Source organism: Primulina tabacum, chromosome 13 (genome assembly GCF_025594145.1).
Source record: "Primulina tabacum isolate GXHZ01 chromosome 13, ASM2559414v2, whole genome shotgun sequence".
In the NCBI taxonomy this organism is placed as follows: Eukaryota; Viridiplantae; Streptophyta; class Magnoliopsida; order Lamiales; family Gesneriaceae; genus Primulina; species Primulina tabacum.
The window spans coordinates 30471334-30542592 of record NC_134562.1 but is presented as its reverse complement, the minus strand read 5'-3'; the positions used below and the strand labels follow the sequence as shown (position 1 = coordinate 30542592).

At 35.3% G+C, this 71259-nt stretch overlaps 5 protein-coding genes, 1 long non-coding RNA gene and 2 pseudogenes across 11 annotated transcripts; 4 read left to right on the top strand and 4 right to left on the bottom strand.

The window, feature by feature from the left end:
* Positions 1 to 8553: 8553 nt before the first annotated feature.
* On the bottom strand, positions 8554 to 11312 carry LOC142521653 (small ribosomal subunit protein uS2-like). The gene is made up of 5 exons (XM_075624771.1): positions 11060 to 11312; positions 10111 to 10373; positions 9802 to 10002; positions 9226 to 9427; positions 8554 to 8833 (listed from the first exon to the last, which is right to left on the bottom strand). The coding sequence occupies exons 1-5, from the start codon at positions 11190 to 11192 to the stop codon at positions 8751 to 8753; spliced, it is 882 nt and encodes a 293-aa protein (XP_075480886.1). The 5' UTR covers positions 11193 to 11312; the 3' UTR covers positions 8554 to 8750.
* Positions 11313 to 23703: 12391 nt separating this feature from the next.
* LOC142523088 (U-box domain-containing protein 6-like) lies at positions 23704 to 27142 on the top strand (annotated as a pseudogene).
* A 9752-nt stretch (positions 27143 to 36894) lies between these two features.
* Positions 36895 to 39027, bottom strand: LOC142522522 (uncharacterized). Of its 4 annotated transcripts, none has more exons than XM_075625964.1 (4): positions 38710 to 39027; positions 37510 to 38319; positions 37345 to 37426; positions 36895 to 37248 (listed from the first exon to the last, which is right to left on the bottom strand). In XM_075625964.1, the coding sequence occupies exons 2-4, from the start codon at positions 38286 to 38288 to the stop codon at positions 37039 to 37041; spliced, it is 1071 nt and encodes a 356-aa protein (XP_075482079.1). In that variant the 5' UTR covers positions 38289 to 38319; positions 38710 to 39027; the 3' UTR covers positions 36895 to 37038. The 4 variants fall into 4 exon arrangements, with proteins under 4 accessions (XP_075482079.1, XP_075482077.1, XP_075482078.1 ...); XM_075625962.1 differs by having other exon boundaries at positions 37510 to 38536; positions 38710 to 39026; XM_075625963.1 differs by having other exon boundaries at positions 37510 to 38533; positions 38710 to 39026.
* A 970-nt stretch (positions 39028 to 39997) lies between these two features.
* Positions 39998 to 41584, top strand: LOC142523229 (uncharacterized). Its single transcript, XR_012814604.1, has 3 exons — positions 39998 to 40012; positions 40729 to 41167; positions 41442 to 41584. It is a non-coding gene; the product is annotated as an uncharacterized LOC142523229 (long non-coding RNA).
* LOC142523228 (uncharacterized) lies at positions 40791 to 44176 on the bottom strand. The gene is made up of 5 exons (XM_075626918.1): positions 43712 to 44176; positions 42496 to 42652; positions 41702 to 41752; positions 41437 to 41529; positions 40791 to 41162 (listed from the first exon to the last, which is right to left on the bottom strand). Exons 1-5 carry the CDS (start codon positions 43894 to 43896, stop codon positions 41085 to 41087), a joined length of 564 nt encoding a protein of 187 aa, XP_075483033.1. The 5' UTR covers positions 43897 to 44176; the 3' UTR covers positions 40791 to 41084.
* A 1207-nt stretch (positions 44177 to 45383) lies between these two features.
* On the bottom strand, positions 45384 to 52521 carry LOC142522580 (ATP-dependent DNA helicase Q-like 5). 2 transcript variants are annotated; one of them, XM_075626043.1, is made up of 20 exons: positions 51329 to 52521; positions 51179 to 51232; positions 50825 to 50937; positions 50453 to 50665; positions 50279 to 50357; positions 50073 to 50126; positions 49910 to 49984; positions 49757 to 49810; positions 49285 to 49329; positions 49085 to 49179; positions 48870 to 48999; positions 48455 to 48553; positions 48146 to 48201; positions 47949 to 48051; positions 46841 to 46969; positions 46438 to 46613; positions 46328 to 46352; positions 46127 to 46242; positions 45672 to 45982; positions 45384 to 45580 (listed from the first exon to the last, which is right to left on the bottom strand). In XM_075626043.1, exons 1-19 carry the CDS (start codon positions 52478 to 52480, stop codon positions 45895 to 45897), a joined length of 2856 nt encoding a protein of 951 aa, XP_075482158.1. In that variant the 5' UTR covers positions 52481 to 52521; the 3' UTR covers positions 45384 to 45580; positions 45672 to 45894. The 2 variants fall into 2 exon arrangements, with proteins under 2 accessions (XP_075482158.1, XP_075482159.1); XM_075626044.1 differs by having other exon boundaries at positions 45689 to 45982.
* Positions 52522 to 53819: 1298 nt separating this feature from the next.
* Positions 53820 to 59512, top strand: LOC142522582 (serine/threonine protein phosphatase 2A 57 kDa regulatory subunit B' theta isoform-like). Of its 2 annotated transcripts, XM_075626046.1 has the most exons (3): positions 53820 to 53985; positions 54437 to 55957; positions 58896 to 59512. In XM_075626046.1, the coding sequence occupies exons 2-3, from the start codon at positions 54758 to 54760 to the stop codon at positions 59238 to 59240; spliced, it is 1545 nt and encodes a 514-aa protein (XP_075482161.1). In that variant the 5' UTR covers positions 53820 to 53985; positions 54437 to 54757; the 3' UTR covers positions 59241 to 59512. The 2 variants fall into 2 exon arrangements, with proteins under 2 accessions (XP_075482161.1, XP_075482160.1); XM_075626045.1 differs by lacking the exon at positions 53820 to 53985 and having other exon boundaries at positions 53992 to 55957.
* An 8524-nt stretch (positions 59513 to 68036) lies between these two features.
* LOC142521996 (uncharacterized) lies at positions 68037 to 68874 on the top strand (annotated as a pseudogene).
* Positions 68875 to 71259: the final 2385 nt, after the last annotated feature.

The following is a 71259-nucleotide window of genomic DNA, read 5'->3' as shown; positions in this document are numbered from 1 at the left end:
TTGAAACTTCAAAAATTCATATCAAATCAAATTCATATCATAATTCAATTCCGACTTCGAATACAAGTTTCTTGTCGGTTATTCTACTACATATCAGAAATTCAACTTCAAATACATGCTATTCCAGCACTTTGATATTTAGAGCTGCTGGAACTAGAAGAAAATTACCTCAGTCAGAAGCCCTCGACGCGAAGATCACAAATATATAATTTGTTTCGCGTTTAGACAGCGTTTCGAAGTCGATTCGGACGAAAGAAATTCGAATTCCCTCGTATTCTCTCGAAGCCTCTGAAATGAAATGAAGAAAACGAACGGCAAAAATTGTTCTTATCTTCCCACCGCTCTCGCGCTCGGGCGGTAGAATTCTCGCGCCCGAGCGCGAGACATTCTGCCCCGAGTGTGAGTTGTGCCGCGCTCGGGCGGTCAAATATTACCGCTCGGGCGCGGAGTGTTCTGTCCGAACACAAATTTTACATACCCTGGCGCTCGGGCGGTCATTTTCTACCGCCCGGGCGCCACACGTTCTGTACAAATATAAATTTTTGTACTATATTGGAGTCCGGCTTTTCCACTCGAGCTCTTACAACGTCAATTCATATTCAATATTCATTTTCTCAATTTCATTGTCATAATATACATCAATTACATAATCACATAACAATTTCATGAATTATCGATAATCATATAAGATTTACGATAATACGATACACGGTCCTTACATCAACCAACTCCCATGTGTGGTTGTACATGATGGAATCTATTTCATTTTTGATTGCTTCTTTCCAGAAAGGAGTTTCTGGATTTGATAGAGTCTCTTGAAGAGTTCTTGGTTCATTATCTAACATGTACATTAGAAAATCGGGACCAAATGACTTTTCAATCTTTGCTCTCTTACTACGCCTCACATCTTCATTGCCTTGAAAAGTTGCAATCGTAGTTTCATAAGGTTTTTTGTTTAGATGGGATTCTTTACTTTCTTCACAAAGAAACAAATTTTCAAAGAATACAGCGTTCCTTGATTCAATTATCGTTCCCTCATTTATATCAGGAATTTCATATTTTTGCACTAAGAAGCGATATGCACTACTATTAGTTGCATATCCAATGAAGATGAAGTAAATTGTTTTAGGCCCAATCTTAACTTGTTTTGGCTTTGGTATTTCTACTTTAGCCAAACACCCCCACACTTTGAGGTATTTGTAAGATGGTTTACGTTTTTTCCATTTCTCATATGGAGTCTCATTGTTTCCTTTGAGTGGTATTTTATTGAGAATGTAGTTCGTTGAGATAATCGCTTCCCCTCACAAGTTTTGAGGTAAGCCTGAGTTTATCAACAACGCATTCATCATCTCCTTAAGAGTATGATTCTTGCATTTTTCTACTCCGTTTGATTGAGGTGAGTATGGGGCTGTAGTTTGATGAATTATGCCAGTTGTTGTGCAAAATTCTTCAAATGGAGTAACATACTCTCCACCTCGATCACTTCTTATCATTTTGATTTTTGAACTGAGTTGATTCTCGACTTCATTCTTATAAACTTTGAATGTTTCTATAGCTTCATCTTTGCTTTTCAATAAATAGATATAGCAAAACCTTGTGCAGCCATCAATGAATGTTACGAAATACTTTTTGCCACCTCGAGTTCGAACATATTTTAAATCACATATATCAGTATGGATTAACTCAAGCGGCGTAATACTTCTTGTTACCGAATGGAAAAGGACATTATCTTTTTTGCTTCAACACATATCTCACACTTGTGTTGTGGATCCTTTTTAAATGTAGGTATTACATTTTGGTTTGCAAGTCTTTGCAACGTGTTAAAGTTAACATGTCCCAATCTTTCATGCCATAAATTTGAACTTTCAATCAAGTACGTAGAATTTAAAACTTTATTCTTCGCCTCTTGGCGGATAACATTCATTACATTCATCTTAAAGAGACCATTATCTTGGTATCCTTTGCCTATAAAGCACCACTCTTGGTTAAAACAAATTTGTCTGATTCGAACACAAGCCTAAAACCGGTCTTACTCAACAAAGAACCAGAAACCAAGTTCTTCCGAATTTCCGGCACGTGCAGTACATTATTGAGCGTTACTTCTTTGTCCGAAGTCATCTTCAGCACTACTTTCCCAACTCCTACGACATCAGACGTTGTAGAGTTTCCCATAAACAGTTTCCTTTCACTGATGGGAGAGTAGGATGAAAACGTCTCCTTGTCGGCACAGATGTGGCTAGTAGATCTGGTGTCTATCCACCACTATCTTGGATTGTCCACCAAGTTGGCTTCAAATACAACAGCAGATAAATCAAATTGCGAAATATCAACTGGTACATACCGTTCTTCGACGACATTTGCTTGCCTTTGTTTCTGCTTTTTATTTTCTTTCTTTGGAAGACGACAATCTTTGGTCATGTGGTTTGGTTTGCCACAATTGAAGCAATCCCCTTTGAACTTCTTGGCTTTTCCTTTTTTCTTGTCATTGTACGGTCGCTTTCTTTTGTGACTCGTACTTGATTCTGCTAGATTTGTTTTAACATCAGTTTCCATCGCCCTTTTATATGTCTTGGGCTCAGAGTTTCGGTTGTTTTCCTCGATTCTAAGTCTCACGATTAGATCTTCGAGTTTCACCTCTTTGCGCTTGTGCTTGAGATAGTTTTTGAAGTCCTTCCACATAGGCGGCAACTTCTCGATGAGTGCTGCTACTTGGAAGGGCTCATTCAATAACATTCCCTCAGAAAGCAAGTCATGAAGAATGATATGAAATTCCTGCACTTGGCTAATCACGGTTTTGGAGTCGGTCATTTTGAAGTCCAGAAATTTTCCGACTACGAACTTCTTTATGCCTGCATCCTCCGTCTTTTATTTCTTCTCCAAGGAATCCCACAGTTCCTTTGCAGTCTTTACCGAACTATAGACACTATAAAGTGTGTCATCAATTCAATTGAGTATGTAATTTCTGCATAAGAAATCACTGTTCATATTCGAAATATAGGGACAGGAAAACGAGCTCGGAATGTTCAAATTCAAAAAGAAAACCGAGCTCGGCGGTGACCGGCGGCAGACACGACATCATTTGGTCGAAATCGCGCAGAAAGTGGCTGGAGTCGTCGGAAAGTAGTCGGAACTTTGTGAAACCTTATTTCCTGTAGCTAGGGCGAACCATAAACGACCAAATCATGAAGTTTTTCAGCTTTTCCGGCGAAGAGGGGCGATGGGTTTCCGACGATTTTCCGGAAGGCACGATTTAACCTAGCAAAAGTGGTATCGATGGAAAGATTAGGTCAAGAGATTTTTGAATCTACGGTTATTTTAAATTTTCTCCCATCAATGGAGGTAGTAAAGCCGGTCAAAGGTGACAGATTTTTTTTTGAGATTTTGTTTTTACGATGAGAGAGAATATGATTGAGGAAGATAATAAATTTTGTTTTTTATGGTATATGTGTGTTGATAGAAAACTTGGACTTTGTTTGTAATTTGATGTTTTCAAACGTATTTTCTCATTTTCAAACACAAAACTAACTTCTGATTTTCATTTTATTTTCACCTCTCAGCTTATTATAAATTTTTAATTTAACTTTTCTAAAATTTATATAACAATTTTTCAGCTTTTCCGGCGAAGAGGGGCAATGGGTTTCCGACAGTTTTCCGGAAGGCACGATTTAACCTAGAAAAAGTGGTATCGATGGAAAGATTAGGTCAAGAGATTTCTGAATCTATGGTTATTTTAAATTTCGATGTAGTGAAGCCGGTCAAAGGTGACGGATTTTTTTTTGAGATTTTGTTTTTACGAGGAGAGAGAATATGATTGAGGAATATAATAAATTTTATTTTTTATGGTAAATGTGTGTTGATAGGAAACTTGGACTTTGTTTGTAATTTGATGTTTTCAAACGTATTTTCTCATTTTCAAACACAAAACTAACTTCTGATTTTCATTTTATTTTTACCTCTCAGCTTATTATAAATTTTTAATTAACTTTTCTTCCCTTCCAAAAATTTATATAACAATTTTTCAGCTTTTCCGGCGAAGAGGGGCGATGGGTTTCCAACGGTTTTCCGGAAGACACGATTTAACCTAGCAAAAGTGGTATCGATGGAAAGATTAGGTCAAGAGATTGCTGAATCTATGGTTATTTTAAATTTTCTCCCATCCGTGGAGGTAGTAAAACCGGTCAAAGGTGACGGATTTTTTTTGAGATTTTGTTTTTACGAGGAGAGAGAATATGATTGAAGAAGATAATAAATTTTATTTTTTATGGTATATGTGTGTTGATAGGAAACTTGGACTTTGTTTGTAATTTGATGTTTTTAAACGTATTTTCTCATTTTCAAACACAAAACTAACTTCTGATTTTCATTTTATTTTCACCTCTCGGCTTATTATAAATTTTTAATTTAACTTTTCTCCCCTTCCAAAAATTTATATAACAATATATATTATAGTTTAAAATTTATAAATACCAAATATAATATTAAAAAATAAAATTCCAAACGAATTACTAACTTTTATGGTTTAAATGTTCCACTACCGAATTATATATGTTGTTGAGCAACAGTTATCAAAACATGATGTTTTGACCAGCTATCGGTTAGTGCATTTTAAAATATACGATTCACAGCTATCGGTCATAGCTTTTGATAAGTTGACAAAAACTTCAATATTGCATGAGTGTAATTATTGAGAGATGTCTACTATGAAATTGATTGGCACGTGGCAAGTGTCCGATCGTAGACTATATGTCACTTCCTATATGTTTAAAAAAAAACGCGTTAAAAAAATTAAACCTCCAAAAACACCAAAAACATAGGCAAACAAAGCATCTTTTTGTAACCCAATTCGAGGACTGAAAGGTTAATTGTAAGATTTAATTACATACACCTTTATTTTGAGTTTTGACACATATAATGCAAAATATACCAATTTTGATGTTATATTATTATTCTCCCCATTTACAAAAACACCAAATTACTCGTAATTGAAAAATGATCAGTATCGCTTAATAGATGAAACTATGTTTGTTGTCAAGCTACAAAATATAATATTCTATGAACCAGGTATTTTGTTTTCTAATTATATTCAACAACTTTTTTAAAAAAATGGTTGATCGGGTCTATTTTCCTAAATATCTATCATGAACAAGGGTAAATTCGATCGAATACTGGGGGCATTTTTAATGTTTTATATTGAATTTCATCCAAGAAAAATGAAGACTTAGGGAGTGCAAAAGACATAATTTTCAAACCAATCATAAAAGAATAGAGCAATAACAACAGTTCATAGGACCACTTTTGTGAAAACCGATGTTAAAAATATTCAGTATGAGCAATTTTTCAGAATACTACTAATAATTATATTAACAAGAGAAATTTGTAGCAAAAATTTATACGAAAAGTTCGAAATGTATTCAATAGGTATAATTTCAAATTAATCCTAAAATAGAGCCGCAAAAGCGGTTCATAGCACCAATTTTGAGAAAATCGCTGCTAAAAATATATAATATGAGCTGTTTACAAAATTCTCTTACTAGTTATATAAGCAAGAGCAGTTTGACTAGCGGTTTATAAAATAAAAGTTAAAAAGTATTCAATAGATATATTTTCAAAACAATCCTAAAAAGTAGAGCAATAAAAGCGGTCCACGACGATGTTTTTTTGAAAACCGTTGTTACGTGTCTTCAATATGAGCAGTTTCTGGAATGCTTCTAATAGTTATATCAATAAGAGCAATTTATAAAAGCGTTTTATATGATCAATACTAAATGTATTTAATAGGTACAATTTCTAAACCCATCCTAAAAAAATAGAGCAATAAAAGTGGGCAACGACACCAATTCTGTGAAAACCGTGGTTACATGTTTTCAATATGAGCAGTTTTCGGAATGCTCATAATAGTAATAATAATAAGAGCAATTTATAGAAGTGTTTTATACTACCAATACTAAAAGTATTCAATAGGTACAAATTCTAAAACTATCCTAAAAAAATAGAGCAATAAAAGCGGTCCACGACACAAGTTCCGTGAAAATCGTTGTTACATGTCTTCAATATGAGCAATTTCTGGAATGCTCTTAATAGTTATATCAATAAGAGCAATGTATAGAAACGGTTTATACGACCAAGACTAAATGTATTTAATAGGTATAATTTTCAAATCAATCCAAAAAAATAGAACTACAAGGGCGGTCCACAACACCGGTTTTGTGAAACCGCTGGTAAAAATATTCAATTAGAGTAGTTTCCAGAATGGTCCTAATAGCTAAATCAATAGGAGCAATTTATAGCGGCGGTTGATACAAATCGGTACTAAAAATTGCGCAACTAAAGCGGTTATGCGACCACTCCTAAAAGTAAGGAAATAGAAACGGTTTAAGTAAAACCGATTTTGTTGTTCAGTTTGCACGAGCGGTTTTAGAAGTGCTCCTCAAAAACCGCTTCTAGAAACACTTTTTTTTGTAGTGAATATGGTTAGATGACAGCCAAACTTACTCTTCCAGGGAGTGATCTTTCACCAAGTGACAGAAGTAGATGAGTAAATTCAGCCAGATTCTGCCAGTTGCTGATGTAGTCGAGCTAGTGACATGCTGGCAGTGTCTACTTTCCTTCTTTAAACTTCAAGGCATTCCTGTTCAAGTTCAAGTAAAATCTTTTACCTGATATTGTGATCTTCCCCAACTTCATCCCATATCATCTGCATGGAGTGGTTAATAATCCATCAATAATCACCATTTAAATAAATGGAAATTATACAGGTGATTAAAAACTTGCCTCTAATTCTTGTAGTAAATATCCACAACATGTCTCCAGCAGTGCCGAACTTCCTGTTCCATTGCACTTTTGGAACGACCCCATGTGAAAAGTTTAGTTCAACTCATAAACAGAAATGATGTTTACATATAAGAAAAGTGTATTCTTTAGCTACCAAGTTGAATCATGTGTATTCTAGAGGAGTTTATATAAAGTGAAGCAGAGATATATCATAATAAGGTGTTGCGGGTGGGGGTTTGGGTATACATATTTACTTGAACTATAAGGCTTCACTGGTGGGTCACAGTGGAACTTTTGTTGCAAGAGTTTCCTCGCTTGTGATCAAGTTTTCTTCTCTTCTTTTTCTCCATGAAGTTTATTTGAAGGGACCAACGTGTTTTGGTAATAAACGTGTCAATGTTACCGGATTAAATTATGTTTTTGTTGTATGTTTGGATAGAAAAGCGCGTAGAATTGGGGTTTATTTCATCCTACCCATGTGGGCATTGCCCCCATGATAGGATGGATGGCCAAGATTTGCCCATACATATATAGGACCCACTTTTTTTTTTGAAATTGTACGTGTGACAAGATCTTACACGTTGAAATGAAGTGTGGGTAGTGCCCACATAGGTAGGATCTCATTAAGACTGTTATTATTTTACTTGGAGATGACTGATCCACATCTCTTACTATACATGCTTTTTAACATGCAGATTTGATGAATTTGTGTTCAGATTATCATATAAAACATGAAAGTTGTTAAATATTCATATACTGAAGCTTCTTTTTCCCTCTTTGATGCTTTAATCATAACTGGATTCTCAAGTAAGCTAGCCGGTAAGAAAAAAAGGTTGGATGTCTTGTGGCATGCGCCAGCTTCTTGCTCACTGACAAATTGAAGGATGATATTTGTGTAAAATTTGATGCTGGCCTGAGGCAGATCCGAGGGTCCAAAATTGTTTAAGCATATGGCGCGGGGATTTGGACCCTTGGATCTAACCAAACCAACATCAAATTAGCATCTTTCATATTCTGTAATCACGAACTCAATATATTATCTGGCATTTCGTTACGTTTTAGTGATTTTTTTTTTTGCATCATCACAAGAAGATCAGTGATGCCTTTATCTGTAAGCTGATCTTCCGCCTTTCTTTAATGCTTTAATGGGTACAAACTACTCTCGAACGCTCTTCATGCCAAACTAATGGTTCACATTTATTTCTTTTAATGGTTTGGCTGGTACCGTTCGGATATGTATATCTCTGGACTGGAAGCTGGATACCCAGCCAGAAATGATCATAACGTACCAATTCTATTTCGTTAAAGAAGAGGGAAAAATAGTAAACTTCATGAGAGCAAAGATGGAATCACCACAAGTAGTAGTTAGGTACTTACACTCTTCGCATGCCTTGGTTTCTTCACAAGTCATAACAATACCAACGAAATAATGAGCTTCTCGAAATCAAGAAAAATGTGGGGTTTTTAGCAACCACTTAGCCTAAAGCCTGACTGGAAGAATGTTACGAGATTTTATTCACCAAATGAGAGATGTCGCACACGAGACGTATGAGAATTGATACAGTTCACAGTTGCACACGCCAATCTCGTATTCTCTCCCTCTGATGACTTTAAACTAACAAAATTTCGAATATTAAGTGCTTGAAACGCCCGCCTGTGCTGGGCTCTAGAGAAATGATGGTTCAGTGAAAACAAATTCTTGGCACAACTCAAAGTCCATTCTCTAGCACGCAGCTCTGTATTACGCCCTCCCCCCAAGACAATCTCTATTTTACAGTCGAATTCAAAGAGACGTTCTTGGCTAAATTAAAACTATCAAACTTGTAGTAATCCAAACTCTTCACAATTACTGCTACAAAATTCCAGTAGTAATGAGATCACACGACAATGAAAGCTCAACACGGGAAAGCATCTACACTATTGAATGGAAAAAGGAAAGCACCAATTAAAACAAGATCATTTCAGCCATAGTCTTTCTTCTATTCCCAGCCACTTGGGGCTACAACATCAACAGCAGGAGGTTGCATTGCTGGGGGGGCAGCTACGTCCCATCCATCCGCACCTACACATACAAATAGAAATAGCTTTTCAAATAAATATAGTTTTAATAAATAAAAAGCAAACAAGGCTTAAATTTTGGTGGGGGAGCGGAGCGGATGACTGATTAATCAGCACAAGAGAGAGCTTGATTACCCAAAGCTGATTAATTACCATCTGTGGCGATCATGTCAAATCAACAGTATAAACAATATGGTGAGTGCAATTGTTTTTCATTGTTCGGATGCAATGTTGAGGAATAGCAAGTTTTGCCTCTAAAGCTCATATATGAGCCATGAATTAAATCTCTACAGGGAAAGTTGCATTTCAAGTCATCAATTGGAACAAATCAAAATCAAGTATGAAACTAGACTGGCGAGATATCACCACTTCTATAATTAAGAAAAAAACACTAACCCCCATCACCAGTCCATCCACTAGCAACAGGTGGTACAGCAGCACCCATGTCAGGAGCCCATTGAGCATCTGGTATCTGGCCAGTGGACCAATCTGGGGCCAGTGCAGCAGCAGAATAATCAGTATAATCAGGGAGTGCGGGAACTTCCTCTTCTTGTTGTTCCTTAGACTCCTCAGGCTCCCTGTAGAAAAATAGATCAACCTGCCAGCAAAAATAAATTAAAAATGAGATGGCCTGCGATAAAAAAACCGAACAAATATCCTCCGCCGCCTTTAATTTCATGCGCAAGTTTCTGAGTGTAGGACTCAACCAGACACTATAAAGTCACTCAAACTCATAATACAAAAGCTTCATCGATTAAATGTCGCAAAAGTAAACTACAGCGACTGTGCAAGTAAACAAAACATATAATCATACTTTGACGATCACTTCAAATCTGTTACAGAAAACCACAAATGTTTCATGAAATCAATTGTAAAATAAGACATGTAGTCCATAAATAATGCTTATGCAAGTGCAATATTTGCCCAAGAAGAGAATTGCTATATGACAAAAATTGAAGAAAATCATCTTACCATGACAGCGTCCCACTTGTGACCAGGAGCAACGACACCACGCATCTGCAGAACCATCCTGGCCAAGAGCCAGAAAAGACAACCTATGCTGTGCTTCCCCTTGTTATTGGCAGGGATACCAATATCAACATGGCGCATTGGGGAATCAGTGTCACAGAAAGCAATGGTTGGGATGTTATAAAGAGCAGCTTCTTTAATAGGCTGCAAAAGTAGAAGTGTCAAAATAGTACAGAATTTTACAACCCCCTCAATTTAACGATATGAAAACCAAGAAAGCAATGCACAATCTATTTGCTTAAAATTAGAGACCTGGTGATCAGTTCTTGGGTCTGTTAGAATGAGAAGTCTGGGTTCGCTGAATGATGTTTGAAGTTGATTGGTAAATGTCCCAGGCGTGTGGCGACCAGCAATTGCATGAGCTCCAGTATATTGTGCAAACTTCAAAACAGCTCTCTGACCATATGGTCTGGCAGACTGAACGATTATGTCCTGAGGATTCTCAATAGCAACAATAACCCTTGCAGCCAACTGAAGCTTCTCCCATGTTTTCCCAATGTTAATGATATAAATTCCTGAAATTTTAAAAAATTTAAAACAAATTCAAAACCATAAGAACCAAAAACCATGCAACAGTAGCACACCGAAAAACTTAGTACACAGAAACATAAAGTAGAAACTAGTAACTGAATAGTATTCAGTCAGTGATTGTTTCCCCGGCAACGTACTTTACAATCAAATAAGAAGTAAAATGCTGCAAATGAAGCAAATTGGCCTGTGATTGTTTCGATGATATATACCACTTAATTTCAGCTGATTAGAACAAAAAGAACATAACGTTTTTTCATTTCGAACATGCTCATTCTGTCATTCCAGTTCCAGGATGAGCAAAATTTAGGCATTTTTTGTCGTTTACTTATTCCAAATTTGTCATGATTACTGTCTTGAATGCATAAATTCAACATCAACATAAATTTAAGCCAAATCTACGGTTTCCCTGCCGTCAGATTCAAAATCTAAGACATCATAGGCAAGGGTATCATCATCACTATCGATTCTGCTTATAGAAGCGTTAAAAAATAAGAAAAAGCTTTAACAAAGACAATTAAAAACAGCAAATTTAAGTTTCAAACATTTGGGTTGAGAAAATCAATGCATAAACTAAAAGGGATATCACGTGTGGCAACCGCAACACAATTTCTCATCAAAATAGATTTCAACAATCAGATTCACTCTAACAAATTGGTGCGAGTATATTTACCGTCATTGCGGCGCTTGAAAACGTATCGCTCCATCTGAAAGTCACAATTTTTGGTGCCGAGGTGGACTTCAGCAGCCAACATCATCTGTATGTCGGCCTCCTTCGCCGAAAGGGTCCTAGCCGGAGCTGCCATTTCCCTCAAGTTTCTCGCCTTTCCACCGGGTTGAGCTACGGTTTCAAGGAGGCGACGATGCAAAGGTGCTGGTAGATGGAGAAGACGATCTTATATTTACATATATATATGTCCCTGTTTTCGACGAAACCCTAGAAAATCATCTCAAAGGCCAATACCAATGGTCCTTTTTTGTTCGGGTCCTATAGCAAAATTTGGCTTTAACTTGATCCACTTTTTAAGCTCAATATAACAAAATTCATGCTCCAATCTATATCTATACCTGTATTTATATCTATATAAAAGCAGAGTTGTCCGCAATATTTAGTAAGTTCACGTCAAAAATTTTATTAAATAAAGAAATCTATATATATATATATATAAATTGAGTTGTCTTTTCAAAGTTTCTTTTTGAAGTTTACATATCTATTGAATAACACAATTTGAAATATCTGATAATTGATAATTAATATGTAATTAATTAAAGTATGAAAATTAATAAAATTGTCGTAAAACATATCAAATTCTTTTTCAAATTTCAGTTTTAAAATTGAATTTCTTGAAAATATAAATAAAATTGTCGTAAAACATATCAAATTCTTTTTCAAATTTCAGTTTTAAAATTGAATTTCTTGAAAATATACTTTTAATTTAAAATTTAAATCTAAGTATCTTGAAAAAATAAATAACATTCAAATATTTGACATCGGTTCCATCACATGATTTAATATATTGGTTTCATCACACGGTTCATACCAACTAGATTGTGCTGAATATAATTTGATTAAAAAAAATTAATTTTTAAAATGATAATTCTAAAAAGAGAAATATATATCATTAATCTCGAAATAGGTGAACAGCAATAAATGATTTAAAACAATTAATTATATGCGATTTTTATTGATATTTTTGTAATAAAGAAATATATATTTTCTTTTAAAAAAATTCAAATGTGAATTGGAGAAATTTGAAATTATAAAATTCAATTATTGTTTGAATTGATTATATCAATACCTTTATTAGTTTAAATTTGAATTTAATTTATTTTTATATCAATTTAAATACAATTTATGAATTATGTATTTTTTATGTTCTTTATTCAGATTGAAACTGAACTCAATTGAAAACATAAACTATTTTTAAATCATTCAAAAATACATTTAGCGTTTAGATTCTGATTAGTTCATTGATACGATCTACCAGCATATGGAAACTACAGAAATTCAAGTTTAAAATGTATTTTTCATTATCAAAATTTTATTATTGTTTTTTCCATGCATTTTATTTTTGATTTAAGAGTATTATTTATATTTTCTTTATTTTATATGGTTCACAAACACACACATTATATAAACAAAGTTTTTTTCATATCTGGAAAGTTTTTCGTCAAAAATAATATGTTATAAAAAATTATCATTATTAATATATTCACATATCGCATTAATATTTGAAACAAATAAGAAATAAATATGCAATTAAATCTGAATTGTTAGCAAATAATTTTTTAAAATTCAAATTTAAATTTGATGTTTTTGAAATTATAAACTACATTTAAGTATCTGCATTGATTATATCATTCTATTTAATTTCGATTATGGTTTTAGGTTGTTTGTTACTTTTATAGAATTTATGTTTACTACTCTCTGTAATAATAAATAAAATATAAAAACTTTTATATAATATTATGTTTTTCAATTTTTTAAAAAAAGTGTCACTAAATTGTTGTTATTATGTTATGTACAAAATTTTAAAATACGAAATTTAATATAAATATTTTTAACATGTCCAAAAAATAATTACTTTTTAAATCAAATTTTATTCATATATAAATTACAAAAAATTAAATTTTTTTTTGAAAATGTTTATTTATTCTTTAAAATTTTGATAAACAAAATAATATAATTTTTTAAATATTTTTATATTATTTTTATTTATAGCTCTTCCACTTAACTAAGATAATAAGTCAATTTAACGACAAAATATTGTATCATTATTTGAGCGTTATTTCAAATGACTTTATTATTTTGATATAATAATTTTTTATAATAATATTTAAAATTTAAATATATTCATTATATTAAATCAATAATTTTAAATTATTATTCAAACACTAATACTTACTAATTTTAATCATTAAATATATATAACACTGCGTGCATCGCACGAGTGAAATACTAGTATACATAATTCACCAGTTTAGGATTAAAATAACCCATGTTGAAACCATGTATACAGACGTATAAATGGTTCAAGAATATTCTTGAACATATATGTGTTTTTTTATATCAAATTTTTTAAAAATTAATTTTAAAAATATTGTGGCTGAAAAACGCTACTAGTAGTTGTGGACCCTTCAATTTTGCGGACGCTGCAGCTTTTATGACAAGACACGCTAAAATTTGAAAGTTTGTGGACTTCAATTATTCGAAAATCCTCTAGGTTGGCCATAAATAACGTTCAAGATCATGTTCAATACTTGTATTTGAGGAGTGAAATGTTCAAACAGAAAACAAGTGTTACAACATCTGGCACAAAACCTCCAGCAGATCTTATGTATCATCTTCCACTGTTTTTTCCTTTGAGATCTGAAAAATCGTAAAAAAAAAACATTAATGAATTCCATAATCGTCATAGTTCTTAAATTGAACATTCGATAGACACATCTATTTGTGGAGTATCGAAGAAACAAGCACTAATCGCTCTTGGAATCAAACTTGGACGTTTGATCTCTATCATTTAAAACATATAATATATATGCATCCAAACACATAAAAATATTTAAAATTTGGTCTATTTTTCATGATTATCTCATAAGATGTCATAGTAAAACTATTTCTCAAATATACGCGATTAGAAATATGACATGCCGCATTTAGGGCATCTGTCCAAAAATGTTTTGAGATATTTTTTGAACTCGGCATCACCCTAGCCATTTCATGCAGGGTGCGACTTTTTTGTTCGACAATATCATTTTGTTGGGGAGCCTTTTGGGGCAGAGAACTCGTGAGTTATACACTTCTTATCACACAACGAAGAAAACAAAGAGTTCTCGAATTCTTTACCATGATCGGTTCTAATTTTTTCTTACCTTCAAATTATGCAGGTTAATAATATTTGCAAGTAAAATTTTAAAAACAATGAAAGTGTCTGATTTTTCCTTAAGGAAACTTATCCATGTGAACCATGAAAAATTATCGACACAAACAAAAAAAACTTTTTACCTCCATAGATTTCCACTTCCATTGGACCCATAAGATTCATATATATTAACTAAGGCAACGTGTTGTACTAAAGTGTTGCAACATAGGGTGTAACACCCGAGTTTGATTATCCTTTTGACAAGCTCCGCAAACATACAATACTCTTGAGGATAAATTGGGCATACCTTGCACAGCACCATACTTACTGAGGTTCTTCAATGTCTTGAAGTTTGTATGACCCAATTTTTGATGTCTTAGATCAAATTCACTCTCTTTCACATGTTTGCAGATAAGTTCATCTCCTAATTGGCAGCAATTATCTACAGATCATGTCCTGACATAACACATGTATTATTCTTATCAAAAAGCTTCACAAGAACTTTTTTCGAACTTAATATGTAAATCATCATCTTACAATTGACTAATGCTTATTAAGTTTGAATTAAGTCCATCGACATGAAGCACATTGTGAAGCTTGAGGAGTCTTCTACATTCAGTGTTCATTTTCCAACTATCATTCATTTGCACCACCTCAATAGGTCACTCTTCCAATTTTCTGTTCAACATAGTCTGTGAGATAATATCTTGAACATGTCATGTGGCATGAGCTTCAACTATCAAAATAAAAGAGATTTGAAATATTAGTTCTCAAATAAGTATAAATAACATGACAATTAATTTTATCCTTTGATACCCAAACTTTATTCATTGAAGTTCGTTTGTTGGAGGTGTTGCAGTAGTTGTTGGGGACACGTTGTGAAACATTCGATTAGCTTCCCAGTACATGTAATCTTGTCTCAGCTTAAAACAATATGGTTTGATATGACCAGATTTGAGACAGTAGTGATAAAGAAATTTGCGTCTCATTTGCTTCGGCTTATGAACAAGACCTTGCTTCTTTGATGGAAAGATTTTGGCCGTATGAATGACTGTAGTTGTACTTGATGTGTTACCTGCTTTTTCTCACAATTAAAGTTGGTTTTGATGATTTTTCAACTTCAAACACACTGTTTCTGAAACCTAGACCAGTCTTATCATCCATTCCCATAATTATTATAGAGTCAAGCTTGGATGTGCTTGTGTTAAATAACAAGAGTTTGAGTTGTTGTTTGAAGTTCGTCCTTGATTTTGCACAATTCCAAATCCTTCTTGCTTATGATTATATCAAGTTTGGCCACAATACACTTGAGCTCAGTGTTTTCCTTCGAGAAAGTTGTGTTCAACTTATTTATTTTGATATAGTCAGCATACAATTTCTCATACAATTTCTGTACGCTCTCCAGTATAATTTATCTGTCGTCAACTTCCAGTCATGACCACTTGATATTCCAAGAGTTGTAGAATCGAGACATACTTATTTTTGAGTGATGTTCATGTCAGCTGATTGCAACAACAGAGACAACATCCGGTTGATTAACTTGCAACCAACGTCTTTCTTGCATCTAGGGAAGTGTAACTTTCTTCTTGGTTAGCTTCTTGCTCTTCATCAGAATCCTCGTCACTTAAAAGAAAAATCCAGTCTTTTATTTTTGTGAAGCCTATTCACACATTCATTTGCATAATGTCCAAAACCAGTGCACTCTTTACGTTGCACAAAATCAAATATGTTAAGATCATATTGGTTCTTACCTGCATTCCTCTGTCAAAATTTTTGTTGGGTAGATGGAAGTCTTTGAATTTTTTCAAGAGCAGATAGATTTGAAACCTTATATTGTTGTCCAACCTTCTTTTTGTCTCTTATTCTTCTCAAGTAATTTCCAATTTTTTCATGATTAAATATATAGAGTCTTCACATATGTCCGACTCATTAACTTATTATGATAATTGAAGAAGATCATTATAGGAATTTTTAGAAACTTGGAAAGTAATAGTCTTACCTTTATTCTTCTTTTGTAAATCCATGTTCATCTTGAAAGTACGAAGAGAATTGATCAAGTCATCTAGTGCAAGCTGAGTTGTATCTCGTGCTTCATCAATTACACAAATCTTGATATTGAAACATTTTGGCAGAGATCTAAGCACTTTGTTAACTAGTCTTTCATTTGAAATTAGATCACCAAGGCTAAATGCTTCATTGACTATCTCTCTGAAACGATGACCAAACTCGTTGATTGTCTAAGTTTTTTCTATTCTCAAACTTTCAAATTTAGAGGTTAGCATCCTTAACTTCGTTTTTCATACACTGTCAGGTCCTTCACAATATTTTTGAAGGGTTTCCCATACTTCCTCAGCAGAAATACAATTAGTAATCAGGTTGAACAAGTTTATATCAACTGATGTGAAAATGACACTCAATATTTTTGAATTGTAGTTCGAATTTGGACTTACCAATTGCCCATTCATTTTATGATTAAGTAATCTCAAACATATGAATTATTTATTTTGTTTGTTCATCCTCTTGTACGACTTCTGGTAAATGTACAAATAAATTAGGTAAAAACTGGTGTGAGATGGTCTCACGAGTCGTATTTTATGAGACATATATCTTATTTGGGTCATCTATGAAAAATTATTACTTTTTATGCTAAGATTATAACTTTTTATTGTGAATATCGTCAGGGTTGATCCGTCTCACAGATAAAGATTCGTCAAACCGTCTCACAAGAAACATACTCAATAAATTATTTATAAGGATCATGTTCTATTACTACTTGATATCCCCTAACATAATTATTTGTCACATCAGTTATATTTTTTCCAAAGGTAAAACCAATGTATGAGCATAGTATAATATAAATAGATTTTCTTCTACCACCCTACATAAACAAAACCCTAATTTACTCTTCTCTCATTTTCTGTTTAACTTAAGTATAGGAGTGTCACACCGAGATTTTCTCCGATGCCCCTGTGTTCATGTTTTCATGTGATCGAGAGAAAATTTAGCGGCGATTGGACTACAAAGATCGGACAATTAGACCGGGCTAGATATTTTGGGAGTATCACTACTCAGATCGTTTAAAATGATGTTTGCTATTTTTTTAAATGAAAACTGCTCAAATTAACATGACGTTTTGATTGTTTTTCGAGAAAATAATAGTTATCCGTATCAAATTTTATTTTGTGAGCAGATTTCAAATAAAATAATTACTAGATTATTTAAAAATAAGGGTGACAATTGCAATTTGAAATGGTCGTTATTTGTCTTTATAATAAAGTATATAATTAAATAATGGAAAACAAACATTTTTTAAGAGAATTCCATGCACTTTAAAACTGTTACAAAGTGATTAATCTATTTTAGTGCTACAATAACTTTAAAATAACATAGTTATTTTGTCAGATATGAAATTTATCTTCAACTCGTCAACTCTAAGTTTAACTTTAAAATATTTAAAAGTGCATTGTTACAATAACTATAGCACATGTTTGATTCATATGAATTACAAAGAGTGCAAATTTCAGGAGAAGGATTGTTAGGGAGTTATAATTGTCTATGTTGAGAGAACGATTTTAATATGATATTTGAGTTGTTGTACAATTTAAAATTTTATAGTTACACCATCACCATTATGTCGGCAAACATTAAATGGGGTGGGGAAAAAATTATTAAAACGTATTTTGCAGGCTTGGAAAGTTGGCTAATAATTCAGACGGAATTTGAATACGCGTTTTTAACGCATATTCACACGGTCAAGAGGCTCTATAAATAGAGCTCCCCCCTTCATTCTGAAATTATCCCTTCTTCGAGTTTTCTCTCATCTTATAAGCATTTGAGTGCTTAGTTCTATAATATTTGTGAGGTGTTTTGTTCTCCTGTATTAAGAGAGTGTATGTTCTCTTTGGAAACACAGTGAGTGGGTTGTACACCACAAAATATTATAGTGAAATTTTTTTCATCTTGCCCGTGGTTTTTACCCTAATAATTTTTAGGGGTTTTCCACGTAAATCTCGGTGTCCAGTTTATTCTTTATTTTCGGAGTTTATTATCTCAAATTCCGCACGTAAGACCAACAAGTGGTATCAGAGCCTTGGTTTAAAATTTTTTAAAATTCTGAGTATGCTCTGTGGTTGCAGCCTAGACTGATCTTCCACATCAGAAAATATTTTTTGAGATTTTTTATTTAAGGCAGGATTATTTTGTCCGGTCTACTAAAATTGTTGTAGACATAATGGCGGGAAGGTACGAGATAACAAAGTTCAACGGAAGCAATTTTATGCTGTGGAAAATAAAGATACAAGCAGTTTTAAGAAAGGAGAATTGCTTGGCGGCTATTGGAGATAGACCCTGTGGAGATTACAGATGATGGAAAGTGGAACGAGATGAATGATAATGATGTTGCCAATTTACACTTGGCTATAGCTGATGAAGTTTTGTCAAGTATCTCTGAGATAAAAACAGCCAAAGTTATCTGGGATTCTCTGACAAAGATGTACGAGGTCAAGTCGCTACACAACATGATTTTCCTAAAGAGAAGGCTTTATACTCTTCAGATGGCGGAATCCTCATCGATGACCGACCATATCAACACATTAAATACTCTATTTGCCCAACTCACTTCCATGGGGCATAAAATAGGGGAAAATGAACGTGCGGAGCTTCTACTTCAAAGTCTACCAGATTCATACGATCAACTTATCATCAACATTACCAACAATATTCTTATGGGCTTTCTAAGATTCGACGATATCTTAACTGCGGTTCTCGGAGAAGAAAGCCGGCGCAAGAATAAGGAAGATAGGTTGGTAACCTCGAAGCAAGCAGAGGCTTTACCGATGATAAGAGGAAGATTCATGGACCGTGACTCCAGTGGGAGCCAAAGGCGAGGTAGATCAAAGTCGAGAAGTAAGAAGAAAAATATTTACTACTTTAAATGTGGCGGTAAAGGGCCCTTCAAGAGAGAGTGTACGAGTATCGAGAAAAGTTCTCAAGGAAATGTGGCCAGTACTTCAGGCCGTGGTGAAATATTATTCAGCGAAGCAGCAACAGTTGCAGAAAGCAGACACAAATTTTGTGACACATGGATTATGGATTCAGGAGCGACATGGCACATGACGTATCGGAGAGAATGGTTTGATCATTATGAACCAGTCTCAGGAGGATCTGTATTCATGGGAAATGATCATGCCTTGGAAATCGCTGGGGTCGGTACTATCAAAATTAAAATGTTTGATGACACCATTCGCACCATTCAGGAGCTACGACATGTGAAAGGATTGACGAAAAATCTTTTGTCCTTGGGGGAATTGGATGACATCGGGTGCAAAACTCGTATCGAGAACGGGATCATGAAAATTGTAAAGGGCGCGCTTGTGGTTATGAAAGCGGAAAAAGTTGCTGCAAATCTGTATGTACTATTGGGGGAAACACACAAAGAGGCAGAACTAGCTGTTGCATCAATTGGTTCAGGAGAAGAATTAACAGTGTTATGGCATAGAAAGCTCGGGCATATGTCAGAACGAGGGTTGAAAATTCTCTCAGAACGGAAGCTGCTGCCGGGACTTACAAAAGTGTCACTACCCTTTTGTGAACACTGTGTTATCAGTAAACAACACAAATTAAAGTTTGGCACTTCAACTGCCAGGAGCAAAAGCATATTGGAGCTGATTCATTCGGATGTTTGGCAAGCACCGGTATCCCTAGGAGGAGCGAGATACTTTGTCTCGTTTATTGATGATTTCTCTAGGAGATGTTGGGTGTATCCAATCAAGAAGAAATCAGATGTTTTCCAGATCTTCAAAGATTTCAAAGCGCGGATTGAACTTGATTCTGAAAAGAAAATCAAGTGTTTGAGGACCGACAATGGAGGAGAATATACCAGTGACGAATTTGATGCATATTGTCAACATGAGGGCATCAAAAGACAGTTTACGACGGCTTACACACCTCAACAGAATGGAGTGGCAGAGAGGATGAACAGAACCTTGTTGGATAGAACAAGAGCTATGTTGAGGACTGTAGGTCTAGAAAAGTCATTTTGGACAGAAGCAGTCAAAACCGCTTGTTATATTATCAATCGTTCTCCTTCAGTGGCGATTGATCTGAAGACTCCGATGGAGATGTGGACCGGAAAGCCGACAGATTATTCTCATTTGCATACATTTAGAAGTCCGATGTACGTTCTATACAATGAGCAAGAAAGATCGAAGTTGGATTCGAAATCCAGAAAATATATCTTCTTGGGATATGCTGATGGAGTAAAGGGGTTTCGCTTGTGGGATCCTACTGTTCACAAGCTTGTCATCAGCAGGGATGTTATCTTCGAGGAAGATAAAATAAAGGGAGACAAAGGCACATCGAATTCAGAAACTACTATTTTTCAGGTGAAAAATAAGACGGACGAAGGTCAAGTTTCTTGTGAAGCAGGTACCAGAGCACGAAGAACAAGAACATGTTGAGTCTGAGGTTTCCAATGTGAGACAGTCAACTCGAGACAGAAGACCACCAGGTTGGCTTTCAAATTATGTCACTGAAAGCAACATTGCATATTGTCTATTATCAGAGGATGGTGAGCCATCGAGTTTCCACGAGGCTACTCAAAGCTCGGATGTATCTTTGTGGATGATAGAAATGCAAGAAGAGTTAGAGGCATTAGACAAGAATAAAACTTGGGATCTTGTTACACTACCATGAGGGAGGAAAGCCATTGGAAACAGATGGGTCTATAAGATCAAGCGTGATGGCAATAACCAAGTGGAGCGGTATCGTGCTAGATTGGTGGTAAAAGGGTATGCTCAGAAAGAAGACATTGACTTCAATGAGATAGTTTCTCCTGTGGTTCGACTTATAACAGTCAGAGTAGTGTTGGCATTTTGTGCGGTGTTTGACCTACATCTAGAACAACTAGATGTGAAAACGACATTTCTTCATGGAGATCTTGAAGAAGAAATCTATATGCTCTAGCCAGAAGGTTTTGCGGAAATAAGCAAAGAGAACTTGGTTTGCAGGTTGAAGAAATCTCTGTACGATCTCAAACAGGCGCCGAGGTGTTGGTACAAGAGATTTGATTCCTATATCATGAGCCTTGGATACAACAGACTGAGTGCAGACCCTTGTATGTATTTCAAGAGGTCTGGTGATGATTATATCATTTTGCTGTTGTATGTGGACGGCATGTTGGTAGCAGGCCCCAACAAATATCAGGTCCAAGGATTGAAGGCACAGTTGGCTAGGGAATTTGATATGAAGGACTTGGGACCAGCAAACAAGATTCTAGGGATGCAAGTTCACCGAGACAGAATTAACAGAAAGATTTGGCTTTCTCAGAAAAATTATTTGAAGAAAGTCTTGCAACGCTTCAACATGCAAGATAGTAAGCCAATATCGACCCTTCTTCCTGTTAACTTCAAGTTATCCTCCGAGATGTGTCCTAGCAGTGAAGCGGAGGGGATGGAGATGTCTCGAGTACCGTATGCATCAGCAGTGGGAAGCCTGATGTTCGCCATGATCTGTATAAGACCGGACATTGCTCAAGCAGTGGGAGCAGTTAGTCGGTATATGGCGAATCCTGGAAGAGAGCATTTGAGCACTATTAAGAGGATCCTTAGATACATTAAGGGTACCTCGAATGCTGCATTATGTTATGGAGGATCAGATTTTACACTCAGGGACTTTGTCGATTCAGATTATGCAGGTGATCCTGATAAGAGGAAATCTACTACTGGTTATGTGTTTACACTTGTAGGGGGAGCATTAAGCTGGGTTTCAAAACTGCAGACAGTTGTGGCGTTATCTACAACAGAGGCAGAATACATGTCAGCTACTCAAGATTGCAAGGAGACAATATGGATCAAAAGGTTATTGGAGGAGATCAGGCACAAACAAGAAAATGTTTCTTTGTTTTGTGACAGTCAGAGTGCCTTGCACATCGCAAGGAATCCAGCCTTTCATTCCAGGACAAAACACATTGGAGTACAATTTCACTTTGTTCGAGAAGTAGCAGAAGAAGGAAGCGTGGATATGCAGAAGATCCATACAAAGGACAACATAGCTGATTTTCTGACCAAACCAGTGAACACTGATAAGTTTGAGTGGTGTAGATTCTCAAGTGGCCTAGCAGAGACGTAAGCAGCAGGTAATGGCAAGATTGAAAGGATGTGTGGAGATGTGTTTGATTCTCAATCAAATCTCCAAGTGGGAGAAATGTCGACAAACATCAAATGGGGTGGGGACAAAAATTATTAAAACGTTTTTTGCAGGCTTGGAAAGTTGGCAAATAATTCAGACGGAATTTGAATACGCGTTTTTAACGCATATTCACACGGTCAAAAGGCTCTATAAATAGAGCTCCCCCTTCATTCTGAAATTATCCATTCTTCGAGTTTTCTCTCATCTTATAAGCATTTGAGTGCTTAGTTCTATAATATTTGTGAGGTGTTTTATTCTCCTATATTAAGAGAGTGTATGTTTTCTTTGGAAACACAGTGAGTGAGTTGTACACCACAAAATATTATAGTGAAATTCTTTTCATCTTGCCCGTGGTTTTTACCCTAATAATTTTTAGGGGTTTTCCACGTAAATCTCGGTGTCCAGTTTATTTTTTATTTTCGGATTTTATTATCTCAAATTCCGCACGTGAGACCAACACATTATTTATATCTTTTAATAAAATGACGAGCGTTTAATTATATAGTCTCAATAAAAATATTTTTCAAGGTAACTCAATGGTAACAATAAAATTTTTTTGAGTGGTCATCTGTGAAACCTGAAAGAATAAAAAAATTGTACGAAGTAAGTTATTTATTTGGTTAGAAGCTTCTACATTTATCACTTGATTTTAAATTCAGCTCATAATTAATTTATTTAAGCATTATAAGCTTATAGCTCAATTCAAGCTAAATAATCTTAATCTTAAATGTATAAAAATATTTGATTTGTTTGTTGTATTTGGGGAAAATAATAAGGCAAAAACTTGTGTGAGACGGTCTCACGGGTCGTATTTTGTGAGACAGATCTCTTATTTGGGTAATCCATGAAAAAATATTACTTTTTATGCTAAAAGTATTAATTTTTATTGTGAATATCGCTAGGGTTGATATGTCTCACTGATAAAAATTCGTGAGATCATCTCATAAAATACCTACTCAAACAATAATCATGACTAAGAATTAATACTACAAGGGAGTGGAATTGCAACCTAGTTTTGATGGTCACGTGCATCATGTATTGATGAAGACACGTGATTTTTGGGACCTTATCCAAATTATTTATTTTTTAAAAAATATTTTATTATCTTACTTTTATAATATAATATTAAATAAAATTGAAAAGTACCCGCGTAATTAATCTTGCCATAAAAAATATTTATGTGAATTCAATACGTCGGCAGGGGCAAAACCGACATTTCGTTTGCCAATATTTATGACTTCGTGTGATCCGCTCGAAGCTAACAGACAAACAAGTGGATGGGTCAGCAACTGTCGTTCCCTCCATCATCACAGAATATTAATTGAAATTTTTTGATTTCCGAAGAATTCTTCAGTTTATTCATTGCATGAAGCTTTGTTGGACAATCTTCGGTCGACTCTGCTAGGTGGGTGAATTTTATTGGTTTCGATTTTTGTATTCTTTTGGTGTAATTTGTATGAGATCTCGCCGAGAAATGTATTCAAGTATTTTTTTTTCATTGATCGGTTTTTTTTGTTCTTTTTCGGTTTTTAATTAATTATCCGCAGATTGTGTAGAAATTTTCCATGGAAATCAAATGTTTCAGCTGATTATTTTTCTCTTTTGCCATTTCGAGGCTCGTTTCTATGTCGTATATTCCATTTTCCATAGCGATTCTGTGTGTTTTTCTTTTTCGTGAATCCAAGCATGTAAATTACGTGTTTGTATTCTGTTTTGGCAGGTTTTATGATATTCAATGGACAATTCTGAGATTGAAGATAGGTTACTATGCATTGGCGAGCCAAAGGTACAGAGTTGTATATGCTTTTCAAGCAACTACTCTTAAAATCTCCGGTCAACCCTCGCGGTGGCACAAACAATCATAATATTTATAGAAATGTTGTGTTTCGACTTAATCGAGATTTATGATTGTGGGTGCTGCAGCTGCACCGTGAAATGTGCAAGAGCTTACGCGCTGTGTATGCGAAAGTATTCGCTATATTTCCCGACATAGAAGCGACTCGACCCAGAAGCACGTCCGGTATTCAAGCACTATGTGCTTTGCACATAGCACTTGAGAACACTAAGGCTATTCTTCAACACTGTGCGGAATGCAGTAAACTTTACTTGGTATTGCTGCCCATCCTTTGAATCTTGTTGGAAAAAATGTGGTAAAATCTATCAATATATTATTGGTTTGATCCAAATGATTTGGTTTTGTTATCAGGCTATAACTGGAGATTCTGTTGTTCTGAAATTTGAGAAAGCAAGACGTGCTCTCCGAGATAGTTTAAGGCGGATTGAAGATATAGTTCCGCAGCCCATTGGTGTTCAGGTGACACCGGATATAGTTATGTTATTTGGTTGATATGATTTAAGAATTTTTAACTATTTTAAGTGCTAGTTTTTCAATACAGTATCATAAATTTTATGAAGCATCAATCTTATATTATTTTGATTCAAATAATACGTCTTCTTTCAGATCGCTGAAATTTTAGTCGACCTTGGAAGGATTGAGTTCTCTGTTAATCAAATGGATAAGCAAATTGGTGAAAATATCATTTTATTGCTACAGAAGGGGAGAAACTTTAACAGCAACTCTAACAACGAAAGTGAGCTTGAATCTTTTAACGAGGCCGCTTCGAAGCTTGGCATTAACTGTTTGAGAGCAGCTCTCAGAGAGAGAAGGGCTCTCAAGAAACTACTAGAAAGAGCCAGGGCTGACGAAGACAACCGGAAAGAGTCAATCGTGGCTTATCTTCTGCATCTCATGAGAAATTATTCAAAGTCATTCAGGACCTGAGTTCTCGGATGACAATGACTCGCAAGGTTCAACACCTTGCTCCCCAAATATCCAAGAATCTTTCGACGGACATGAGATTTGGGCAAAATGGTTGTGATTTTGATAAGAAGCTGTCAAAATTAAGTTCTTTGAATTTCAAGACGAACTTTAAGAAATCCGAGCAGATGCCTGTCCCACCGGAAGAGCTTAGATGTCCTATATCATTACAACTTATGTATGATCCAGTTATCATAGCTTCTGGGCAAACGTATGAAAGGGTTTGCATTGAAAAATGGTTCGATGATGGGCATATTACTTGTCCTAAAACTCAGCAGCAGCTCCCTCATCTTTCCTTAACTCCTAATTATTGTGTCAAGGGTCTGGTGGCTAGTTGGTGTGAACAGAATGGGGTTCCTGTTCCATGCGCCCCACCAGAGTCACTCGACCTCAATTATTGGAGGCTCGTGTTGTCAGAAGGCGACTCTGAAAATTCAAAGTTGACAGGAACTGTTGGCTCATGCAAGTTCGAGTGCATCAATGCAGCACCTGATGACAGAGATGTCATTGAGGAAGCTGGAGAGACGAAAGTAGAAGCTGTTTCTGCACTGGAAGCCGATGAAAAAGAATTTTCATTTGAACAATATGATAACTTTTTGGTCATTTTAGACAAAGAGGATGACCTGTTGAAGAAATGTAAAGTGGTGGAACGGATAAGACACCTGCTAAAAGGCGATGAAGAGGCTAGGATTTATATGGGGACCCATGGTTTTGTGGAAGCGTTGCTGCAATTTTTAGGAGTCTGCTGTCTCTGCTGGTTCTGTCACTGCTCAGGAAATTGGAGCAATGGCTCTCTTCAACTTGGCTGTCAACAATAATAGGTATACTTGCCTCTGATCATAAGTTAGCTTTCCAATTCAACATACAATGAGCTTTATCATAAACTCTATTAATTCCTTTTTGTTGCGATGATAGAAACAAAGAATTGATGTTGGAATCAGGAGTACTTCCACTACTGGATAAAATGATGGCCAATACTGATTCAGTTGGAGCAGCAACAGCACTTTACCTCAATATTTCCTGCCTTGATGCAGCCAAGCCGATTATTGGAACTTCAGAGTCTGTCCCTTTCTTGATCAGAGTTCTTAAACGTGAATCCAACACACAATGCAAGCTCGACGCCCTCCACACTCTCTATAACATTTCCAGCCATCCAGCCAACATTCCACACCTTCTGTCATCTGGTATTATTGATTCTCTTCAAACTCTTATTTCACAGCCTGAGGACCACACTTGGACCGAGAAATGCATAGCCGTTGTAATCTATTTAGCTTCAAGTAGCACTGCGAGAGATGAAATCATGAAGACTCCTGGTCTTGTTAATGGGCTAGCAACTATATTAGATGTTGGTGAGCCTGTTGAACAAGAACAAGCAGCTGCATGTCTTCTTGTATTATGTACTGCAAATGAAAAGTGCAGTCAAATTGTTCTTCAAGAAGGGGTGATACCATCATTGGTGTCAATTTCGGTAAATGGGACCGCAAGAGGAAAACAGAAAGCTCAAAAGCTTCTGATGTTGTTCCGAGAACAGCGGCAGCGGGATGCATCACCACCTCCAGTTCGACCGAGGGTCGAGAGCACTCAGAGCAGCAAGATGGTATTGCCTGCTCATGATCCAAAACCGTTATCCAAGTCAATCTCAAGGAGAACGGTGGAGAAAGCTATGAGTTTTTGGTGGAAGAATAAAAGTCGCTCTGTACATCAGTATTGACAAGTGCTGGTAGATTCTTCATCTGGTTAGTGTTGTAAAGTCTGTTGATCCTCGTGTTTTTGTGGTGGACACAAGAGAGTGTACATATATACCGTACAATATGATACTTTCATGTATATAATCACAAGTTCAGATTTAACTGTGACACATTATCCAACCTTTGTTTGAACATTTAGTAGCTTCTCCTTTCCAAGATGAAACAACTGCATTTCATCCTGTTTTCTGCACCACTGTCGTTGGACACACTATAGTATGCTTGTAGATCGAGTCAAGATCCAATAACAATCCAACAATGCTTGTAGATCGAGTAAGAGATCCAATAACTAAAGTGTGTTTTATTTCCAACAACCTCCTTCCATAACTAGAGGTATTGAACATAAACTTTAAAAAATCTATAAAACTCTACAAGTATGTAATATTTATATAGATCTCCAATTATTCTAATAGAATTATTTGCGTACAAACATTAAGTATTGTAACTCTTAAAGATTTTGGTAGACTTTTAATTAAATAAAATATCATTTTAACTATATATCTCTCTTTCTCTCTCAAAAGACGACGCTTTTCTCATCTATAAAGACAAATCAAGTTTAAGAGTCATGATTCATTATTTATGAACTATTATGATTTCTCGGTATATTTGTGTTGAAATGTGTTTTAAACAACTTACGTGTGAAATCTACGAGGGGTACTCTTATAGGATATATTGTAACATTTACGTTCTTCGTGTTGTTCAACAATTTTTTTTCGCGTTCTACAATCCAAAAATTGTTACTATCCGTTACTTGTTTTTAAATTATATGATTTGATATAATGGAGATATAAACCTATAAACTAACTCGGATTAGGATGTTTCCTGAACCCTGCAATTGTCTTATTAGATGCATGTTTTACAGTATAAATAATACTAATAAACTCAAAATCAAGAAACATGTTCTTAACATCTCACTTCTGAAAGAATGTACAAAATGTGATTTGATAGTATTTTTATGGGCTGTTGTCATTTAGGAGTTGGGTTTTATTTTCTTGTGAAGCATGAAACTTTTTGTGATATTTCATTTCTCCAACATTATCCCATCTTGTTTGAATATATGCATCATCCTTTATCATTCGTCTTTAGGATCTTTTTTCTTCTTTTGGTCAATATCTATATCTATATAAATATATGAACTGTGAATTGTGGATTTACATAAATATCCTTACCTTCATTTAATAATAATCATTATCATTAATACATGTTTTCTTTTTCATATATTCTTTTAATAATAATCATTAATACATTTTTATTTTTTTCCATATATTCTTTTAATAATAATCATTAATACATTTTTATTTTTAAATTTAAAATTTACCTTTTTCATATATTCTTTTAATAATATTCTATATCTATATCTCTATTATCCTTACCTTCATTTAATAATAATAATTAATACATGTTTTCTTTTTCATATATTCTTTTAATAATAATCATTAATACATTTTTATTTTTAAATTTAAAATTTACATAAATTAATACATGTTTTCTTTTTCATATATTCTTTTAATAATAATCTATATCTATATAAATATATGAATGTGAATTGTGTATGTAAATATATCTACAATTCACATTCGAGATCAAATTCACAGAAAATCACTATCATAATGTTATAAATTGTTAGTATTACGAACATTAAGGTAATAATGAGAAGACGAATAAAGATGAGTGTGATTAAATAAAATTAAATTATTAATAAATATTAAGGTCATATAACACATTTTTTCCCCATTTAGAATGCAGATATATTTAGATTACTTATGTATCAACAAAAATATGTGATTGATAGAAAATATTTGTATGTAAGTGATTTCATTGCAAACATTTAAGTTATTTAATCAATTTTCAATATATGATGCTAAATACATATTACTAAATAATATATTATCTATTAATCTATTAAATATATGACTTTCATTTGTGAGCTTACTATTATATTACTTTTTTTGTTTTACAATTTGTCATGTTAATGGTGTTATTTAAGTCATTTTTTATCTTAGTTTAATAAGATCATTAATAGTGTATTTAACTCAATCAAACTAATTATTATTTTAATTTACTTTTAAATTTAATTTTAATTACTTAAATTTATACATTGCCGTCAAATAATAATAGGAAGACAAAGAGAGGTGAGTTGGATTGAATAAAAATAAATTATTAATAAATATTTAGTCAATTTTTTTATAAATGATGCTAAATAAATATTACTAAATAATATGCTTCATTTGACCATTTTGTATTCTTGCAATGAGAGGAGTTTTTTTACCCTAGCGTTAACATGTTTGATTGTTATATGTCATTTGTATTGATCATGTAATTGTGTTTGGATTGTTTATGTGATTTGTTTGTTTGCACAAAGAAAAGAGAGAACAAAATCAAATATCCAACAAAAATGATTATTTTTTAATTTTTTATTGTTGAGATATTTTGTTAATTTTTAAACACATAATGCATGTTTTCTGTTTACTTAGATTACTTGGTTTGAAGTGACTTAGAAAATATTAAAAAAATTGAAATATTTCTTCGTTTTTACCTTATGTATCAGAATATCAAGAGATAATATTTTTTATTTATTGGGGCAATTGCAATTAGAGGAGTTTTTTTACCCTAACGTTAACATGTTTGATTGTTATATGTCATTTGTATTGATCATGTAATTGTGTTTGGATTGTTTATGTGATTTGTTTGTTTGCACAAAGAAAAGAGAAAACAAAATCAAATATCCAACAAAAATGGTTATTTTTCAATTTTTTATTGTTGAGATATTTTGTTAATTTTTAAACACATAATGCATGTTTTGTGTTTGCTTAGATTACTTGGTTTGAAGTGACTTAGAAAATATTAAAAAAATTGAAATATTTCTTCGTTTTTACCTTATGTCTCAGAATATCAAGAGATAATATTTTTTATTTATTGGGGCAAATATATTTCCAAACTTCTGTCTATAAATCAATATTTAAAATTTTTACGACATTATTATATTCTCTAATCAATTTATTTTACTTAGATTGATAGAAGGCATTTTAGTTTGAGTTTTTATGTATTTGCTTATATTATTTTTGTAATATTATTTATTATGAAAATAATAGGTGAACTACAAAATTTGGTAGGTCTAAGAGTCCTCTGGTGAACGACAAATATGGATAAATTATTAAAATATATAATATCCAGTAGATTTTTGGCATGCGATTTTGTTCTAATTCAATGATTATGCATGATTCTAAATTTTTATTATATCACAAGTTAACACATGCCTAATATTTTTCTATGGTTTAAGAAAAATTGTGTGACTTCCTCCAATATTATCTCGATATATTTCGAGGTGACAACAAGATTGTTTTTGTCTCTTTTTTTAGTCAAAGTGTCTAACCAGCTAATTTATTACATATATGATGGTAGCATAGAAAACCCCTCGTCAAATAAATTCACTTAGCCAAATATTGAAATTCAAATAAAATTCTACAATATTTCATCAAATTAATTTTGACTATCATAAAATGCTCATGAAATCTAAATGGTTATATTATTAGATGAGAATCATGAGATATTGAATGAGACAAATACTTTGACATATATTTGAATGATTTCTCATATGCATATCTTAATTACATTATTCGTATCTCTTCTCAAGATTTTTAAAATACAATAATTAATTTTGTATATCGTTCCACAAGATATAAAATATTATAAAACAAAATATAAACTCGATAGAAGAAAATTTGTTTAGTTTCAATGAATAATATAATATTATGTTCTAAACGCAACAAATGAGATTGAAACTATATCATCCTCATGACATGATGCATGCAATCATTATTTCAAAGCTTCCAAAAAATGACGATCAAGATGACTTTCTTCAATTGCGTCAAATTAAATGAGGACACAATTCTAAGATATAGTCATTTGAAGAGATTTCAAGTATTTTTCTCACAGTGATTGAGGAATAGTTGTTAAAAATTTATTAACCTTATAGCTATATGTTGATAATATTGATACTAAATATATAAAAATAATATCACAAATATCACAATATTTGAAGAAGGTGCAACATCATTCATTGGTTATGTTGTTGAAGAATATATAGGTTATACATATTTTTAGTCATAAGTGAAAACTTATCATGAGTAAAAGCATTTTTTCTTAAGAGTTATAGTTGATGATTGTCAAAAGCGGAAAAATCATTTAACAATAAAAAAATAGTCGGAAAAATAAGATTATCAGATAAAAACAATGTAGAAAACAGAAAAAATGGCGTGATAAAGAAGCAAACTACGAGCATGTCAGATCCCCGATAAAGATTGTAAATAACATAATAGATGTTAAAGACGATCAGATACTTGCTGAACATACCAAAATAGTTATATGCATATTATAACAAACTACGACAAAGAGTTGTTGAGTTGTCAAAATCAACCAAGAAGCATATTGGAAAGTATGTCAAGTGGATAAGATAATTTATCTGATTCATATACCGTCTATGGTCATGATTTTTTATTTTTTATGGCTTAGTTTGTTTCAGTTGATAAATTTTATTAACCATGTTTTAATTCATTTAAATATTATCAAAATTTCGTACATATATTTTCAACATTTTAGATTTTTACGTGCAACACACGTACATTTTTCTAGTCTAAGTAAAATATATGCTTGTTAGCTTTTTATTACTATATATTTATTTCATATCTTTCGAACACTTAAGTGAGTGTATTGCTATCAATGTGATAATCACAAATTAAATAGAATGTGTGGACGACCAAAGAGAGCAATATATTATTAAAACTCATGGTTAATGCTTTTTTTTTGTTCTTTTAACAGTTTCATCTTAAACATGTCAAATTAAAATTTGAAATGCTACTATTTTAAAGTCAATAGTCGTTGTATATCGAGAAACAAATTGCCCACAACCGTGAGCACCGAGGCGAGACAATATTGTTTTAAGGAAAAGAGTCATACTTTTGCGTAGAATATTTTTCTGTAGCCATTTAGTTCACCCGTTAATAGCCCGTGTTTTCACAAGACAAGTTTATATGAATCTGGTCGGGCTTTACGAGCTAACTCTTGGAAAAAAATTCAAGGAAGCTCCTCAAAAATTTATGATGAGCTATCAAGGGCATGAAAAACAAGTTTGGGGCCATTATAATGTCATTCAAGCATTGAAGGACAAAAAAAAAAAAGAGCATCAGGCTGAGACAAGTGGGCTCTAGTGGCTGTTTCTACCCGCCAGGGCGCCCCAACGGGGATTTTTACCCACCCTAGCGCGTGCCCCTCAGACTGAAATTCAAGAACTCGGGATTTTAACACAAATTAATTACAGAAACAATATGTTGGCATTTTTGGATGATTTTTACCATATTTTTTTTATCAAGTATTCCTTGTAACGATTATCATTGACATAATTATTGAAGATATTGAATAAAATTTTGTGAGTTTTCTCTCAAATTCAAAAAGCTTTTGCTTTGTTCATCCAAAAATCAAACTTATTAAATATTCGTTTTTTGTGGCGTGTTGATTATTTTCAGGTGGATTGTCAAAGACGAGTTTTTTGAAGGTTATATGAAATTCAATTGTTTATCCGTGAATATTTGTTACTAAATTTTTCGTAGTTTAGAGGTGAATATCACAATAATTACTTGTTTCAAAAAAATCGAGACGACACAACAGTTTTTTATTTCTTTGAATCGAGGGCGTGACTTCGTTTTCGATCACATTCGCATTTCACTTTTGAAGAATCACATCATTTGGAGTATCTTTTTTTATTATCAGATATATATTTTCTTTTGTTTTGTTTTCAGATCTGCGTGATTCTGTCGATCTTCGATGTTTCGTGAATCTTCCGATTCTCGAAATTCTTTGAGTCGTCCTACGTTGTTTGTGTTGCACGAATTCTAGTTGTGCAAAAAAAAATAAATAAATAAAAGATTATTAAGATTTCTTTGCTATTGTTTGGTTTTCGAATTTTGTTCTTGTTTCTTTGTGAGCCTTATTCAAGTGTTTGTCTATGCGCACACAAAAAAAAAAAAAACTTTAAAGTTCTTGGCTTTGCTCAGTCCAAGTGAGATAGTTGCAAATGTCCACGAGTTAAATCTGAAAGTTAGATACAAATATAAAGCTTAAGGCACATTCGAGAGAATTCTCAAATTCAAGTGAAAAAATTGAGTACAAACGTATATTCAATGGAATGATTGATGAGTATTTGTAGTGAAAAAAAAGAGTTGAATGTCTTTTGTTGGATTGACTAGTGAGGATTTGTGACGAGAAAACTTTATTCTTTATTGTTTTCTGCTAACATTTCTTGCAGGTACACATGCATGTCGATAGAAAAATTCAAGAAATGTTTGGAGAGTTAGAACGACTATAAGAGAAGGAGTTTATGCCTTCCACGTGATGGGTATATGCAAGTTGGTGGGCATAGGATAGCGAGATGAGTTGATGTTGATAGAGAATTACACTTTGATTAGGATGATGAGAGGAAGGTTGAAGAGAATAGACGAGATAGTAGAGTTGAAGGGAATACAAAGTCATGTATGGATTGAGATTATGATAGGTGGTGTGATGGGAAAAGTAGATGTAGAAGCCGATAAGAGTATAGTTGTGGTGGGGCTAAGATAAAAATTTCATCTTTCCATGGGGGAGCCGATCCAAAAACATAAAGTGAGTGGGAGAAGAAGGTGGAGCATATATTTGAGGTACAAGATTATTCAGAAGCTATGAAAGTAAAACGAGCTTGTAGCGAGTTTATTGACTATGCTATTACTTGATGAGATAAATTGGTATTGGGTAGAAGACGATATGGAGAGGACCCTATAGTCACGTGAGATGAGATGAAAATGGTGATGAGGAAACAATTTGTTTGTAATCGCTATGATAGAAGAGTAAATGTGACTTGTATGAGGCGTTTTAGGCATCCACATGGATGTTGAGCTTGGAAGAAGAAATCATGGCTGGACCAATGACGGATTCAAATCATAAAGCGTCCAATGATGAATATCAAGGTGCAGCTGACAATTCAATTTCTCGTACTTGTCATATTATATGTTGTTAGTGTCTAGAGATACGACACGACATTAATCAATGTCCAAATGAGGCGGTGACGGTAATAGATTCCCAAGTAGAGCTTGAATCCAAGATTGTAGTTGAGCTTGAATCTGAAGTTGAGGTTGGAGTTTATTATGAAAGTATTCATTTGCTTGATGATTCGATTTTTGTTGAACAATATACCTAGGAGAGTGAATCAGTAGATGATGGAAAAGTTCTTATTACGTCTATTATGGAGGAGGAGAGTAGACAAAGTGAGATTTTGTTGTATACGTGTGTGGAGGAACAAAATATTTTATTACTTCAATTGAATACAAAAAAAGAAGTTCTTGAGGTTCAATCGGCATGTCATGAAATGAGTGGAAAAAATGTGAAATGACCGAAAGAAAGAGTGAACAAAAGAGTGAGATAACCATGGAAAAAAATGAAAAAGATGAAATAAAAGAAAAAGAGAAAGAGGCCAAAGAAAAGGAAAAAATAATTTGATAATCCAAAAGAGTGAAAATGAGATAAATTTGTTTTTGTATAAACCCCTTCAAATACATTTGTACAAAGAGGTTTATTCACATTGTGATGAAAAAGCCGATTCAATCCTGATCATTGTTAGCTCTTCTTTGCAGGATTCTAGAGATATCATGATGAGGAGGCAATCAAGTGTTGACGGTGAGAGAATTTCATGGCTTGATCCATATGAATTTGGAAGCAATCAAACTGAGATAAGGGTAGTTGCTCATACAACGACTGAAAGTTATATCTTCCTTAATTACATTGATTCTATGTTTTGTTTTCAAGAATTTGGAGAACATGTCGCAAATGTGGTAGTTAGGGACCAAATGTAAATTTAGCTTTATTCTCCTATTTTTATGGGTTTGAGAATATTGATAAATTGCACGTACATATTATGATTTTTGATTCCTCACAAGGTGCCAAATTGGTGCAATGTGATGAATACAATGACTTGTATGCATTATGATTAAATTCTTGTGATGTGTCAAGAGATTGCATGGATAATACATTTGGTATGTCCTATTTGTATGATTGTCATTTGATTGATGAATGTTATGAAGAATGCATGGTTGAATATGAGAGTTATATTTTCATGATGAATATTGGTTTAAAGAGAATAAATTCATTGTATATTCGTTGCACAAGTTATGTATTAGTAAGACAGATAGTTGTTAATGTGATCCTTGATGTAATTCATGATTATATGTGTTTGTTGCATATGAAGAAGTATTGTTAAGTGGTGTAGTGAAACATACATTGCATATAAGAAAAGGACATCTAGGCTTGATTCTTATGTATTGCATGAGCTGATTCTTATTCCTAGTTAACTATGGTCATACACCTGTATTAATTTTATTTTAGTGTTAACTAGGCCTAAGAAAGTGAGGAATTTGGTGTTCATGATGCTTAATGATATTTTATTATTATCATTTGGTGTCATTTGTTATTTATCGTATAGAGTAATAGATGAATACATAGCAAGGACAACCATTGAGTTGGGGTTTCTAGGGCGGAATGAGCGAGCAGATGATAGCACCTACAAGCTGGATTTGAAAGGTAAGTATATTTGTGTTATAGTTTGTCGTGTTACTAACTTGTTTATTTTTTTTGTATAGGTAACAAAGATTTGATGACAAATCTTTTTGAAAAGAAGAGCATGATATGAATCTAGCAGGACGTTACGAGCTAACTCCTGAAAAGAAGTTCAAGGACCTCAAAAATTAATGGCGAGCTATCAAGCTTTTTCAACATCTATCAAATGTGACTATCTCTCACTTGCATTTCACACCAATTCTTTTTCTTTTTTTTTTTCCCCACTAATTTAATTAATTCTACATTAGAATTTTAAGCCTTAGCATTTAAAATCCAAATTTGCAAGATATAAAATCTTGAATTTGGATTTTCTAAGTTTATATGCTCTAATTCGAAATTTATAATTAAATTCGAGAGTTATCTCCTAATTTTGAATTTTTTAAGTAAGTGCGCTTAAATCTAAGTTTGCAAGATATAAATTCTTGAATTTAGATTTTTAAATTTAACGTTTAGAAGCGTTCTAAACATTCTAATGTTCGCGTGACTTTAAAACTTATAGTGCTACTATTTTAAAGTCGATAATCGTTGTATCTTGATAAACGAATTGCCAACAACCGTGAGCATGGAGGCGAGACAATATCGTTTTAAAGAAAAATAGTCAAACTCTTGCACCGACTATTTTCCATAGCCATTTTTTTCTCCCGTTTATAGCATGTGTTTTCCCTAGACAACTACTAAAATTTTACCCAACATGCCCTTAATTGTTTAAAAATATTGTATCAAAAGACCTATTGTCTTAGAATGAATGCATTTGTGTTTTAAAAAAATGACACTATAACTCTAGGAAATTACGAATAAGACCCTTGAGTTCTTGAGAATAATTCCATTTGCATACAATTTCATTTCTGTATAATTTTTTGTCTAAAAATTTGTTCGGTCGAATTTAGCTTATATTGTTATATTCCACAATCACCAATTTAGTTGATTTCAACTCTTGCCTCGACTTTAAATCAACATTCTGTTTATATTGATGGTTATTTACACTCGTCTATTGTTATTTGGGACATTTCATTCATTAGCAACGGTATGCACAAAGTGAGGACAACTTAACAAGTAACAGTAGATCTCTTGTGAGACAGTTTCATGAATCTTTATTTGTGAAACGGGTCAACCCTATCGATATTCATAATAAAAAGTAATACTCTTAGCATAAAAAATAATAGTTTTTATGGATAACCCAAATAAGAGATCCGTCTCACCAGATAAGACCCTGTGGACCGTCTCACACAAGTTTTTGCAAACAAGTAAATACACTTGATAATTGAAAACTAAGTACATGTTGCATTAAATTTCAATATTAGAGGTTGATTTAATATTTTTAGAGGGTGAAACTTAGATTTGAAAAAACTATTCACGAAATTTAAAATTTTCGACACCGAGCATCGTCTGTGGAGCTAGCTAGCTACCAGCAGCAGGAAGGCAACTTGAAGGAGAAAGTAGAGGGAAGATGGCCGGTTCTTCGAATATAATCTGCTATTTCTGATGTCTTCACGGTCATCTCGTTCAGTTTGGCCTCGGCATTTGTTCGTTGCTCCTCGGCTATCCTCCTGGTCGATGCAAGCTTGTTCGTGTACTTCTCTTGGGCTCGAGATTTCAATCTTTCGGCTTTTGCCTACACGCAAAATTTGTGAATCTTTCGACACTTCAATCATGGAATGTGTTGCAATATAATGTTGATCAACAGAAGTAGTTAATTCTAGTATTGTACCTCTGTCTTTCTCATTTCCATTTCAGCTTTCCTTTTCTGATGATTCTCCCAAGCCTGAATCTTCACCTCTTCGCGCTTGTACCTAAAAGATCCATCCATCGATGAACGGTGAAAAAGATGCTACACAATTTTAAAACTTGAAACAGAATCCATGAAATCAATCACCTTGCCATGTATTTTGCACGTTCGGCCTCGTCCCAAGCAGTTGCTCGAATTTCCAGAGCTCTCAAGTTTCTTGATTGATCAGTAGTCTTGCTCATGTTCTCAGTGATGTTATCGGGTTCTTGTTCTTCTCCGTTAACATTTCTTGCTGATCCATTGGTCCTTTTCGGTTCGTTTTTAGCCTGACGTTCGGGTTCCATTGTCACCCCATTTTGACACCTTAAAGAACTGGCTGGCTCTGATGCTATATGACTCCTTGGAGCCGGAGTGTTGGCCCGAATTGGGGTACCCGCTCTCGATGGTTCTTGGCTGGCAATTGGTGTCATTTCCGTGCCCATATCTCTGACACACACAGATCTCACAACTGATTTAGAGCTGTCAACAGGCTTGCTGATTCGCCATACCGACTCATCGCAGTCCACGGTTTTGGTTTCGACTTCATCTCGATTCATGCTCTCCGAGCTAGGGCAGCCGCTTTCGACTTCTTCTTCCTCGCTGGAGTAGTTTTTCTTTGGCACTGGCACGATCAATCTCCGGTCATCCGCATTCGAATTACGCGGCGAGGCCTTGGCCTGATTCTTCTCCCCTCTGGACAGATTCACCAGCCACTTCTGAGCATCGTCCCATTTCGACGGCGTCGGTTTTCCTAAGGCCGCCCGATGATGATGAGAGGCGCGGTTCACGCCATTTCTCTTGTGAAAATCGAAACTTATGCAACTCCCACCGGATATCTCCTGTGTGGTGCCATTGTTCAAGCATCCCTTACCCTCCACACCTCTCATTTTCACAGCACTAACTTAAACAACCTCAACCCTTCAAAATGCACCCAAAAACCAATCAAGTAAAAAAAAATTAAATAAGGAACAAACACTGTACATTCTCTGTGGGGCATTCATTCATTTGATATTCCCATTGGATCCACTGAAGAAAAAGCAAAACAAACCAAATGGTGCAGAAAATAAAAACTTAGAAACCAAGAAACTTTTGAAGGATGGCAGAGCTGGGAAATGGAGTTCAGATCCACCGACTACTGCCACAATTAAAACAAAAAACCCATTAATTAATTCCACAACACCAACACATGCATGGTAAAAAAAAAGTCCGATTCTTGACAACAAAATACTGCTAAAACCCACAAATACAGCAGCCCTTTTGTCACCAAAAGCAGGAAAAAAAACTACACTCGGTTGGGTTCAAACTCACCTTGACATCTTTTACTAACAGAGGAATCTTTTGGATAGTTTCAGAAAAGCTGCTAAACATTGAAGTGTCATAGTCTGCCGTTTCTCCAGATATTTCAGAGTAATTTAATCAAATGAATCAGTGTACATGTAAACAAATTCAATATTATAATCTATGCAAGTCTAAAATACAAGTTAAAAAATGCATTGAAATGTCAGGTATAGGAGAGCTGGATATTATACATACACAAAACTCCAATGGAATGATGGGCTTCAGAATTTGACAATTTAATGTGTCAAGATCAGTTTGGGGGGCCATTTACTTTTGAGAGTGAAAGCTGTGATAATATTCTCTCAGATACTTCACATGGAGAGGATGGGGAAGATAATGTGGTGCCTGCTATACATGGAGAGGTATAATTTGGACGAAAGTCCATTTGACCAGGTGCACGCATTGTTTTTAGAATAAACCGGCTGGTAAATAGTTTGTTGTTATTTCACACTCTTTTGCAGATGGTCACCTTATTGTAAATTGGTTTTGTGTTGTGGTAAAAAAAGATAGGATCTTAATTCAAAACGAGTTTATTATATGGAGAAAATGCATAAAATTTCTTAATTATTTCGTAGTTTCTCATGGAATGGAGATGAGATCATGATATTATCAATCGATTCTCAATTAGAGCACCAATTTTAGACAATAAATTTGAAATAAGAGTCCAGACTGAGCCAAGTTCTGGTAAACCATTGGCCGTGGTATGAAAAACCAACCGGCCGGCTACTTGAGCTGGTCGGTCACCGGCCTAAGTGAGTCAATTCCCATGCAATCCATGGAATACGTGTGCTCGAGTCGCTAATATAATCGTTAACAAAATGTTCATAAAAACAATTTAAATGTCTACTATTAGAAGGCCATGTGCACCATTGCTCTCCAAACCATGTTTGACATTGCCATTTGTGTAAATTAGTGAAGAAGGCCATGTGCATTGCCTTATGAATCCAAAGATGTCATTAATGCTATGTTTGCATACGTGCATGAAAGGCCACACTCAATTTTTTTATTTAATTGATGGATTTATAGCGTGACAAGGGATTTACCCTTAAATGATTAAGCCAATGCATTATTTTTATGGGTCTAAAAATGGCATAATAGGAGCACCAAGTATCAATGTCCATCTCATCGAGAAACAATGTCCCTCGTAAATAGTACTTGTGAAAGCGATTGCTCCCACTCCTTACTATACCATATTTCATCAGTATAATGGGAAAATAATTCGATTATTAGCATTGCCAGCAGTAAAAGATTGCAACTTTTCGTCAAATTTTGGGTTACTAGTGCGCGGCTTCACGGTTCTCTTGGAATTGGGAATCAAACTCGAAATCATCACATACAAATTGAGATCGTTTAGGTTATAAAATCGAAATCGGAGGGACATGGAGTTTGGTTTCGATTCTTGAAAATAAAAAAAAATAGAAAATTAGATCAGGAGAACGATCGAACCGTGGTGATTGAATTGTTATATGTTTTAAAATATTTGAGTTGCAGTATTACTACCAACTATAGCTTTGACAAACGATCGGTCATACACAAACAAATTGATTTGTATCATTAAACTAAATAATCTGTATAAATTAAATTGAACGGTGTAAGCAATTTGGTTCTATTTCCGCTTTTCATTAAAATCGAAAACTGTCGGTAATCAAGCACTAATGTTCATAACATTATTTTTCTCGCTAGGGTCGTAAAAGAAAAATCTTAAATAATTTAGCTAAAAGAAGAAGAAATCCCGCAGGCCGTTACCCTTCTGATCCCTAAGATTTTGAATAGGTTTGGGTTGTGTTGAATGTGTAAAGAAGTTAACATCCTTTGAGCCTAATAATTTACATTGTTTTTTCCTCGTACGTTGTTGGATTTTGCTGATCGATTGCAGTTTTATCTGAACACATCATCTGACAAGAATCTCCAAACTTGACTTTTAGCGATGCACCGAAAGTTACCAGAGGAAAAAGTGGGAAATGAGATTTAAGTGTAAAAAAATTAAAGAGGCAGTCTCAAGTTTCATCTTGAATGATCCCAATTCCAAAATATGGCAATGCATCGTGATAGAGCACTATAAAGCAAGAGCACTTTAAAGCAAGCCATCACTACAATTTGAATCAGTTCTGATATCTACAATTCATCAATCAAACATAAACCAATAAAGGTACCTTCACGCTAATTATTGTCCTTGTTCGTGTTGAAAGAAGACCAATCACAACTACAAGCTGAAGTGAATTAAGTCAGCCCATCTTGAAAAGTTCCGAGTTAAAGGGATATTCTGGGACCTGATATGTGGTTATATCAACTGTAAGATGCATCAAACCCACATTGTCGCCACAAGTTGATGATCGGAGACAATGTCAAGCTTGGCTGCTAGATCCACAGATCAGATGAATGATTGTTGCAGTAAAAAGTCCCAACAATGCTCCAGCAATGACCTGAGGTACGAACATATTTCAGAACAAAATGATCCCAGATTTTGTAAGAATCGAGATAACTTTGGATCATACAGGAAAAGACAATTAGTCGTCTTAATTAAGTTAAATCCCGAAAACATCTTTGGTCTCAACCCCATCCAAACATGGAAGAGAGGATCCATGGCACTTAAAATATTGCCAGGTTTAAAAATTTTGTTACACTGTTATATCAGTTGTAATTTTGGTAGAGTGACTGCACAATTATGCAAATAAATCAAGGGATCCTTTATGGTACCTGAGAAGGAGTGTGACCAAGTAGTTCACGCAGAGGTCGGCTCTCGGCAAGAGGATGTTCAGCTGGAAGTTCGCATACTATTTGATTTAGAACCTGACATTGGCAATTTGAGAGGGTGTTTCACGGATAAACATGGCATTAGAAACTCATATACATATATGGTATCTTTAACTATCACAACTTTATGAGAAAAAAAATAGGTAGAGATGAATGGACATTGTACAGGAATATGTACGTATGTTATGGACAAAAAATCCGCACAAACCTCTGCTTGACGTCCAGCATGTAATCTTACACCAGTTGCATCATACATCACCTGTCATGATTAATCTGGTAAGACAAATCTACTGCAACAAAATTCATAGTAAGAGCAATAAGTCATTTCCAACACCAGACAGTTGACCAAACTGCAGATGAAAACGATGACAATCAAGCAAAAATACGTTGGAAATTTAGGCATTCTCTAACGTGAGTCATCAAAAGAGGAAACGGGCATATGCCATTCAGATATCCTCAGTCAGCGAATGGATTGTAATCCAACTCTCTTTTCCAATGTTATGTTGCAAAACATGTCCATGTTTTTGAAACCTATCCTGGGTCAGATGAAATGCGGATTTGGAGAATTATATGGGAATGGTCTGTAATTAACACTATTTCATTAACATTCTACCCATGTTATCTCTATCTTCTAACTGAATTTTGATGCTCAAAAAGTGCCTATTTTTAATCTCTCACCCTTCTCGGTTCAAATAAGAATAGCTAAGGATAAATGTGACCTTCAAACAAAACCCTTGACATTTTTCATTTATTTTGGAAACACAACCTCAGCAATTGAAAAACAGAAGCACTTAAAAGTGCCACATCGCCCAACAACGCATAAAGACAAGTTTCGATTCCTATTTAACTCTCAAGGATTCAATCAAATTGAGAAGAACTAGGCCAATCTAATTTGATACTTACTGTGTTGTCGGTGGCTATGATAAAATGGGTAAAAACATTTCTTACAGGTAATGCATAAACACATGGTTACAAAAGAAGAACAATCAATAGAGACAATACCACGCAAGCCAATACAAACGCAGTGGCAAACAGTGATCCTCCAAACCCGTCTTGCAAACCAACAGCCACTACAAGAGCGACTACTGTTGCTGAATGAGATGATGGCATGCCACCAGATCCAACAAGTTGCTTAAGGTCCCAATGGTTTTCCTTGTACCTACAGAAATACAAACGCCTCAAGACTTTCAGAAATAAAAACACAGGCACTCACACAAACATGTGTTAATTTTTCACAACCAGAAAGTATAACATTCACATCCAGTGTGATTCAAAAACAAGATTTGTCCTGAAAAACCATCAGCTCCACCAATGGACTATTTTGTTAGTCATTCAAAGTTTTACCTCACTTTAGTTGAATTTGGCATGGAAAGGTGTAGGGAGTTGAACGGTGCCAAGGAAATCGAAAAGTAAATAAAACATTTGAATCCCCCTTACAATTTTCTCATCTTGAAAACAAGCCAATTAAGGCAGAACATATACGTTCATTCTCGTTATTTAACCATCGCGATTGAATTCATAACTTTGGATGTTCCGCCCCAGTGCAGAACGTTCAATTTCAAGCTAGAAACAGTATCATACTCCATCTTTCTTTCTTTTGTTTTTTTCATGGGTAAGAATGGAGGGGTAACATTGCTAATAGCAACTCAATATATGTCATTTATTCAATACACAAGCTATTCATGCTGACATCTGAAGCCAATCGAATAAGTTTTGGTTTATCAACATGAAGCGCCAGTCTTCAACAGTTCTTGATGCTTACTTTGATCCTTGAATCTTTCTTGTACTCAAATAAGTGATTTAATATCCTAATTGGAGTAATATATTTAATAAACATAAATCTGTCTGATGGCTCAAGTCCTTTCTTTTAAAATATCCCTACCACAAGTCACAACCATATGGATATTTTTTTTCAACTGGGACTTGAACCCAAGCTAAAGCGGGAAGATCAGAACCGCCAATTATGTAAGATGTAATAGAATTTTAGATAGAAATCTTCTAAAGTTTGATATTAGAAAGGAAACACATAAAAATAAACTATACCACACACATAAAGATAAGATTCTTGATTACACCTAAACCAATTGAAACAATCACAACCGAAGCAAATGGATACCAACCATAGATCATAACTCCCAACATTTCTTGAATAAATTCAAATTTCACATTACTTCATTAAAGAATAGCAAAGAAACACACGCATACAGACAAGATTTACCAGGAAGTGACGAGCTTGATGGACTGAGCAATAGCAAACGCTATGAGGGCAGACATCAACGGGTAATTTGTCAGAAATGAGGACGAATCATACGATGTTGTCGCTCCAGCTGCTGCCACAGTTGACTTTTGCATCGAATCTTGGACCAATCCCACGTTCGATCCCACCATTTCATCCATTCCCATCAATCTTATCTGTCCTTTTGTCCTCCTCCAATCTTCAAAACTGTATTTACATCAAAAACTAATCTATGCTCCAATTTTTTTACGTCCTTTTCTTCCTCAATCTTCAACCCCTGTAGGTTTCGGCAAATAAATTTGCACTAAACACCTGATTTGACGTTTATGTTTGGAAGTAAGGAGAAAGAGACGAAATGGGAGCCAAATCAATCTTGGGAAGGGAAGCAAAGAGGTGTCTGAGGATGTCCTCGGATCATTATAACCACCAAAAAATGGGTTATTATTATTTTTTTATATTTGTGATCAAGATTATCTTACAAATTTTTTCAGAATCATGAACGTTCGGCTTGTTTGTTGGAAATTTCGAAGTTAATTACTCTGACAGTGATATCGGATATGAAAAACCATGTTAATAATATTTGATTGGTATTCGAAATTATAAATTCAAATATGATTTAGTTGCTTGATTGTTGATATTTTATTAATTATTTTATATTAAGAAATATATTTTGTTTTTATTTCGCGAAACAACTTAAATAGTTCATGATTTCATGAATCATCGATCAAGAATATGTTTGAATAATTCAAGTCTAGCTCAAATTCAAACTATAATTCAAGTCGGATTCAAATAAAAAAAAAATTTATAATTTAAGCTTCAAATCAAACTTGTCTTGAAATACCTATTGCTTGAATTTTAGCCTTTATTTTATTTCATAAATAATATATTTTACATTATAAAAATTTTAAATATATATGTAAATAATAATAAAAAAATATAGCTATCAAAGTTGAAAATCTAAACATATGTATATAAATATAAAAAAAATATTTACTAATTGAAATCTAAATAACTATATACATATATTCAAAATATCAATTATAATTACATATTTTTCAAAACAAAAACAACAAATTAAATAAATTATATTATTACTAAAATAATATTTTTACCAAAATCCAAATAATCATGTATATATATAACAAAATAATAAATCAAGATTAAAAAATTTAATTTTTTTAAAAAATCGAAAAACCAATCCAACCGGGTTTGACCACTAAAACAAATTTTAGGGTGTTCTAGACCAGATTCGTGATCGGTTGTCGGTCAAACAAGTCGGTCAATCCAGTTCTGAAAACACTGCATCCAAAAACATTTTTATTTTATAAAAGTCCAAAAAAATTATCAAATATAATTGTGATATCTAATAGGAATGAAAGTACAAATAATAATTATAACAATCATGATCATACTCATAATTATAATGATTGTTTGGTATGAATAATAAATTTGAATATCATTGCATGATCACATATTTGATTCAAATTTTATACCATTAGAGTTAAAAATAATTTTGTTATCTTTATCTTTAAAAATTATTATCATTCTATGAGTAAAGTGAGATGAGTTGATGGTTTAAAGATTCATATATTTTCCTCACATATTACATTAAAACGAACTTAGCACCATACTAAATATATACATGAATAAATGTTTTTCATTTCCAACTCTATCCATTGCAAACAATTTAAAGTAGTATTTGCAAAATGAAGAACTAATACACGAGTAGCACAAAGCAACCAATGTTTCTCTTGGCAGTTGTTGGTGTTTCTAATTTTTTGAGCCACATCATGTCCAAGAGCGTGTGTAGAACGTATACCTGCTGATCCATCTTGGTGGGCAAGCTGCAGCCTACAAAGGGCAAACAGAAACAGAAAGTGAGTTTTAGATTAAACGAACATTTTCTTGATTGATCTCAGGAAAATGATTATTTTTTAATTACTTGAACACGGAATGTACATCCTGGAGAACCAGTAGTTCAATCAGAAGCCTGTTTGATTGGCCACCAAGAAAAAGATGATGCACAAGAATGGAGATCAAGAACTAGGAAGGGTTTGTTTAGCTATGACAATTGTGATCTGACTGTCATATGTGCTCTTTTGCATTGTTTGCTCCACATAAGTTATTATTCAAGAGCAAACCATCCTCCCGAGGGAACGTAGAAGTTATATCACATCCTTCCCAACAAAATTCATGAGCTCTGCCTTTGCTGCCTCCATCACAATTTTAAAGTCCATTTGTGCATACCTTCCCCTGAAATTTAGAACAGCAACTGCCATTCAGTTTGAATCTAAAAAAAAGAGTGAATTACAGATGTATTCAGTTTGATGAATAGACATGTCCTACTACACTCTGCAGTTTATGGGTATATTATATTGCCCTTTTTTGCGGCTATACCAGAAATGAGTTCTTGACCAAGTAGCTGAGGGAAAGGCAGGGCTGGAAAGTCCATGGAATATTCTCGCAATTGCCCGGGGAGTAAATTTTGTTTGTGAGTTACTCTGGAGAAAAACCTGACACCAAAAATGGTTACAACTTTGCTTAATAGTGTCCCTCTCCACCAGAAAGAAAGTAAGAAAGTTCAGAAATTAGTTACACCTTCACGTCAGCTCGTAAAAATGGACTGCAGATGGAAAAATTTTGATGTTAGTCCCACTGATACAATAACTGCTAAGAATTGCAAAAAAATTGGCAACAATAGTTTGAACCTGCTTTGATCCATCTGATTTGTGAGAACAATAACAGCATCAGCATCTCGAGTGAAGTACTCCAGAATTTTTCTCTGCAGGCATGCTGTGTGTTGGTTCTCGCAGCAACCTTGGGCCTTGTCACAAAATTTTGTAGCGAAGACTGTAGCATTATATGCTACATCAATTTTCTGGATCTACATCAAACGCATACCACATGTTACTGCAGAAATGCAACGAGTAAATAATAAAACTAAAGGTGAGATTAAAGCCAAGCAAGAAGATGTACAAGAAGCATATGCCCAGTACTGAATCCTCCACGTGCAGCAGATACACTTGAAGGATGGAAAAGAAAAGGAACAAAAAACAAAAAGACCAGAATGAAGGATGAAAGTCGACCAATAAGATGACAAAGAACAATCACCTTACAGGCCTCAATCTCACGTAGCCAATTAGCAAGGTCTGCTGCCAACGAACATATATCTTTCGGGACCTCAAGAACTCGATAACAGTATGCCTGATCTTTCAATTCATACAAAATTTCCCCCTTCAACTGATGCAAGAAAATGTTCTAGTCTATCAATACCACTGAACTAGATAATGATTATGTTGTGTTAGGACAGCAAACGTACTACTGTTAGCCATGCCAAACAATAAGTTCTTTAACTCTAGTTATCTTGCATTTTATGTAATCAAGCAAATTACTTAATCTTGCATTTGATATAATCAAGCAAATTACTTTTCAGGCAAAATTGTTTCTTCTCTCTTATAGTTTGTCTTTTAAATCCTATGTGCGATGACACTCTAAGTTATCTATCTGTATTATATGATAAAGAGAGTCCCTTGAAGCAATCAATTTCCTCGTCTTTAGTGTGGCTTTTTGGTACCCAAAATTTCACGTCCCCGCACCATATCATTTAATTAATTTATTGATCACATATGTTGGTTTGAGTGATAAGAAGTTCGATTATTCTTAAGAAAGTTTTCAGTTCGAGTCTTGTCAACGGAACCATGTGCTCATGGAGCTTCCTCCACAATACATCCGACCAGACTTCACCCCAGATCAGTTTGTATCAATGTGGCTTTAGGGAACAGTCTAGACCAGAATATTATGCACACACGCACGCACACACATATACATATACACACATGTATATATCGATTTGCCCGAAATTCAGTGTAGTATTATTTTCCATAACATCTTAAAATCTAAAAATATTTTTTTTAATAATGATGTAATCCACCAAAATTTTAATATTTCAAATACCAATGTTCATACGCATAATAGTTTCTAAAACAAAAATCATGTGTGCCATATTTATAGTTTTAAGAAAAAGCAGGAACTTGAATCTTTTAGCCAGGACAAATGAAAATCAGGCGCGAGAATGAGAGAGATTAATTCTGTAGTATATGAATATTTCAGCTTATAAAAGACTAGTTGGGGATAGAGTATCCACTAGATTTTCTTTAAACCAGACATTCCAGCCAAAGATTGAAACAAAAAATCTTGGAGCAAATTAAACCAAGCAAACCTTTAGCCTCAGCAAATGGTTTGACAAGTCGAAAGGTTCCATTCTAAGGTCATTTGCAATGGACGGTATGTCGAACAGATATTGTCCATCCTTCACCTTAGACCTGTTTATTCATGTAATATTAAGATAAAGAAATGTTATTCAAGCAGAGACTACTTGAGTTATGTCAACATGAACTCAAAAAACAAAATACTCACTTCTTTAAAATCGCCCCAACCACAGGATCTTCACCTGCAAGCAGTGCTGGCAATGTCTGAAGAAATAATCAAAATTCCCAGGGAGAAAGAATATTAATTCACAAAAGTTTGATCATCATTCTGGTTGTATTAATTACGATAAATCAGAAATGGTTATAGTAGATCAAATTCCAAATACTGTGTAGCTTATAGTAAAGTTACACTTTTTCCCCAACTTCCGTGAAAATGGTTTCTAAATGGGAGTGTGGATATGGGATAACTGAATTTTCATGCCCTTGAAAAGCTCTGATAATAACGTATGCCACCCACCTGATGAAAGTTTAAAGTGCAAGACACTGTTATTTGTGGAAGCAAATGCATGTATTGCACTTCACCCAACTCTAAGTGTGTTAATATCGTCAGAATTACCTAAAAACCAAGAACAAAATAAGTACATGAGGACTACAAGGCAATCAACAAAAAATATGGAATTCAATACAACCATTTTTTTTTTGTATTTCTAGTAAATTTGTTTGTGGTATCAAGGCACGATATTTACATAATGTATACTGTGACACCAGCTGGAACTATTGGATATAACATCTAAACAAAAGTTATATTCACTTGAGAAAGTGGATGAGGCATTAAGGCTGGTCATTGAGTCTATTCATGAAAATTATACCAGAACAGAACCACGAGGTATGAAAAGCATGGTAAAACAAGTGAAAACAGTGAAACGAAGAACCTCTTCTTTCATGTCAAATTTGCGAGCCGCAGATTCCTTGACTAGAAAACAAATTTCATTGTCTGAGAGTCTTTCAGTCATAAAAATGTGGCACAGTAACTTGTTGATATCATATTCGTCAACTCCATCACTGTGAATCAGATTATGGATTGAAAAATCAAGATTCTCAATTCACCCAAATAGAGGGCTGCACTGCAAAATGGTGAATCTTATACCTGTACATCAAACTACGAAGCTTATAGTATGAGGTATGATCAAAGAAAAGATGGCAATAAGACGATCTGCCATCTCGTCCTGCACGGCCAATTTCCTGAATTGATAGCATGACACATGTATTTTCAGATTCTCGGATCCTAATAAATTCAAATAAAATAAAAAAAAACTAGCTAAAATGACAAATGAAGCCAAATTTGACCTGAACATACTCTTCCAAGCTTTCTGGCAAACAATAATGAATTACCTGAACAACAGCATGGTTCAGAAATTTCATCAATAATTTCCATAGATGCTAACATAGCGGAACTGCTCATCATGCAGAAATCTGATATCCACTAAAAGCCACACCAGTAAATGGTGTAGCAATAGAGAGTTTCAAGAAATCTTGTAACATACAAAAACTTTGAAAAAACAGCATGACATGTTCTTAATTTATTTGTAACATATTCCCGATATTCCTTGCCTGAAGACTTTGAGGCCGCTCCCCAGTCACCGGGTTTTAGAGTTAAATATGTGCTCTTTTGTTATCAATTAAATCTTGGATTTATAGTACTTTATAATGATTTCTTTCATTCAAAACACAAACAATGATCATAAAACAAGAAGTTTGCAAGTATTAATGTAAAACCAATTTCAAGACTCGAACAAGGGATAACAAAAGATCTGCTTACAGCTCCAACATCTCTTTTATTAAGCCCCATGCCAAAAGCCACTGTTGCAACAACCTTCCCGGAAAGGACGCAAGTCAGTGAACAAGAAGATATTATAAGGAAAGCATCCAAAAAGAAACACCGTGCAAGAAAAGACGAGAAATATTTCCTTACCACTCTTATCTTGTTGGAACAAAATAAATCCTGTACGCGACTCCTATCCTTCGCAGGAATACCACTGTGATAACTCTGGGAAAAATTCAAGATTTATTTCGTATAGTTAATATCCTAATCAAACTCTGTGTCTTTCAACTGAATGAATGTTAGCGAGTCTAACCTTCGCTGAGATATTGTTATCACAGAGGTATCTGCTTATCATGTCAGTGTCTGACTGCAGATCAAATTGAGAGGCAAAAGTTTCATAAGATTCAATATGATAAAAGGAAAATAAAATCCAACTAAGTTCACTATGTCATCATGATTCATGAGATAATCAAATGATTGAATTCTAGGTAAACAATACATATGGTTGGGAAAGAATACCTGGAATTTACAATATATAATGATGCTTTTGATATCCGAAAATGGAGAAGACTTCATCAGTGCCATCAAATCTTTCACTCTGAAAATGTTTTTAATAAGAAGCTACTGAGATCCAGCACTGACAAGAGTCTTACAGGCAACCTGGCAGCGAAAGAAGCCTGTGTTTGAACTCACCTGTTTCCACTCACAGAAATCGACAGATGCAGATTTTCCCTTAAGTTGTCCAACTTAATAAGATTTGTTGCAGGTATCTCTAAGGCATGCATCACATCATGCAAAGTTCTGGTTGTTGCAGTTGCAGTCATAGCAAGAATGCATCCAGCATTAAGCCTACCATGCAGCAAAGAGCCTCTGAGCCTCATATATGAAGGTCGAAAATTGTGTGACCTGTCCCATAAAATGAAGCAGAGCTGACTTTGTGAAAGAAGGTTTAAGAGATCTTTAAGTTAGGCAAGACAACAACCAAGCAAAGAAAATCAACACGTAGTGTTTATTAGCATGATGATGATAAGTAAAGTGCTCACTCAAAAACCTCCAAGCACTCACCATTCAGAAACACAGTGGGCCTCATCGATGACCACAAGAGATAACATTGAAGTGCTGGAAAATATTGATATGAATTCTTCATTCAAAAATCTTTCTGGTGAGACAAAAAGGACCTGAATCACGAACTTCAAAAAATTAAAACTCCACAAAATTTGGTGAAAAAATAAAGTTTATCTGGGAAAACAAAAGCCCGTGAAAAGATCCACCTCAGTGCAAGGCTAAAAAAAATCAATAACACAAATTGATTAAAAACTGGATTCATAAGCAGGAAATTTGTAAACAGCTTAATGTTGATATTTTATTAAGTAGTAGCGGAATCAGAGTGTATTTGGAAGAAATTCCACAGAAGTTAACCTTTACTCCTCCTCCTTGCAGTGACCTGAGTGTTTCTGAAGCCTGTTCTGCCGTCTAAGAAAGAAGCAAGAGACTCCGAGTAAACAAACTCTACTTATAGATGGACAAACAAAAACAAAGTACACACTGAGAAACCGGGAGAGCAATAACCTGACTGCTACATAAGAGACCACCCGGAATCAAGGGAGGTAGCTGCTTGAGCTGATCAATCATCAAAGCTACCAGAGGGCTCACTACAAGCGTGACGCCTGGAAAAACCAAAGCAGGCAGTTGGTAACAAAGAGACTTGCCAGCTCCTGTCGGCAAGACCAGCATCGTGGAGTCCCCATTAAGCACCATCTTTATAGCATCCAACTGACCACTCCTAAATGAATCATAACCATGCGTCAACTTCAACAAATTCATCAAATTCTTTTCGGATGCCTCATTTCTCACCTTCATCACGGCCTCTCCAATCAGATCATTATCATCAAAACATAATCCAACTTCCCTCTCTTTGATATCCACAACCAAACCTTCTTCATCAAAAACCCCACTGTCTACCCCTCCAACTCTTCTGCTTTCTTTACTTTTTCTATTAAATTTCCAACGCCTACTTGATTTACTGAAGCTATTCTTTTTATTCAGATATCTGAACTTTTTCCTTCCGTAGCCGTTAATATTAAGCTTCACAAAATTACCTTCGCTTACACATTTAGGCCTTTTCACGGTTAGTGTATTAGGACCATTACCTCCTATCAAATTAAGGCCCTTCCTTCCTTTTCTCTTAGCTGTCCCGTTAGCGAAAGCTTCGACTTTAAATTCTTCGAAATCTCCACTTTTGACAGAACAACCTTCACCTTTTGTCTGAATCGAAACATCAGGCTGAAAGTTAAGATCTTTAGCCTTTGAGCTCACTAATGAAGAAAATCCGTATGTGCAGTGGCCTCCAGGAAGGATGAACTCCGAGGCACTCTTGTAATTTTGAAGTTTGTCTGGTTCCTTGATCAGTAAAGGTAAGCTGGAAAACAAAGTACTTAAGATTTGGTGTTGGGCTTGAACTGGCTCGGATTTAGATGTATTCAAATCTGAATCCGGTTTTGGTTTTGGTTTTGGTTTAGGGTTTGGGTTTATCCTAGAGATTTTGGGCTTCAAAATTAGCCGGGAAGTGGTAGCTGCGGAGGCTGAGATTTTGGTTCTCGCTTTGGTGGAGGACAGAAGGGCCATCAGATGCGGCATCCACCGTGTAACCGAGGTGGTTGTTGGACCACGCGGCGGGCTGGAGGAGATGTGAGAACCATCGGAGTCTGAATCGGAATCCATCGGAAGATTTGCCGAGCGCCGCCACTGGTTGCGTAAACATCTTCCCGCCAATGTTATTATATAGAGTTTAAATTATTCGACATTTTTAATATAATATTATTAATTAATTCGGGTAATAACATTTCTTTTAAGTTAATAATTTAACGTAACTATCTCCCTATTTAAAAACAAACAAACAAATAAATAAATAAATAAATGTAACCCTCTCCCATCAATACATACCTTAGTGAAGTAATTTAAAAAATAAATTAAAAAAAAAAGATCCAAGTAAAAATAAAAAATGCAACTTATTATTTAGAGAATAAAGACTTTATTTACTGAGTTACAATAATTTACATCAAAATTTTAACATTTTTTTATATATCTTAATAAGTTTATTATGAAACGACTTTATCTGTGAAACAGATTAATTTTACTATATTTACAATAATAAATAAAATTTTGATATAAAAATAATATTTTTTGCACGAGTGATCAATACATGAGTCTCATCTCACAATTTTTTTATGTTTTTGTCACACACGATATTAAGAGAGCTGATAAAAGATCGGTCATTAGCAACTTTGGCTTGTAGGAGTTCTCAATAATTTATTAATGAATTGGCACATAATTAATTTATTTTAAATAAAATATCACTATATTTAAAATTTTATTACTATATTTAAAATGTGTTTTGATATCGTAAGTACTTCTATTTTGAAGATTCAAGTTCATACTCAGAAGTTTTATTCATTGAAAACACCCTTAAAAGCTTAGCATAATTTTCATCCATCTTCAATCTACTAGAAGTTCCGTTGAATCACATAAATCTAGCAATTGAATCATGAAAAATCATAACCCTCGTGTTATTGTTTTATGACTACTCTATTCGTTCCAAATATACGAGTTTGAGTTTGCGTATTATTTTCCGCTTATCTTGAACATAAACCCTAATTTCGATATTAAGTTGCATTTTTGTTATTAATATATTCTTGGCAAAAATTTGTGTGAGACGGTCCCACCTTATGCTGTATTTGTGAGACGGATCTCTTATTGGGTCATCCATGAAAAAGTATTACTTTTTATGCTAAGAGTATTACTTTTAATTGTGAATATGGGTAGGGTTGACCCGTCTAACATATTAAGATCCGTGAGACGGTCTCACATGAGACCGATTCTATATTCCCGATTCTTAGAAAAATATTTAACTATTTCTTGAATTATTATATGAAATTTGTTTTCCAATGAAATTATTAATCCGGCAAAAAAAAAACACACACACATACAAATAAAATTGAGCGAAAATTAATTATTCCGTGAAATTTGAAGATTGACTTTGACCTGGTGGCCAGCTAAGACGGGAAATTCTTCTAAATTGCATTTGAAAATTTTAATCCAAGAAAGTTTTGAGCGTCAACGAACAACAGATGAAGGAATAATATTATTACCATGTGGTAAAAGCAAATTCAGAGAGCAAATAAAAGATGGAGATTGTTTACTGCCGGGAGTATTATTTGCTTTCTACTGTAAGCTTTTTCAACAACCCCTTCATTATTTGTATATTGAAATTTGTGTTTCTCATAAAAGCTTGCTTTATTCCTCTTTGTTTTTATCTCATAATTTTTCTTTCTTTTTCTTTGGTTACGGATTGGGCTTTAGGGTGGACGTGTGATGGATTTTGACTAGTTATTAGTGTGTTTGGTGTGCGATAATTGGAGTTTTAGCTTGTTTCTTTTTGTGGGTTTTCGCATTTTATTATTGGGTTTTCGATTTTAAGTGAAAAGAATAGAAATTTGTGCTTTGATTTTGGTGAGGAGTGGTGGGTTTCGTTTAGGTGGTGAAGGGAAATGGGTTTGTAATTGTTCGATCGATGCGTTTATAGAATTTTGATATTTGGTTCGAAGTGGGTTTCTGGTTTTGTGTAGCTTTTATTCTGATACTGTTGATTTTTATTTTTTTTTGCCTGGGTGGAAGAAGGGTTATTTTCCCTTTTTTTTTTTTAAGAACGTGAAGATAATGCAAGCTCGCTTTGGTTCCTGAAGGATCGACTCGTATTTCAGTTGCTTGGTGAGTTCGAACTCAGAAAGATCTTTTTGAAATTGGATTAGAACCTCACTCTGTTGTTGGATCAGTAGTTTGATTTTGATAGCTTTTGAAATTGGGTTTGGGAATCTGTATTGAAGGAAAGGTTCAACGCCTCTCTGTTGATTTGGGTAGAATTTGTTGTTCTTGAAGTTGAATTTTCCATCATTTATTTCCTGCTTTATCGGGGTAAAATTTGGTTGATTTCTTCAAAACATGATCAAACAAATACTTGGAAAGATTCCCAGAAAGCATTCAAAGTCTTCTGGAGACTCGAGCCTCTCTTCAAGTTCTTCAACTTCTTCAAAGAGAGGCGATGGAGGGAGTAAACGGTTGAGCAGTGCAGTTGATGAAGTTATTTCAGCCCCTTTTTCTGCTTTAAGTACTGGGAATAATTTGGAAGATAGTTTTCTTCGAGATAAAAACTTGAAAATAAATGGAAATTCTATCTCCGGTTCATACGAAGCATTGCCGAGTTTCAAAGACACCTCAAGCTCTGAAAAGCAGTTATTATTTATCAGAAAAGTGAAGATGTGCTGTGTTTTGTTTGACTTCACCGACCCTACAAAGAACCTTAAAGAAAAGGAGATCAAGAGGCAGACCCTGTTAGAGATTGTGGAGTATATAACATCCGCGAATGGAAAATTTACAGAAACTGTAATGCAGGAAGTTGTTAAGATGATATCTGTGAATATATTTCGAGAATTTACTCCTCAGCCGAGGGATAACAAGGTTATAGATGGTGTTGAATTGGATGAGGAAGAGCCTGCCATGGATCCTGCATGGCCTCATCTGCAAGTTGTGTATGAATTTTTGCTCAGGTTTGTTGCTTCACCAGAAACTGATGCTAAGGTTGCCAAAAGATACATTGATCATTCCTTTGTTCTGAAATTGCTCAATCTTTTCGACTCTGAAGATCCCAGGGAGAGGGAATATTTGAAAACTATACTACACCGTATCTATGGGAAATTCATGGTGCACCGGCCATTTATCAGGAAAGCCATCAACAACATTTTCTATCATTTTGTTTTTGAGACTGATAAGCATAATGGCATTGCTGAATTTCTTGAAGTGCTTGGTAGTATAATCAATGGATTTGCTTTGCCTCTAAAAGAGGAGCACAAACTTTTTCTTGTCCGGACATTAATTCCTCTACATAAACCAAAATGCCTGGGCATGTATCACCAGCAGTTATCTTATTGTATTACACAATTCGTGGAGAAAGACTCGAAGCTTGCTGATATTGTTATTAGGGGATTGATCAAGTATTGGCCGGTCACTAATAGCTCTAAAGAAGTTCTGTTTCTTAATGAGCTGGAGGAGATTTTGGAAGCCACACAACCACCGGAGTTCCAACGCTGCATGGTACCTTTGTTTCATCAAATTTCACACTGTTTGAGTAGTTTACAATTTCAGGTACGCGTTATTTACATTAGCCTACTCCATCTCTTCTTTTTTCTCCATTTTTCTTACTCGACATGTATGTTCTCGGGACCTTGGCCCTATGTTCAGATTTATATGAATTTCATTTTGGGCGTATTGTAAATCCTTTGTAGCTTCTCTTATCATATTCTTCTAGAGAAATAACTATTGTTACCTGCTAGCAATGTGCTGTGACATATTATGCTCCCTTCAAAGGTTACTAGGATAGGGGAACTTAGTTTACGGCGTGGAGGTGTTTGTATTGCCTTAAATCCACCTTGTTCATTTTAAATATGACCTATTTAACTTCAGTATTGGCTGAAACATAATTTTTTATCTGAATAAATTGTCATGCACATTGTCGAGTGATCTGATGGAGGGAAACAGGTTTATTCTGATTCATTGGAAACTACATTATATATGGTTCATTTTCTTAGTGACTGTTTGGAAGCTATAATCGAGCTTTTTACTGCTTGCATTTTAAACAATGCAGTGAATAATTTCTTGTTTTGTTCGACCCTTCATGATCCAAGGAATAAAAGGTTGCTGGTGATAAATTTGATATTTGTGAGTTCTGACAGCTGTGATGCAGTGTCATAGACGCTGTTTATTTAATTTTCTCATCCAGTCTCTCTTTAACAAAAATATAATGGAATAACCTTAGCATACAGAAGCTTTCGACATATTATGTGCAAGGTGGGTGTGTTCAAATTTGAACCATTAGTTTCTGATTTTGCACACATTTAGCAGTGGTCTCGGTTGGGCCTTTTCTTTTTAATTTGTTTGCAATGTTGTAAATGGCGGTAGACAATGGCGGGGAGGTCAATGACCGCCTGCCCCGCCTATGCAGTGCCTAGGCGTTTGAATTTTTTTTTACTATTTTTTATACATAATTATATATAATTCTGCAATGCAATTTAGAAATAGTCACAATTCTTTATGTAATGTATGTAATTAAATGATGTATATACATAAATAAGCTTCATACAATACAATATAATAAAAGATAAAAAAGTAGAACAAGAATTTGTTAGAAATATACAAGAGCTAACCTCGTGGGATGGTGGCGGCGGTGGCGTTTGGAGGCTGAAGGAGGGGGTGGGTGGGTGACTGGGCTGGTGGAGCTATTATGTTTTGAAAGATTAAGTGTATTAATAATTAGGGTTTTTTTTTTAAAAATCTTGACTTTGACTGCCTTTCCCGCGGCGCCCACCACCCTTGCTCATCTTCTACAGCCTGTAGAATCGTCTAAGGCAAAGGCGGTGCTGGTCGACGGCCGCCTCGGTCGCCTTTTAGAACATTTTTTGTTTGTGATAAACTTTGATTCTTAGAATGAGGTTTGTTAGAGAAGATATCCCTCACAAGTGTTTATACTTTTACAAACAGTTTTTGTGATGTTTGGCTGGAAATCCTTTTTTAGCAATTGCTTAACACAGCCAGAAGCTAGAATGTAGAAAATGTGACTTCTGGGCTTTTGTTTCTACTTCTTTAAAAAACATTTATACTATGGTTAGTCAAACATAATACTGCAAGTTCTTTTTTTAATATACTTTTTTAGAAAAAGCACTTAAAAAACCTTTGCTTAATCGAATGCTTTTTCAGTCTATAGCTTTTGTACCCGAACTGACCCTTACATATGGCAAATAGTATGTTTCTTACGTTTTAACTATTAAAAGCAAAGAAACTTTTTTCCTTCAACTCAATGAAATTGTGTTGGAACTTGGAGAATTGTCATTCTCAAGCTTGGACTCATCCATATTCTTGCTAAGTTTACTTTGATCCGTGATAAGTCAGTGACCGATATATGTTATCTAGTTCATAAGATTTCCACTTGTTACTCCTTTTTTGGTTGACCAGTTGAGTTTTCAACCATGGGATGAAGATCAGTTCTGAGCATGTCGCTATTGTTTCGGACTTGAAGGATGAAAAATTGCATAACTGTGAAATGTTGAGATGGAGAATTGTATGTTTTGACTTGAGTATTTATTTGGTCTCCTTATTTTATATTTTCAAAATGGAGGACATCGATAACATCTCTGTCTCTGTGTCCCTAATAGCATCTTTCCTTCAAGACTCAAGAGAGATAGGCACTGTCCTAAAGTGAAAGGATACATGAAATGGTATTTTTTTGTTTATCGGAGATTCACATAAACAGTTGAAAAGCCAGAGGCTGGGGAACGTTTTAATTGGTGTATTGTATACCATGCAATCTAAGAAGGATACATTTTTCTTTTAGCATGAATCTTTACTCCACGCTCTCCTGTTATTTTAGGCTGCCTTCTAGATTAGAAGGCTTGTTTTGAGATAAACTGGGTGTGTTTTGTTGGGGTTTATTAAGGAATATCATTTTTTGGTGAAAAATGATGTTATGATTTTGACCAATTAGTTTATGTATAAGGAGAAGAAAACCCTTTTGATATCTCCAACACAGCAGTTGAAATTCTCCTTCCTCGTCTTGTAAGGCAGGCCGTAGCTCCAGTTTTACTATCATGGTCATGAAAATGGGCAGCAATTAGTAGGAGTCACTTGCTGTTCTTGCTTGAGGCGATGGTTGACCCCTCGTTTCAGTATTGCAACATTTTCTACTTCTATTGGTGTTGCGGGCATAAGCGCAGCTATATCATATGCTGCGAGGTTAGTAGTACATTTTTTGACGGGAATGTGAATTTCGTTCATAGGGATGAGAAGAAGGCTGTTTAGTCTTTTCGAAAGATAGTTGCTTGGCTTGCTAGCATGTTATGATAATGGTACCACCTTGTTAGATTATCGTTTTTTGATTATACTATTTCTGCTCTGTAAAAAGATTACATGGAGTCTCAGCTAATGGTAATACTTGATTTGTCTTGAGCTCTCTCTCAGATTATTTTATCCAATTTCGGAGAATAGAACCTTCTTGGTTGCCAATAAATTTATGAGTGCTCTTCACTTTCAGGTGGCGGAGAGGGCTCTGTTTTTGTGGAACAACGATCACATTGACAGCCTCATCAAACAAAACCGCAAGATCATTCTGCCTATCATCTTTCCTGCTTTAGAGAGAAATGCCAGACACCACTGGAATCAGGTTGTGCACAGTTTGACATTAAATGTTCGCAAAAACTTGTACGATCACGACCCAGATCTATTCAAGGCATGCCAGATCAAGTTTCAGGATGATGAAGCAAAGGAAAACGAGAAAAAAGAGAAACGTGAATCCACATGGATACGCTTGGAAGAGCTTGCCGCGAAAAGGGCTGCGACTAATCAAGCTATTCTTGTTCCTCGAGCTGGGGCAACTTAGACTTAGGAGAAGATGTACTTCCTTTCACTCCTATTCGTCCACCGATGTTTATTTGAATTATTTCGTGGGTTTCTCTTTTTCAGTGTTTTGTTTGAGTTGAGGAAACCGTTTGATAGTAAGATTTAGCAGTTGGCATTACTTTTTAGTTGTTCAGACATGCTTCATAACTCTGTTGCTTATATAGCAGATGAGCAGTACAAGATTGTTGACTCTTCCATCTTTTAGTCCATCTTTTAGTGTGTATAAGCATCTCAAAATGTTAACATGCAGAATATGATCAGTCTTTGTTTGTTCTCATTTTTATGTTTTGTATACAAGTTTCGGGGCGAGTGTTCGTGAAATTTCATCTGATAAATGTCGTTACTTAAATTATATTTGAATTAATATTTGTGTTGATAGCTAGGGGTAAGTATTTTAAAATTTGAAATTCGTTCTATATTTTATGCTTGGGGTGCATGACAAGGGATAGTCATCAAAGTGAGACTCTTTTAGTTTTGAAATTTGCATGGTTGCTTATCAGTTATAATTTTTGGTGAAAAAAGCAAAAAAGTTCGATTTTATAATTAATATCAAAGTCAATGTCACGTTTTTATTTTAATAAAATTGGATAATAATTGTTCTGTTTTGATTGGACTATTGTATAGTTTACGTATTAGAATTACAACATTGTCATGACCTGTAACTATGGATAAAAGCGACGAACTACACATCTTGATGTATATCTACACAAGCACCAAAATCACACGAAAAATATAAAAAAATATTCAAATTACCATAAATTTTGGGGGAAGGGTTGTATGATTTGTTTTATAATATTAAATTATAAATTCTTATTTACCAAATTAATTATACTATTTTTAGGAAGTATATAAAAAATAATAAAAATTTATTAGATGAAAAATATTTGGAAGAATAAAAAGACAAACAGAAAATAAGTTACATAAAGTTAACAAATACCATAAATCCAATTACTAATTTAGTAATTTGTTTATTTAGTACTAAACTAATACTTATACGAGATATTAAATCGAATGAATTATTTGGGAAGATTATATCAAAGTGATACCAAATTTGAGGATTCTATTATTTAAAAATGGGGGAAATGGTATAAAAAAAATCAATATTCGCGACATGACTTAAAAAAAAATTAAATAACTATATATGTTATTTAATTAAATATTACATGATCATTATTTCTATCACAATTATTCATAAAAGCGTTTTATTTGAATTGGAATCTTTCCTAAAATTTCTCTCTCATCTTTCGGCTTTGAGTGGGTCTCATGTGAGACCGTCTCACGCATCTTAATCTGTAAGACGAGTCAACCCTACCCATATTCACAATAAAAAGTAATACTCTTAGCATAAGAAGTAATACTTTTTTATGGATGACCTAAATAAAGATCCGTCTCACAAAAATACGACCCGTGAAACCGGTCTTCGGCTTTTCCCAAAGCCCAGTTTGATAGTTTATTTTACACTTCCTTTCACCACCCTAATTTCACTCCAACCCATGCATTATTCTTCGACCTCAAAAATTTTGTTCTTATACCATTTATATTTTTATTCTTGGTGGATGAAGGAACGAAACTGCAAATCAAGTATTTTACAGGGATATATACGATCTGAGTCGAACCGAATATTATCAAAGCATAAGCAATGATAAGGAAAAAAGTCATGCTAAGTAACAAGATATTTAGATTAATTAATGGTTATTCAATTAACGGATCTAATACAAACTTTTGCCATGATTATATATAATCATCCGCATATACATTCCATCAAGAATTTAATAAAAGATATATGATGGATGTTAACAAGTAAAGTTGGGTGAGCTGTGTGTGCAATTTCTCGAGCAAATATGTGTTTCTTTCCTGTGAATGTTGGTAACCGGTTAGGATGAACCCGAACGGGGTAGTCTGCACAGTTGAAAACAAGAGACGTTAGTGAGGCACCAGAAGTATTTTCGACATGACTACTATGACGCTCAAATCAGTCAAGTATTAACACAAAGGAAAGAAAATGTTTTAACTGAATTTAGAAAGAGTGCTTGTAAGAATGAAAATGAACTCTCATATTTTACCTCTGTTGGAGCTATTTATAGGGTAACAGCTCCGAGATGCTTTGGTAATGACCAAGATGTAAGGACATGGCCCATGTCTTGGCTTCAACATGATCTGAGGACATGGAAGAGAACATGCGCCATGATTTCGGTGGACAGAGTCCATGATCACTTGACTTAGTCTTAATGTGTTGCCCGATTGAGGACATGGGCCCGAATTTTTACAAGTTGGCAGTGGTCTGATAGGTTTTCTGGGTTGATGCATGTTCTGGGGTGGTTTAAACATGATGCTCTTTCTATACCCGGGCTAACTTCTGCCATGTCTCTTCTTGACTTTCACTCAGCATCTTCTTGACTTCATGGGACAAACTCTGGGTTGGGACCTTTTTGGAGCATCACCACTCTTTTATTAAATAGTTAGGTTAGAGTCTTACTCGCTGTTCCGAGTTGTCAGACTGGGGCTAGGGCGGGGAAACATTTACATTTCGAATTTTAGGCGGGCTAAGGCTGACTGAAGGGTGACATAAGCCATAGAAGTTGAAAAGATAAGTGTTATATCAGATGTCGCTTCATCTACCCTATCCTACTTCTCGTTTTCTCGGGTGATCCGGTTCAATTTCCAATGCATATCATGTATGTTCACGCATATCCCGAGTCCAATGTTCTGGACTACTCTTTCCACACCTGTAAATACCGGCCATCCTCCCCATTTCTCACTTTTGCAACCTCAAGTTTTCTACTCTTTTGTTCTCGCAATTCCTACATACTGTGCTTTTTTCGACAAATTCGTTTCCACAATTCCAGCCACTTCTTACTCTTCTCCATTCTTGTAGGTTTTCTTTTCATTTCCAGCATGTCTAATTCTATATCTTCTACTTATTTTGCCAATTCTCACGGTTCATCGAACTTAGAGTCTGCCGTGTTGCATTCTGATTCCACCTCTTTCATGCCCCATATTATCCCTTCCACTTCCACCTTTAAAAAACATGTTCTTGCCCTTCCTTCCAAAAAAACCCAAAATTTTCCAGGCTGTCGGGCTTTCTAGTGTCCTATAGAAGGGAAAATGAAAAATGAAAGCCACCCCCAAAACCGGGATCGAAGCCCCGGGTGCTCCATAGTTTTCTACCTTGGCTAGTACCTTGCATCTCGGGGCTGATGAGGACATTTGTGTCCTCGGATCCATCCCCTTCACTCATTCTATCATCATTCCCAGTCCCTTAGACCGACCAGACCAGCCCCCAAAGTGTTATTATATTTTTTTCCGAGATTAGGTTCACAGTGGTCTTCGGTTTCCCATCCCTATCTTTTACACCGAGGTGGACCGATTTCTCGATATCCCTCTTAACCAGTTCTATCCCAACTCTTTCATATAATGGTCTCAACCTTCGTACTATTCAAAATGAACAACCTACTAATTCACTCCCTCATCCTCCAATACTACTTCGTCTGCCGCTTTAACCAGTGTGCATTCTCTTTAACTGCCTGGGTCAACAGCCTGTTCATCGATGATATTCCTTCTTCCTTGAAGGGTTGGAAATGCCGATAATTTTTCATCCGACTCCCTTCCCCTCTCTACCGTCCGACTGACTTCCTACCCAAACTACACTATTAGCCCGAGCTCCCTGGTGACTAGAATACCCAAGAACCTTATATCCGAAGCCAGGAACTCGTGGTAGGAAAAAATTCTCCTCTTCCATCCTAATCTCATAGGAGAATTTGACCGCATATGGGTTGATCGCCTAGGCCGATGATCACGTAGACCGGGAGATCAATGACTTTGATTCATCAGCTGCTCAACCCGGTATGCTTTTCTTCCTAATTTCTTATGTTTTGATTCTTGTTACTTACCTTTGAACTTTTCAAACAATTATGAGATGAAGCAAGCTTTTGGTAAAGGCAAGCGGCTGAGAAGGCGGCTGAGGAGAAGTAAAGGTTTCTCAAAAAGCTGCTAAAAAAAACCTTGGCCGAGAAGGCCACCGAGCAAGTCAAGAAATCTGTCGAGGTCCGAAAGGCCGAGGAGAGACAGGTGTGTGTGGCCAGGGAGGCTGAGGAAACACGAGTTGCCGTAGAAAAAACAGTCGAGACTTTGGTCGGGTCTGAGTAAGAGTCCCTTGACCACATTCCTCTACTCTAGAAAGAATAAGAAGCAAAGTCACGGTCTAGAGGAACATTTTCTTCGGTGGGGTTTCCTCTGCATAGTTAGGCAGGTGAAGAGTCATAACTACCTAGCCGAGCAGACCCATTCTCTAAGCTTGGGCCCACTAGGGGCTTCTCGATAAGCCCTCCTTACCCCATTTGAATCCTTAACAAAAAATTTCTAACAATTTGTTTGTTCATAGATGTTGATAGGAACCTACAATATAATACCATTTCCTTGGCCTAATTAGAAGCAGAGCGGTCCCGAGAAGCTAGGGAGCTTCATGATTAGATCAAAGGCGAACTAAACAAGGCACGACAACTGAATGAGCTGACAATGGACGGGCTAAGGACGGCCTTGGAAGTAGCCTATCAGTAATTGAACGTGGCCTAGACTAATCTAGAGAAGGCTCGGGCAGAAGCGAAAAGCTCCCGACTGAGGGTGGAGGCCGTGGAGAATAAACTTGAGGCCTCTGAACTGCGGGCTTGGGAGGCCAAGGATGAGGCATGGCTTCAAAGATCCGGCCAGATGCTGCGGTGGCTACCTTGGAGACTCAGCTAAAATAAGAGGAAGAATGGCAGACTGCCTTCCTCATGACCAAGGAGTTTCAATAGCCAGTGAACAATAAAGCCTACTTTTTCTTCCAAACAGGCTTCATGAAATGCAAGGAGTTGTTTGAAGAGGCCGATATCCTTCCATTGGACATGGAAAACTTCCCCGATTTGGATAAAGCTGTTGACTCTCTCCCGAACGAGGACACCAATGCTTCCAGGCTAGAATAGATTAGGCTAGTTTATTTTTCAGCTCCGGGGCCATGCCTTGTACTTAGTATTAATGAAAATATTATTTATTCATTATGTCTCCCTTCCCATGCTTCTTTATAATTATCTATGCTAAGTATATCGAGCTAACAAGTACATTTCTTCATAAAGTAAGAAAATTTTCCAAGTGTTGAAAATTAATGGGGCCTTTTGGGATGGTCCGATATAACTCGGGCACTCGACCTCTGTCCAACCCCATTATTGATTGAGCATCCAAACAACCTCAAAATTGTAAAAACTTTCCAAGTGTTGAAAAGTATCGGGCCTTCTGTGTCGAGCTGGTATAACCTGGACACCCGGTCTCTTTCAAACCCCATTAATGACTGAGCATCCAAATAACCATAAAAATTTTAAAAATTTCAAGTGTTGAAAAGAAATTGGGCCCTCTAGGATGGGCGGATATAACCCGAGCACCCACAAAAATGGAGTATTTGGATGAAGCCCCAGTCTTAAATAAGGTGCTGAAGCCTCATACCTCCCAGGCTTAGATAAGATGTTATGGCCTCGTGCCTCATGGGCTTAAATAATATGTCGGGGCCTCATGCCTCCCGCACTTAAATAAGATGTCGGGCCTCATGCTTCTATGACTTATTTATGTCAGGGTCTCATGCCTCCCGGACTTAGATAACATATCGAGGTCTCGTGCCTCGGGACTTATATAATATATCGGGGCATTGTGCCTCTTGATCTTAAATAATATGTCAAGGTCTCATATAGCCCGAGCTTAGATAAGATGTCAGGGTCTCATGCATCCCTGGCTTAGATAAGATGCCGAGATTCTCGTGCCTCCCAGACTTAAATAATATATCCGGACCTCATGCCTCTCGAACTTAGATAAGATGTCGGGATCATGCCTCCCGGGCTTAATAATATGTCATGGCCTCATGTCTCTCAGGTTAGATAAGATGTCGGTGCCTCATGCCTATTGGTTTTAATAAATGACTCATATTGAAAATGATAAAATGAATTCCATTGATAATCAAAGGGTAAATACTGAATACAAGAATTAAGAATAATACTCTTTTAAATGAACAACATTGCAAGTCCTTCTAAGAGATCAACTGGTTCATCTTCCAAATATAAAGCTCCCAAGCTGACCCTCTAGACAACTTTGTAAGGTCTTTTCCGATGAGCTTCTACTTCCCTACTTCTCCTGCTAGGTTGGTTTTCATTAAGATCAAATCACCCACCTGGAAGTCAAGAGGCTGAACTCATTTGTTGTAAGCTCACATGATTCGGCCTCGATACGCCTCTATTCGAATCGCGGCCCTTTCTTGTTTTAATTCAATGAAATCCAACTCCTAATCACGGGTTTCATCATTTCCTTCTTGATAAGCCTATACCCGGACTGAAGTTTTCCTTATCTCGGCTGGTAACATTTCCTTGGGCTCGTATAAAAAGACATAAGGTGTTTCCTCTATGGAAGTCTTGGGGATAGCTTGGTAGGCCAACAGAACACTAGGAATTTCTTCGACCTAATCTTTCCCGACTCCGTATAGCATGACACTTAGGGCCTGAGCAATGGTGTGATTAGTGACCTTGGTCTATCCGTTAGCTTGTGGATAGGCAACTTATATGAAGGACTGCATAATCTTCATTTATTTGCACTAGGTTGTCACACATTGTGTCGTGAAATTGTCTTTCATTGTCAGACACCAACTTTCTTAGCAACCCATACTGGCACACTATGTTTTTCCACAAGAATTAACACTTCTTCCTCCGTGATTTTAGCTGAAGGTTTTGCTTCCATCTATTTATAAAAATAGTTCATCGCTACCAACAGGAATTTCTTCTAGGCTCAGGCTTTGGGGAAAGACCCAGCAATATCCATGGCCCAATGATCAAAGGAGCAAGATGCACGGGCTAGTCTCATGACCGAGGTCGGGCTATGGTGGAAGTTGTCATGCCTCTGACATTCTTCACATGATCTAACCACCCGGACATAATCTGAGTTCATTGTAGGCCATCAAAATCTCGCCAACAATACTTTTTGGGCTAACATCACAGCGCCGACATGGTCTCCGCAACACCTGTCATTGGTCTCTTGGAGCACGCAATCGGCTTCTTCTCTTGCCACACATTTGAGCATTGGACCTTATTACTATCATCGGTACAATGCCCCATTCAACACTACAAATCGAACTTTTCTTGCACTGAAAATTCCCAATGAAAATAATTCTTTTAATCTTAAATAAATTGCAAGTTCACGAGTTAAGTTATAATATAGTATAAGTATTGTTTCCATATAGATTGATGAGATAAATTTATCCTAAGTACAATTCTTTAGTTAATTAAAATTATAAATGATTAAGTAATCAACTAAATTGATATTGAAATAACAAAATGAGACAAACACAAAATAGATAATATAAATTAAAATAATAAATAAAAAATTGTTATAATCTCGATTTACCTATCTCTGGCTCTTTTTAATGATTGAATTTCAATTCTTAAGCTATAATTTTGACGTGATTCCCTAATCTACCAATATACTTTTTCAAGTTATATTAATCTAATTAACAAAATGCAGTAACCAAGTGTCATTGTGTTATTTAATAATTGCAATTCCATTAACAAACTGTGGAATCCTCTAGTTTTCTACATGTTGGACTATGACTATCAACATGCACCCAACATCATATGTCAATGCAAGTTATAGATCCGTGGATTAAGTTAACATTATTATGTTATAAAATCTCCTATCGGTCTCAATTATAACATATAAAATTATTTTGAAGTTGATAATGACAAAGTAATAAAAAATAATAAAAAAATCAAGTGTGCATAAAAATCAAATTCAATCTTAAAAAAAAATCAACACATAAATGTTTGAGTGTAGAATCCTCTAAATCCTAACAAAAAGGAAATATAAAAAGAGTATTCTTCACTTCTCTTTTTGCTTGGCGACTGTTTTTGCGCCTAAAAGTGGTGTAGAAATCGTCCACTTAATGGTCTAAGGCTCCCTTGTATTCATAGAAGCAGAACAAAACTCCCAAAATGGTAGAAAATCCTCGTGTCAAGAAATTTCCATATTGAGGCATGCCCTAGCGCCGATTTGACTGTTTTACATCATTATTCTACTCTTGGGACCGCCAGGAGGTCAAGATTACTGCCCCGACGCCAACTTGACTGTTCCAAATCATGATTCTACTCTTGTGTGCGCTAGGGCGGTAAATTATAACCGCCCCATCACATTCTCTGTTTAGCACTTCATGGTTCTCCTACTTGCGCTGGGGCGGTCAAAATCAAATGCCTTAGCATGATATTTTCTGTCCTAATTCTTCCCTTTTTTTCGCTTCTATGCGATTTATTGGTCTTTTTCCTACAAAAGCCCAAACATTAGCAAGGAACTACCCTTACATATAACTTAGCAACAAAATGACCGGAATATGGACTCAACACACGAATTCGGACAAAAAACTAACACAATAAAACACAGAATCACAAATGTTCTCTCCGTTTTTTTGGATTTTCTATGGAGGGATATTTAAGATCACCGAGTAGTTTCCGGTCGTTCGAGCTATGCTAATCATGTCAAAAGTTGAATTTTTCGAATCCTGGTCTTGGTAGATAAAATTGGATGAAATTCGAAAATGACAATAACAGTGTAGACAGACCGTCAATTTAATTTTTACTCTTTCATGCTGAATTTGCGTCTCTCACAATGCTTTAAGGAATACAAGTATTCGTATTCATGACCCAAGATACAAAGACTTGCTTTCTATGTAAATAGCACTACAAACCACAAGAGATTCGATCCTTTCGATCGAAATCCAATGGTCTTGACTGAGCACATTCGTGAATCAAATTCGCCAAGACCTTGTTTCGAGAAAATAAATATACTAAACTCATCTACTAGTGATATAGATTTCGTTCCATCGATCTGTTTCCTACTGGCCAAAGTTGGATCAAATCAAATTTTAGAAAGCCAAGTAGTATATTTTTCTTCAACCAAATGTGTTGGTGGAACTGAAGGTTTGATGAGATGCGGGAAAAGCTGCAGATTAAGGTGGATAAACTACCGGAGGCCAGACCTCAAGAGAGGTGCATTTACAGAATCAGAGGAAGATATGATTATCGAGATCCATTCTCGACTAGGTAACAGGTAGCAGCAACACTGTCTACTCAAAGAATTCAATATTTGTACCAAGTTAGTATATGTTTTTTTTTCCAAATGATGGCGTCTGGGATTTGTAGCAGATGGTCGAAGATAGCTGCACATTTTCCGGCTAGAACGGAACATGAAATAAAGAACCATTGGACACAAGGATCAAGAAGAATATGAAGCTGTTGGGATTAGATCCCTTGACTCATAATCAAGTCGAGGCGACTCCGGATTCGGAGAGTAAAGCAATTCAACACAGATTGGAAGATCAAGAAACTGTTTCATCTTTTAAAGATGCTCAGATGTGGCAAAGAGTAGAAGGGGCAATAGTTTCTTGCACTGATCAGGATGATGATGAGTCTTGCATCAAGAATTTGATTATGGGAGCTTCTGTTATGGTTCAAAATACAGAATCTTTGGGGAATCGGTCAATGGATCCTTTCCAGAATTGTATCGATTGTCCTTTTTTGTGGAACAATTTCAACCATTTTGAATACAGTTTTCCATAGACCAAAGGAGTTGGTATATCCTCGTCAACGAGTAATTCTCTCGTCCCCAACGTCATTAGATCATATGAGTGCATTACATTTGAATAGAAGTTGATGTCATATGTTGATGATCCAGAGAGATAAAATTTAGTCAGAAATACTCAGTAATTGAAACTTTGGTATGACATTTGTTTCTCTTAATTAGAATCATGCAGTGAAAATGTGTTGTGTATGAAAGGGTTTGCGTCAGAATCGGGTCATTTTTTACAATCTATGAAAGAAGATGTATAGCTCGAACGTGGACGATTTATAATAGTGAAAATTGCACTTTGGTGCTTATATGTTTGTATTTTACGATTTTGACCTTTGTATTTGAAGATCTTCAATGTTGGTCTTATATCTTATAATTTTGTTTCATAAAAGTGCTGATGTGATGCTCTGTATTTAAAGGTTTTCATAGAAGTATTGACGTCACACTGTGTTGGTCCCACTTACGGAATTTTGAGATAATAAACCCGAAAATAAAGAATAAATTGGACACCGAGATTTACGTGGAAAACCCCTAAAAATTATTAGGGATAAAAACCATGGGCAAGATAAAAAGAATTCCACTATAATATTTTGTGGTGTACAACTCATTCACTGTGTTTCCAAAGAGAACACACACTCTCTTAATACGAAGAACAAAACACCTCACAAATATTATAGAACTAAGCACTCAAATGATATTAGATGAGATAAAACTCGAAGAAGAGATGATTTCAGAATGAAGGGGGGAGCTCTATTTATAGAGCCCCTTGTCCGTGTGAAGACGCTTATAAAACGCGTCTTCCATCTTTCCACGAAATTGCCAACCCACGTTTTGCTGCCTGCTGCCTTTCTTGACTTGGCCCCACCTTCTTTGAAAACTCTTGCCGACATTTCTCCCACTTGGAGATTTGATTGAGAATCAAATACATCTCCACACATCTTTTCAATCTTGCCATTTCCTGGTGCTTAAGTTTCTGCTAGACCACTTGAGGATCTACACCACTCAAACTTATCAGTGTTCACTGACTTGGTCAGAAAATCAGCTATGTTATTTTTTGTATGGATCTTCTGCATATTCACGCTTCCTTCCTCTACTACTTCCCGCACAAAGTGAAATTGGACTCCAATGTGTTTTGTCCTGGAATGAAATGCTGGATTCCTTGCGATGTGCAAGGCGCTCTGACTGTCACAAAACAAAGGAACATGTTCTTGTTTGTGTCTGATTTCCTCCAATAATCTTTTAATCCATATTGCCTCCTTGCAAGCTTGAGTAGCTGCCATGTATTCTGCCTCTGTTGTAGATAATGCCAAAACTGTCTGCAGTTTTGAAACCCAGCTTACTGCTCCCCTCGCAAGGGTAAATGCATAACCAGTAGTAGATTTTCTCTTATCAGGATCACCTGCATAATCTGAATCAACATAGCCCCTGAGTATAAAATCCGATCCTCCATAACATAATGCAGCATTCGAGGTACCCATAATGTATCTAAGGATCATCTTGACAGTGCTCCAATGCTCTCTTCCAGGATTCGCCATATACCGACTAACTGCTCCCAATGCTTGAGCAATGTCCGGTCTTGTACTTATCATGGCGAACATCAAACTTCCCACTGCTGATGCATATTGTACTCGAGACATCTCCATCCTCTCTTGCTTCACTGCTGGGACACATCTCGGAGGATAACTTGAAGTTAACAGGAAGAGGGGTCGAAATTGGCTTACTATCTTTCATGTTGAAGCTGTTGCAAGACTTTTTTCAAATAGTTTTCTTGGGAAAGCCAAATCTTTCTGTTACTTTTGTCTCGATGAACTTGCATCCCTAGAATCTTGTTTGCCGATCCCAAGTCCTTTATATCAAATTTTAGCCAACTGTGCCTTCAATCCTTGGACCTGATCTTTGTTGGGGCCTGCTACCAACATGTCGTCCACATACAACAGCAAAATAATATAATCATCACCAGACCTCTTGAAATACGTACAAGGGTCTGCACTCAGTCTGTTGTATCCAAGGCTCATGATATAGGAATCAAATCTCTTGTACCAACACCTTGGCGCCTGTTTGAGACCGTACAGAGATTTGTTCAACCTGCAAACCAAGTTCTCTTTGCCTTTTTCCGCAAAACCTTCTGGCTGGAGCATATAGATTTCTTCTTCAAGATCTCCATGAAAAAATGCCGTTTTCACATCTAGCTGTTTTAGATGTAGGTCAAACACCGCACACAATGTCAGCACCACTCTGACTGTTGTAAGCCGAACCACAGGAGAAAATATCTCATTGAAGTCAATGTCTTCTTTCTGAGCATACTCTTTTACAACCAATATAGCACCATACCGCTCTACTTGGTTATTGTCATCACGCTTGATCTTATAGACCCA

What these genes read in the sequence shown, in the direction of transcription:
- LOC142521653 (XM_075624771.1), bottom strand. Translation starts at nt 11,192, where the DNA reads ATGGCAGCTCCGGCTAGGACCCTTTCGGCGAAGGAGGCCGACATACAG. An exon ending in ACAAGTGGGACGCTGTCATG is followed by an intron (nt 9,428 to 9,801) that starts GTAAGATGATTT and finishes TTTTGCTGGCAG; the next exon opens with GTTGATCTATTTTTCTACAG. An exon ending in TGGATGGACTGGTGATGGGG is followed by an intron (nt 8,834 to 9,225) that starts GTTAGTGTTTTT and finishes TTGTATGTGTAG; the next exon opens with GTGCGGATGGATGGGACGTA.
- LOC142522522 (XM_075625964.1), bottom strand. Translation starts at nt 38,288, where the DNA reads ATGAGAGGTGTGGAGGGTAAGGGATGCTTGAACAATGGCACCACACAG. An exon ending in CGTGCAAAATACATGGCAAG is followed by an intron (nt 37,427 to 37,509) that starts GTGATTGATTTC and finishes TGGATCTTTTAG; the next exon opens with GTACAAGCGCGAAGAGGTGA. An exon ending in TGGAAATGAGAAAGACAGAG is followed by an intron (nt 37,249 to 37,344) that starts GTACAATACTAG and finishes TTTTGCGTGTAG; the next exon opens with GCAAAAGCCGAAAGATTGAA.
- LOC142523228 (XM_075626918.1), bottom strand. Translation starts at nt 43,896, where the DNA reads ATGGGAATGGATGAAATGGTGGGATCGAACGTGGGATTGGTCCAAGAT. An exon ending in ATGCTGGACGTCAAGCAGAG is followed by an intron (nt 41,530 to 41,701) that starts GTTTGTGCGGAT and finishes TGCCAATGTCAG; the next exon opens with GTTCTAAATCAAATAGTATG. An exon ending in TTGGTCACACTCCTTCTCAG is followed by an intron (nt 41,163 to 41,436) that starts GTACCATAAAGG and finishes TTCGTACCTCAG; the next exon opens with GTCATTGCTGGAGCATTGTT.
- LOC142522580 (XM_075626043.1), bottom strand. Translation starts at nt 52,480, where the DNA reads ATGGATTCCGATTCAGACTCCGATGGTTCTCACATCTCCTCCAGCCCG. An exon ending in GTCTCTTATGTAGCAGTCAG is followed by an intron (nt 51,233 to 51,328) that starts GTTATTGCTCTC and finishes CTTCTTTCTTAG; the next exon opens with ACGGCAGAACAGGCTTCAGA. An exon ending in GTTCCAACAAGATAAGAGTG is followed by an intron (nt 49,811 to 49,909) that starts GTAAGGAAATAT and finishes CTTTCCGGGAAG; the next exon opens with GTTGTTGCAACAGTGGCTTT.
- LOC142522582 (XM_075626046.1), top strand. Translation starts at nt 54,758, where the DNA reads ATGATCAAACAAATACTTGGAAAGATTCCCAGAAAGCATTCAAAGTCT. An exon ending in TGAGTAGTTTACAATTTCAG is followed by an intron (nt 55,958 to 58,895) that starts GTACGCGTTATT and finishes CTTCACTTTCAG; the next exon opens with GTGGCGGAGAGGGCTCTGTT.